Consider the following 72,089-nt stretch of genomic DNA (forward strand, 5'->3'; position numbering starts at 1 on the left):
TTCTCGATGTATTGACTATTGCCAAATTCATCCTCTTTGAAAAATCAACCACCATTTGCCCTTCCACATTTGTCTCTCTTACACCATATCTGCCCATCATGTCCTCATCTCCTTTGTTTCCCTCACCAACATGTCCATTGAAATCTGCTCCTATCAGCACATGCTCCTCCCTGGGTATACTTTCTACCACTTCATCCATCTTTTCCCAGAAAGACTTTTTCTCTTCATTCTCACATCCAATCCATGGACTTTTTCTCCTTCTCCATTTTGGCGCAACAGTAGTGCACTTTCCACTTGCACCCTGTTGACCAGCAGTACTGGAAGCGGTCGTTTTAACCCGGGCCCCGACCAATCCGGTATCGTATTTCTCTTTTCATTCCGCATGCTAGATTTGGCACAGTTTTACACCAGATGCCCTTCCTGATGCAACCCTCTCCAATTTATCTGGGCTTGGGACTGGCACCAAGAGTACGCTTATGCACCCCCAGTGGCTGGACTAATATATATATATATGGCGGCATGGTGGTGTAGTGGTTAGCGCTGTCGCCTCACAGCAAGAAGGTCCGGGTTCGAGCCCCGTGGCTGGCGAGGGCCTTTCTGTGCGGAGTTTGCATGTTCTCCCCGTGTCCGCGTGGGTTTCCTCCGGGTGCTCCGGTTTCCCCCACAGTCCAAAGACATGCAGGTTAGGTTAACTGGTGACTCTAAATTGAGCGTAGGTGTGAATGTGAGTGTGAATGGTCGTCTGTGTCTATGTGTCAGCCCTGTGATGACCTGGCGACTTGTCCAGGGTGTACCCCGCCTTTCACCCGTAGTCAGCTGGGATAGGCTCCAGCTTGCCTGCGACCCTGTAGAACAGGATAAAGCGGCTAGAGATAATGAGATGAGATGATATATACCATATATAAACAGCAGACTACTTGCACATGACTCCTACAACAGATCTGGACTCATAAATTGTGTTCATGGCTAAGAGAAAATTCAAAATATGAGAAAACTGGTGAATGTGCAAAGTTCTCTTAGATTACTCATACAAGCTACTTAAGAATGAATCTGTTCATACGAGTGGTTCTTGTATGAGGCCCACTGTTCCAATTTGTGATTGATAAGCATGGGTCCAGAGCCTTTCTCTGACTTGCTATTGCATCATCATGCAGCTTTTCTCTAGACTCTGATGTAAGAGCTTAATTTCTAATCCTCTTTAATATGTTCCCAGTTCTCATTAAAAACATTGTGCTTGTGTAAACTTAGTGCTGAGTGCTTAGTGCTGAATCACATTCCTTCTCCTGATAAATAACATTTCTCTGCCTTTTCCAGTGGTGTATTTGAAATGGAGGACGTAATAGGCAGTCTCACAAAGAAGGTACTTTGATTTATCATTAGTACAGTTTTAATTTTTCATTACAATAGATCCTTAAGTGAGAAAAGCTACATTTGAATTTACATTCTTTTTGAATATTATGTTTCCATCCTGAAACATAATGCATACAAATGTTTCTTATTTGTTGTCCTCTTTGTAATACAATGTCAACAAGTTGTGTCTTTGTTTTGGAGAGTTGGCACCCGTAGTCAGGCTGAAGAATGCTTTAATTGGATTCTCAGAGTTAAAGCAACATTATGCATTCAGTTACACATTAGGCATCCATTCTGTTCTGTGCAAACGTGGAAGAATTAGAAATGCAAGGTTCACGGATTAGTGTAAAAACTCTCAAAGTTTGCTTGACTTGTATTACATTGTAGTAGGAAGAAAACGTGTACATTACAAATTTACAAATGCATGATGGGATAAATTTATATGTGGCAAACAATTGAATTGGTGTTACTCAACTGGAAGTTTTATTTTTATTTTCAGTGGAACGTACTTAAAGGGATCCTCCAGTGGATTTACTGTCAAACTTATTTTAAGTAAAAGTCACAGATTTCAAAAATCAAACTTTCATTTTCGGAGGCCAAATAGTGTTAAGGAAAAAGGATTTTTTTTCTTGAACACTATTTGGCCTCCAAGACACACACTACACACACTACGCACACTTCGCCACACATACTTTCTGTAGACCATGTAAAAAATATCTTGCAATGTGAAGTCTCATGTCTGATCCAGTGTTTGTCCATGACCCTCTGCTATAGCTGAGCAAGCACACTTTGCATTTTCTCTGTGGAAATGCAGTCTATTTCCAGCTTGTGCTTTCTGTTTAGCGTCATTGTGGCATTTATATGCTACACAATAAGATATACTTAAATTGTAACTTAATGTTATAAAAATTAGAGCTGCATTAGCAATAATTTATCCCACTTGATTTTGAGGTATTACGATGGGTCATTACAGTAGGGTGGTGTGCTAGTGCTCCCTGGTTTGAGTCCTTCTGCTGGTAGTTAGTTACACTCAAGCTATGTGTAGTTAGAATGTAGTATGTTGCCTATCCCACTGTGACAGTTTGGATTTAGCCCATTAGGTGTGAGATAGATTGGTGACCTTCCCAGAGTGTACCCTGCCTTTTGCCCGAAGTTATTTGAGATTGGCTTCAGCTTCACCCATGACCCTAATGGAAGGTGGTATAGATAATGGATGGATGGATGAATAAATAAGTCATAAAAATAAACTTTTATGGTAGAGTGCAGAGGATGGTTGCTTGTTTAATCTGTGACCATATAGACAAATAAAACTTTCTGGTAAAGTGACAAAATGTGTTTTGTTCCATGTTATTTGTTGGTAGCCTAACATTATTTTGGCTAGGTTATGCTAGTCAGTCATAGATATTGCAAACTTGCATACTTGGGAGAGAAAATTACCATTCTGTTGCAGACTGAGAGAGGAATGAGGTTGATTCTCAAGTATGTCAGGGTTCTCTGGCTCAGATTCTGGCTCTGGTGGCTCAAACATGTATGGCTGTACAACTCCAATAAAGCTGCTGACATTCATTTTTCAAGTCACGGTGGTATTTGAGAGCTGAGAGAGGCTGCACCTTTCCCATGACTGGGCTTGGTTTTAGTGCATTCAGTGGAAACATCCCCAGCATCTCAAAGCAGAGAGTACTGCTTTTTTTTTCTCCACAATTTTTAAACCTAATTTTATATACTTAATGATATTTTTGAAAAACCATTCAAATTTAGCTGGGTTGTTAATGACACATTTTTCTATGGTGTGGCAAACTCAAAACACATGTACGGTACTATTACTGTTTTACATAGACTTTAAAATATAGTTTTCCTTCTTAGCATGTGTCTTGCCCAAGCGATTAATGTGAGTGAAGTTTGTTTTTAAACTCCAACCCATTGTTTTTGTTATCAATACCTAAAAAACAATACCTGTAATCAATACCTATCCAATACCTAAAAACATGTTTTAACAAATTGTGCATTATGCTATGTACCATATCAGTTTGCTGCACTACTGCTTTGCATTATGCATTTTAAAAAATGAAAAAAAAAGCCTTATTTGACAAAAGTATTCAAATTCAAGTATTTGAATACGAATTTCATATATTTGAATTTGGGCGGGACGGCACGGTGGTGTAGTGGTTAGCACTATCGCCTCATAGCAAGAAGGTCCTGGGTTCGAGCCCAGTGGCTGGCAAGGACCTTTCTCTGTGGAGTTTGCATGTTTTCCCCATGTCTGCATGGGTTTCCTCCAGGTGCTCTGGTTTCCCCCACAGTCCAAAGACATGCAGGTTAGGTTACTTGGTGGCTCTAAATTGACCGTAGGTGTGAATGTGAGAATGAATGGTTGTTTGTCTCTGTGTCAGCCCTGTGATAACCTGGCAACTTATCCAGGGTGTACCCCACCTCTTGGCCATAGTCAGCTGGGATAGGATCCAGCTTGCCTGTGACCCTGTAGAACAGGGTAAGCGACTACAGACAATGGATGGATGGATGGATGGATGGATGAATTTGGGCGTTCTCACACCAGGAAAAATTGCCTTGTACTGCTCCTGAAAATGATTGCCCTTCCCACTCCCCCACTAACCTGCACTCACACTGCACTTCACGTTCAGGTCCTGAGTGTGCTTACATTATCACGATGCAGCTTTACTTGCCAAATACAATTACTACAACAGTCAACATTCCAAAACCATGGGCAGTAACATGGAGTTGGTCCCCACCCTTTTCTGGTATAACTCTTCTGGGAAAGCTTTAAATTATATTTAAAGTAGCCTGGGTCATTCAAGTTCTCTCACATCAACCTTGGCAAATTTTATGAACCTTGCTTTGTGCACAGGGGCATTGTGTCAGTAAACCCGCTGAACTGGTCCAAACTACAAACATGGACACCATGGACTACACTTCCCACAACTCACAGTGCCCTCTGCCTCCTGACTATTGAGATCAGCTGTCACTCATTATTCCAATTAGTCCCCCTGCCTATATAAACCTCTCATTCACTCCACTTCAGTGCGAAGTATTGTTCTGCCTTCTACAGTTCATAACAAGCCTTGTTATTTTCTGACTGACTCTTGTTCTTCTGACTCTTGATTCCCTGTTTTCCATTTTCGCTCTTTGTCTATTCCCTTTAATGCTGTTTGCCAATTGCCCAACCCTCGCTAGTTCAACGACTCTGCTTCTTGTCTCACATTTTGGCTCTGACACTGTCTACTCCTTGTCACTCTTCTGCGATTACATCTGTAGGTGCCTGCACTGTGACACATTGCCATAATGAAACAGGCTTGGGCCCTTTAGTTCCAGAGAAGGGAAAACTTAATGATATTGCATACGAAGACCTTCTAGACAATTGTGTGCTTCCAACTTTGGACAACAACAATTATGATGTAGGAAATTGGGAGCTACTTGCAATTAAGCTGGCCCTTGAAGAAAGGTGCCAGTTACCCATTCATAATCGTAACAGACCATAAGAACTTAGAATATCTCCAGAAGGCTGAGTGGTTAAACCCCTGTCAAGCCAGATGGGCCCTCTTCTTCACTAGATTCAATTTCACCATCTCTTTCCACCCTGGCTCCAAGAATACTAAGGCTGATGCTCTCTCATGAATCTTTGCTCCCCCTCATCAGGACTCCACTGCCTATTCCATTCTCCCTTCTCAATGCTTCCTCCAGTCCATCACTTGGGACTTAGACAGAGAAATCAGAGACTCTCTACCTCAACAACTCCCTGATAATCTTCCACCTGGTCTACTATATATATCCAAGCTACTCAGAAACAGACTCATCATGTGGGCTCACACATCACCCACCACCGGACACCTGGGCAGCCATCGCCCCCATCAGATGCTTCGAAACAAATATTGGTCGAAAACATGCTCACTGAGCTCAACCAGTTCATCACATCATGTTTGAGCTGCACACAAGCCAAAGTACCCAGAACTCCACCCACCGGTAAGCTCTGTCCCCTCCCGGTGCCTCAAAGACCATGGTCCCACATAGCCATAGACTTCATCAAGGACCTTCCTCCCTCACAAAATCACACAACAATTATGGTAACCATTGATTGCTTCTCCAAAGCCCTCAAGCTGATACCCTTACCTGGCATTCCCACCACAGTCCAAACAGCAGAACTATTATTTCAACACATCTTTTGATACTATGGTCTCCCTGAAGACACTGTAAGTGACAGAGGCTCTCAGTTCATCTCACGCTTCTGGAGGGCCTTCATGGAAAAACTAGGGGTGTCTGTCAGTCTCACTTCCGGTTACCACCCTCAGTCTAACGGACAAGTTGAGAGAGCCAACCAAGAAATCGGCTGCTTCTTGAGAATCTTTTGCATGTGTAACCAGGGGGATTGGGCACGCTTTCTACCATGGGCCGAGTATGTACAAAACTCCCTCAAGCACTCTGCAACTCAACTAACACCATTCCAGTGCATACTCGGCTACCAGCCACCTTTATTCCCCTGGGATGACACACCCAGCCAGGTTCCAGCCGTCTAAGAGTGGTTCACTCGTAGCCAGGCCATATGGGAGGAGGTCCACCAATAGATCAAGACTATCAATGCCAAGTAAAAGAAGTATGTAGATATGCATCATGCAGAAACCCCAACATACAGGTGACAGAGTGTGGATAGCAACCAGAAATCTCAGGGAACCCAAGTCTTCCAGAAAGCTCCAGCCACGTTATATCAGGCCTTTTAAGGTACTGGACCACATCAACAAAGTCTCGTACAGGCTAGAACTTCCTCCTCACAGTAGACTGTCACCAACATTTCATGTATCATACCTCAAATCTGCTATCCCAGGGCCCCTCTCCGAGAACTCACCTAACCAAGAACACCCAGCTGTCATCATGGAAGGTGAATCCATCTACCAGGTAAACAAGATCCTCAAGTCTAGACGTAGAAGAGGGCAGATTGAATACCTGGTAGACTGGGTGGGTTACAGGCCTGAAGAACAGAGCTGGGTTCCAGCCAAAGACATCCTAGATCCACTCCTCAAGCAAGAATTCCACGCACTACACCCAGACAAACCTGCACCCAGAGGTAGGGGGTGTCCTAGAAAGACTATAGCTTCTAGTCGGAGATCCTGGGGGGGCTCTGTCAGTAAACCCACTGAACCGGTCCAAACTACAAAAATAGACACCATGGACTACACTTCCCACAACTCACAGTGCCCTCTGTCATTATTCCAATAAGTCCCCCTGCCTATATAAACCTCTCACTCACTCCACTTCAATGTGAAGTATCATTCTGCTTTCTACAGTTCATAACAAGCCTTGTTATTTTCTGACTGACTCTTGTTCTTCTGACTCTTGATTCCCTGTTTTCCATTTTCACGCTTTGTCTAGTCCCTTTAATGCTGTTTGCCGATCGCCTGACCCTCGCTAGTTCTACGACTTTGCTTCTTGTCTCACATTTTGACTCTGACACTGTCTACTCCTTGTCACTCTTCTGCAATTATATCCATAAGTGCCTGCACTGTGACACATTGCCATAATGAAACAGACTTGGGCCCTTTAGTTCCAGTGAAGGGAAAACTTAATGATATTGCATATGAAGACCTTCTAGACAATTGTGTGCTTCCAACTTTGGGCAACAGTTTGGGGAAGAATAACATATGAGTGTGATGGTCAGGTGTCCACAAATTTTGGTAATATAGTATACTTGAGTCCTTTTCCAGGCAGATTCAGTGCACTTCCAGTTGTTTTAAGCTTCTGGGAATGACTCTACCATCAAATTTTATTCAATTGTTGTACTCTGCCATATACAATTTGGAAACATGCACAAATTGAACAATGTACATCAGAACTCTAATAGTATGTTTTGGAATTTGGGAACACACGCAACACTTAAACGTTTGTCAGATTTCAGTGTCTCAGATTAATAATTACACTATATGGCCACAGGGTTGTGGACACCTAATCATCACACCCATATATGCCTGTTGAACATCTTATTCCAGATTTATTTGCCTTTGCTGTAATAATTAGCTCCACTCTTCTGGGAAGGCTTTCCACTAGATTTTGGGGCATGGCTGTGGGGATTTATCTTCATTCAGCCACAAGAACATTAGTGAGGTCGGGCACTGATGTTGGGATGTTGAGGAAGCTCCAGTTCCAGTTCATCCCAAAGGTGTTCAGTGGGGTTGAGTTCAGTCAGGGCTCTGTGCAGGACACGAGTTCTTCACTCCAACCTTAACACACCATGGAGCTCGCTTTGCGCACAGGGACATCATGCTGGAACAGGTTTGAGCCTCCTCATTCCACTGAAGGAAAATTGTAATGCTACAGTACACAAAGACATTCTATACAATTGTACACTTCCAACTTTGTGACAACAGTTTGTAGAAGGACCATATATGGATGTGATGGTCAGGTGTCCACAATCTTTTGGCCATATAGTGTACTGGGGTAGCATTATTGGCAAAACTACTATTCAAGTGTTTAAAGACATTTTTATCAATAATATTCAGATATTATGTTGTGTTTTGAAATATCTGGTTTATCAAAGTTTCCATTGTATTTCATTTTCATTCATTTGGCAATAGCCATACAGGATGATGACTTCTTTTTTGTTATATCAAATTTTCAAATTCAGTCTGTAAACAACTACACTGCCCTCTTGTGAATTACAGATTTTTTACACATTTTTATGCTAATTTGATTTCTGCTAAATACTCAGTGTGTAATTTGCTCTTTGACCTAAGGTAATGAGGTGATTGAATATTTGGAAAAACAAACTCCTCCATAGCAGCTAATTTCTTTGAAACACACATGTCTCATGATTATGTTTCTTTTGTAAATGTGTTACAGGAATTTGTAAGAGCATGGGTACAGGATCCCCAGCTTCACAAAGAGGATTTCTGGCACACACACATTGACTATGAGATCTGTCTTCATGTAAGGCCAAACACCATCCATTTGCAATAACTCTGCTCCATATTTCTTGTGATTAAGTTCAGTCTAAATAAGCCACCACATTTATTGTAAGGATTCAGATTATCCTTGTCTATGTATTTGAAAATGTGTATCTTTTTTGCTTTTTATCAATAATAATAATAATAATAATAATAATAAATGAAGAAAAAATAATAATAAAGGGCAGCACGGTGCTGCGGTGACTAGCATTGTCTCCTTATAGCAAGCACTTTCTTGGTTCAAACCTGTTGACTGGGGACCTTTCTGTATGGAGTTTGCATGTACTCCCACATTTGCGTGCCTGCATGGGTTTCCTCTGTTTTCTCCAGTTTCCTCCCATAGTCCAAAGACAAATTGCCCATAGGTGTGAATGTGAGTGTGCATGATTGTCTGTCTTAGGGTGACCAGACGTCCTGATTTGGGGTTGTGTGTCCCGAGTCCCGACAAAAGTCTGTCGGGACACGGATATGTCCCGGTTTTCGCCACTTGCGACGTTTGCGACTGAGCAGCGTGGGAATCATTAGCGGAGAAATGTCTGCATTTACTATTTTGATGAATTGACAGGAATCGCAAACTTTCCTGGTTACTGCCCCCTGGCCCTGTGGCATGGGTGTTTATTTAGCCACATTATTCCAGACAACAGAACGTGTTGCCATGCAACAATAAAATAAACATTAACTGGCGCGAATGTTCTTTGTCTAGCAGTTAGCAGCAGTAATGCCGCAGCAATTATGCTGAAAAGAAAATGTACCTTTTCCAAAGATTTACAGGGCACCTACCCCTTCCTCCGAGAGGTGCAGAACAATGCGCACGAAGCCTACTGCACACACTGTAAGTGCTTTGTTCTTGTACTGAGTTAGGTAGCCTATGTTGCAAATGCTGTGCGCTCCTGTGGGGGCTTTCCTCGGGCTGTCGCCCCTCTCCTCCTTTATTGCTGTTTTGTTTGAGTGTATATTTACGGAAGCTGAGAGAGGCCCTTCATAATCTTTTTTTATTCACCTTGTTATCCCAAGATAACGACATAATTAATTCAGGATCTCAAGAAAACAACACAACTAATTCGAGATCTCGAGAAAACAAAACAATTATTTCATGATCTCAGCTGGATCACTGTATCTCCGTCGGTAGAGACGAAGCCAGGCCAGTCTTCTGCGGAGGTGCCGCGGACTAATTTTGAAATGATCCCTTATTAAAAGACTTAATGCAATCTCTCCCTGTGTCAACCCCTGATCAAAATATTGCCTTATTAGGTGATCGATTATTCCAGACATTCTATTGACCGGGGGCGGCACGGTGGTGTAGTGGTTAGCGCTGTCACCTCACAGCAAGAAGGTCCTGGGTTCAAGCCCCGGGGCCGGCGAGGGCCTTTCTGTGCGGAGTTTGCATGTTGTCCGCGTGGGTTTCCTCCGGGTGTTCCGGTTTCCCCCACAGTCCAAAGACATGCAGGTTAGGTTAACTGGTGACTCTAAATTGACCGTAGGTGTGAATGTGAGTGTGAATGGTTGTCTGTGTCTATGTGTCAGCCCTGTGATGACCTGGTGACTTGTCCAGGGTGTACCCCGCCTTTCGCCCGTAGTCAGCTGGGATAGGCTCCAGCTTGCCTGCGACCCTGTAGAAGGATAAAGCGGCTAGAGATAATGAGATGAGATTCTATTGACCGTCAGCATATCACAAGTCTCTTGGCGCACCTGAATGAACCATTTCTCAGCTGTTTACTCGAGATCATGAAATAATTGTTTTGTTTTCTCGAGATCTCGGAATAACGGTTTTGTTTTCTCGAGATCTCGAATTAGTTGTGTTGTTTTCTCGAGATCCTGAATTAATTATGCATGGATTAAAGCAAAAAAAAAAATTATTTGACTGAAAATTTATGGGGGGGGGGTGTTATGGGTGGATTTCAATGAAATTCTGAGAATGGTTAACTTAGAACTGATAACTTTATTATCAATTAATTAATGGATTAATATATTCAATTTATTGCACTTTCTTTCCATTGCTTCCGTATATTATTTTTTTGTGGCAAACCACACAAATGCAAGCACCTGGAATGTTTAGTTTTTTGCACCATAAACTAAATGGCTTTCCGTTTTCACCTATTTCGTACAGCCAAGCCCACCTCCACTTGTTTTTTTTTTTACACCTTTATCGATGGCAGACACATCAGTGCCTTCTTTCATGTAAAGCGCATCCATGCTGCCGAAACCGAAAGCAGAATGACATGCTCCTCTATGCTCGACGTCAATATAGAAAAAAGTTTGGATCTTCGCTTAAATTAAAATTGGGGTTTGACCTTACTTTGTGTTGAATACGACTTCAAAAACAATTCAAGATTTTATTAAGAGAAATATTGTGGCCAACACGAGTGTTAAGTTACCTAAAAGATCGCGTGAAGTTGGCTGCTATCTACTTTGCGTTCGTTCTCATTTTCCTCCATCATTTCATAGGCCAGAAACAGATGTTTTGACGTAATTTAACTTAGTAGGCTATGATTATTATTTAACTGTAGTCTTCTAGACATTTTGACTGTTTGGGGCATTGAACGCTGGTGTATGATTTTCAGGGAATAAAGTTTAGCGCATGTCGGAACATCATTGCGCTCGCAGCCTCCAACTCCTCAAACGTCCTTTAAATTGTGATATAACATAGGCTATAGAGTGCTTCGAGGTGAGCGCGAACCCAGCAGCGGCCATATTGGAAGTCAAAGGTCGCTGTGTCAGTGCATTGTTGTTCAGCGAAGCAAAAAGGGGTGACAATGCCAAATACATGTGTCATTGTTGGCTGTAGTAGCCGGGGGGGAAAAGGGTGGCAAAAGCTTCCACAGACTCCCTAAAGTCGTGACTAACCAGGGAATTGCAGCACAGGAGAAAAGCAAGCAGAGGAGACGACAGTGGCTGGCTGCCATTAACCGATCAAATTTAGGACAACTTGACTGTATCCGGATTTGTTCTGATCACTTTGTGACAGGTAGGTTAAATTGTCTTGAATTTCATAGTTACTAAAATAAATGTGATACAAACTATTATCTTTTCTATGTACTTTCAGCAATGATTAATGGATATATTTGTCACATTAGGTAGCTTATGTCTACTGCAGTGCATTGTTGCATCAAATGGCATTTAAGATCTAGGCCTAGTAATGTTTATGTACACGTGCTTTAGTTCACAAAATGGACTTGGGTGAAACACTAGATAGTTCACAAGATCGATGTATGTCACATGCGGCAACAAGCTGGGGTCAGCTTTCCATTCCTTCTCACTAACAGTGTATGGATCTACATTCCCAATGAAACATACCTTCTCAGCATAACGCTCCCGTGCCTGCTTATCCAAACTTTCACAGTAGTGCTCCATCACTTCAGATGTCTAAATTCTTTAAAAATCCAAGCTTCTAAGCCCTCTAACGCGGAAACGAATCGGTGAATGTGTACTCTATGATGTGTACTCTATGAGCGCTCTGGAGCGAGTGACTTCCAAGATGGCCGCGCAGACCGCAGTGTTACTATTTTTAGCATCATCTTGGAGCACTCTATAAGGCACGGTTCTAACATACCTTACACATTGGCCTAACGAAAATAATAATTGTTGGGGCGTCTGCTGATTTGTTAGCTATAAATTTAGGTCTAATTACTTCTGACAGTCTGCAAGCATTGCACCATCGGGTCTTCAAGTCTGGCTGAAGCAGAGGAGCGGGCTTTCCGGGGTTTATTTTTTCGTTTTTTTTAACATGCTCTATTTCTATATGTCCAAGTTTGAACTAAGTCATTTTGGCAAGATTTAATTTAATACATAACAGAAATGGTCAGACACAAGCACGCCAAGCACATGGGAATGTATTTTGCCAATTTTGACAGCGCATGTTTTTTTAATGCCGCACCGTAGACAGCAAACGTTTAAACATGATCAAACATAGGAAATGAACGACACAAAGCATGGCTCAAAAACAAAAAAGTTAAATAAACCCTGCTGATAGTTGATGGTGTTGCAACACATCAGTGTTATAACCCAATCTCTACCCAACCACCCGTCATTTTAATTCTCCTCGGATCAGCACCGACCTCACATTTGGCCTTGGGAGAGTTCAGTTGACGGAAATCCGTCACATGACGGAAAACTTTAATCCATGATTATGTCGTTTTCTCGGGATAACAAGGTGAATTAAAAAAGGATTATATGAAGGGCCTCTCTCGGCTTCCGTAGTATATATTCTCAAATCACTTGTCTCTTTTTTGTTTCTGTTTAACATACCATTCTGACAGTTTGGCCATATTGCTGTGTTGAACAGCTTGTTGCACCTTCCATTAAAAAGTGTTCACTTTTGTACACATCTTCTTGCTTTATTCATTCAGTTGTGGGGAATGGTTAGTAAGGTTGATTCTGACCTAGGCTATGTTGAGGTCACATATCTACTTTTTAAGTTCATGCTATAGTGCATGCAATTTTAGAGATATAGCCTACATGTGCATATGCATTCTTCTTGGTGTTCTCACAAACAGGTGAAATAAATCAGTTTAAATTTGGCCTATGGACATAGCCTGGCCTATTCTCAGCCATTACAAAATCTGTTGTCTGACCATAATTTAACTGATCTGTATACCACTATGCTACTAGATAACAAAATGCCTGTTTGTTTTATTTCATGTAAGATGTTGATAAATGTGAGCTTCAACAAAATGATAAGAGCACCTCTCTGAGTGTCGTTTACGTAAAAAAAAAGGTGTGCGTGCATGAGCACGGTCGCGCGCAAAAGTGTGCCGGTTTCAGACTAGGGAAATCTGGTCACCCTAGTCTGTCTCTCTGTGTTAGCTCCATGATATGCTGGCAGGGTGTCCTGGGTGTTGCCCGCCTCTCACCAAAAGTCAGCTGGTATTGGGTCCAGCTTCCTCGCAATCCCCAATGGAATGAATGAATAATAATAATTTTTTAAAATCTGTTTTATAAAAAGGTTCATTGCTCAAGGCTTTTCAATGCAATGCACACTAGTGTCATGCGGTTGTCAAAAGTAGTAATCTATTGTGTTATAATGGGCATCATCAACTGTAAAAACTTGGACAGCATAACGTATCTAAAAAGTGAAGCCACCAAAGGTCCTTGCAGGCCAGCAGCAGTGCAATTTTTAGCACCCGCCCATTCCCTTGCATTTCAGTGACAAAATAATACATTTTCCATGCCACTTTTCTCATTTAAACTGTCTTTCCATCTACAGTGTTTAATTAGAACAGTTGATATATGCACAATATTTAAAAATTTCCCCCCGTAAATTAGTTTTTAAAATGTTATTCTACTATATTGTTAAACAGCATGGCTACACTTGGGAATTAAGTGATTGACAGCCTTGGCCTCTTCATTGAGACCAGACTAAAAGCTATAGCTGTTTGTAGTTGAGTTTGTCTGGCAACCTACCTAGTCTAACTAGTCTAAAACATTGCTTTATAATTTCTTATAACTGTTAAATTTAAATGTTTTGACAGTCATGTCCTGTTGTGCTGTTGGTTGTACTAAAACACACTCTGTACAAAATTCTTTGTGTTTTTTTTGTGGCAAGTCTACGTGGATGCATAATTGAAGATTCACTATGTAGGTTTTAGCAGGATCCTTTAGCAGAAATGGAATGCAGTATTCATAAGTATGTTTTCATTCATGTATAATTACCTGTAACTATGAGTTGTTCAGTTGAGTGCATTTGTCATTGGCCACTGGAGCTATGGATTACTTCTAGAGCAGGCTAAGTTTTCTGTGTTTTGCCACTTGTTTTCTTAATTGGAATACTGCGCTTTTCTGTTGCTTGTATCCATTGAATACTCTGTTTATCTGTTGCTTGTTAGGCGCGTGCTACTCTATTACCTTGTGTTTACATCTGCTTAGCTACTAGATGGGATTCACTCTATCGGCTTCAATTGCTAATTAGCAGGGCTTTTAGTGTGGTTTTGAGTGATGCTCCTTCCTAAAATCTCTCCTCCTCTTCTAACCTGTTCATTATGTGTCTCTACATCATTCATGTTTGTGGTCTTACCCACAAAAGGTGCTTCCATTGCCATGACCCTCCATGAGGACAATGCCTCTCCAACCTCATTTACCCTTTAGCTACCTCCACTGACACCTTCGGGATCACTGCTGGATTATGGAACTGCCAGTCTGCCACATGGAAAGTTGACTTCATCTCTGCCCACACCTCCCTCCTGTCCCTCCACATCCTTGCACTGACAGAGACCTGGATTTCACCTGACAACACAACACCTGCAATCCTCTGCACCTCCTTCTCCTTCTCTCACACCCCTCACCCATCTGGTCATGGTGGTGGTGCCACTGGTTTGTTGATCTCTCAGTTGTGGAAGTTCTCACCTCTTTCAATCTCCCACCTCTCCATCTCCTCCTTTGAATTTCACTCAGTTTCAGTCTCTTCTTCTGTTATCCTTTTTGTTATTGTTGTTTATCGCCCTCCTGGCCCTGGGGGAGGTTTCTTTTTGATGAACTGCACATCCAACTCAGTTCCTTCCCTTCCACCCCACTGATGCTCCTAGGAGATTTCAACCTGCACCTAAAAGCCTCCCACTCTGCTGCCTTCCTTCCACTACTTCACTCCTTTGATCTCTCCCTGCTGCACTCACCTCCAACCCATAAAGCTGGCAACCTTCTAGACCTGGTCTTCCTCAGAAACTGCTCTGCCTCAGATCCCACAGTTCCCCCTCTCCATCTGTCTGGCCACCACTTTATTTCATTCTCCCTCCTTCTTCCTCTCCACCCATCATCCCCCCTCCTACCCCCACTGTCACAGTCCATCTTAACCTCTGCTCCCTCTCTCCCTCCTCTCTTGCCTCCTCTGTCACTGCTTCCCTCCCCCCTTGAATCTTTCTCCAATCTCCCCTCTAAATCTGCTGCATCTTCTTTGCTCTCCTCTCTCTCCTCATCACTTGAAATATTATCTCCTCTTGTCTCTAGGCAAGAACTGCAAGAATTGTAGGATTAGTCCAGGGATGTATTCTCTGCAGAGCCTGGGCAGACCTACCTCCTACAGAACAAAATTAAGACACCCATGGGAGTAGTCATCCTGTGGTGGCCCTACTGAGTCCCAGAGGTCTACTATCAAGCTATAGAGGCAGAAGTAGCCCAGATGCTACATGAGGTCATCATTGAGGAATGCACCAGCCCCAGGTCTAGCCCCATCGTCATCATACCCAAACCTGACAAAAGCCTCTGGCTCTGCAATGACTTCTAGAGGCTGAAGGACATATCAGACTTTGAGGGGAGGAGCAGCCAAATGCAGGACTGATGGCAAACCCAAAGAAATGCCATCTGTGGCTGATCAAGGCACAGTACTATGGGTACTGCATAAGCCAGGTTCTCCTGAAAACCTAAGAGAGGAAAACTGAAGCTGTCTGCAATTACCTCTGGCCTACCACCAAGAAACAGGTACATGCCTTTGTGGGGCTGGTGGGCTACTACCAGCACTTTGTGCCTAACTTTGCCTCCATAGCTTCTCTGTTTCAGATCTCACCAGGAAGGGAGAGCCCAATAAGGTCCACTGGAACCCTTGCTGAGGAAGCATTCCAGGCTTTCAAAACTGCTCTTATAAGCTCACCAGTCCTGAGGAATCCTGACTTCCAGCACTCCTTCCTGGTACACACAGATGCATTAGAGACTGGTTTAGGAGCTGTGCTGTTGCAAGACTTCAAGGGAGAAGAGCACCCCATAGTCTACATTAGCTGGAATCTGACACCTACAGCAGTAGAGTGAAAAGCCCTCACCATCAAATTGGCTGTAGAGAAGCTCCAGTACTACTTAACAGGCAGACACTTCACCCTCATCACTGACCATGCCCTACTTCAAAGGATGGCCAAAGGGGAAAAAATTAAACCACAGAATAACACATTATCTCTCTTCAGGGCTTCTTATTCCAGGTACAACACTGGACAGGAGCCTGCAATGGCAATGCAGACATTCTGTCCTGATGGCATGTGCTCTGGGCACAGTCTTCTCTGATGGTCAGCTCGGAGCTGTGTGTGTGTGTGGGGGGGCAGGCAGTGTAATGACAGCAGACTGGCAGCTGTCTTCTCCCTCTCTGCAGGTGCTCCTTGCTGCAGCACCACTGTGGTGCTGGACAGCACCCCACTCTCCACACCGAAACTCAACAGTGGCAGTTCAACACCACCAGCAGGAAACAGAGCCTAACACACACACACACACACACACACACACACACACACACACACACACACACACACACACACACACACACACAAGGAGGGGAGCAGCCAAATGCAACATAATGGTAATAGATAATTCATTGTAGTTTTAAGCTGAAGTCTACTTTGTTGAACTTATCAACTATTTACTGATACAGACTTGAGTAAAGTGGAAAGTTATTATGGCAATTGTAAGCTGAAGCCATTGTCGTAAAACTGTTTGTATCAATTACAGTCCAAGGCCATATTCAGTTTCTAAGTGCATCTTTAGGTTGTCAATGTGGGGCCATCCTCAGCAAGAGCGAAATGATGAATAATACATAATACATTTTATTTATAAGCGCCTTTCATGACACTCAAGGACACTTTACAAGAATAAAACAGATAAAATAAACAACAGAAAAACTACACAATATAAAAAAGAAAGAAGACAATCCAAATAAGAACATGTATATGGAAAAAAGTGCAGGTTTCTAGATTGAACAATGTGGAAACCAGAAGTGACAAAAGTGGTTGAAGAAAAGTGGTTGCCTATGTTGCCACTGTTCACAAAAAAAAAAAAACGACTAAGTGTGAGCTAAGAAATTAACCAATTGAGGACAATGCCAACACAACTCTCCAGGTGTTCCATTAGTAGAGTCTGGTCCACAGTGTCAGAAGCTGCAGTTAAATTAAGTAAAACCATAATTGAAACACCAGATTCAGCAGCAAATAACAAATCATTGGTTACTTTTAAGAGATCAAATTCCCTACTGTGAAATGGCATTATGGGAAACAAGCTGGCAACAGGAACAGGTTGAGGGCTCATGCGCACCATGCTCTCCTGTCAAGCATCCTGCTAGTCAACATTCAATCGCCGAAGAACAAGCTTGATGACTTAGGACCAAGGTTAAGTTCCAAAGGAAAATTTGGGACTGCAACATCCTCTTCTTCACTGAGACATGGATGAACCCAGTGGTACCAGAGTTCTTCTTAGTTTACTGCATGAAGAGGAGAATGGAGTCAGGAAAGAGAAGGGAAGGTGGATGATGGTAAACAGCAGCTGGTGCAACAAATTGCGAATTGTTCCTCTTACATGCTCCTGCACAGCCAACCTGGAACTCCTGACTATCAAATGTTGGCTTTTCCACCTTTTACCTTTACCTCAGTCATAGTCAGTGCCATTTATATTGCACCTCAAGCAAATAGCTTATATGAAGTACATGAGGCTCTCAATCAACACCAGCATCATCGCCAGGTCACTGCACTTATGGTGGCAGGGGTCTTTAACAGTGTCAAATTCAAATGTGCTGTGCCAATCTTCCACCAACACATCATCTGCCTCACCAGGGGTGAAAGAATCCTCAACCATTACTACACTCCATTCAAAGATGGTTGCAAGGCACAGTCTCATCCACCATCTTCCTCATGCCTAGATACAAACAAAAGCTGAAATAGGAAGCTCAGGTTCATAGGAAGATTGTGTAGCTCTGATTACATTACTGTGTTTAGGTAAGTGATCATGGGATTTATCAGAGAGCTAGCAGATGATATAGTCCACAAAACCATCATTAGAACATTTCGAAACCAGAAACCATGGGTAGATCAAACCATCCCCGATGCTCTGAGATCTGGCACTGTAGCTTAGGGATAAATGCATTTATTAGGGATAAAATTAGTTTAAAGTCTAGTTTAAAATATGTTTAAAGTGTTTATTTTTCTGTAAAGTTTCTTTGTGACAGTGTCTGTTTTTAAAAGCGCTACACAAATAAACTGACTTGACTTATAATGTGGGGCTCATGACCAGGAACATACACAAGTACAAGGCTGCATCCTATGACTTGCAAAGAGTAGTGAAGGAGGTGAAACAGCATTATGTGAGGAAACTAGAGTCACAGTTCCAACAGAGTGGCTCTAGGAGTCTGTGGCAGGGACTGAGAATGATAATGTCATCCTCCAGAATAGTGATGGGCCTCTGGTAGATGAGATGAACACTTTTTATAATTATGTCGAGGCTGCAGCTAACAGCACTAACAATGCTCGCAGTGCTCACAGTGCTACAATGCTAATGGGAACATGCATGCCAAATGTGTCAGAGCACAGCTTGGAGCACAATGTGAGGAAGGCTTTCAGGAGAGTGAACTGAAAGCCAGCAGTTAACAATGAAGGTAGAGTTAGAAGTGACCACATGGTCATAAGTATATAATGAGTTCAGCAGGGGGCTCAGGACACAACCCTGGGATGCTCCAGTGCTGAGGGTGAAGGAGAGTGAGACATGTCTGTCCACTCATAAAGGAAGGCAGCAGGACAAGATGGTATCTCAGGTCAGGTCCTTAGAGCCTGCATTGACGAGCTAGCACTGGTGTTCTTAGAGATATTCAAGCTCTCCCTGGCACAGTTGGGATTTCCTACATGCTTTAAACAATCCATTATGAATCCTGTCCCAAAAATACTCCAGCCTGTCTGCGTAAATGATTATTGCCCAGTAGGCCTGACCTAGTTGTGATGAAGTGCTTTGAAAGGCTGGTTAGAGATTTCATCATCTTTTCATTACTTGACACCCTGGATCCATTTCAGTTCACATACTATCTCAATCGCTCCACCAATGATGCCATCCAATACCTCCTACACAACCCTGAGCCATCTGGAGACCAGGAACGAAAATTATGTAAAAATGTTGTTCATTGACCATCTCAGTGTTTAACACCATAATTCTATCCAAACTCACCACCAAGTTGGAGGACCTGGGACTTAGCCTGTCCCTGTGTAAGTTGATCTCCAACTTCCTGAAAGGCAGACCACAAGCAGTACGAGTGGACAGACATGTCTCACTCTCCTTCACCCTCAGCACTGGAGCATCCCAGGGTTGTGTCCTGAGCCCCCTGCTGAACTCATTATATACTTATGACCATGTGGTCACTTCTAACTCTACCACCATTGTTAAGTTTGATGATGATATTGTTGTAGTGGGCCTGATCTTTGATAAGGATGAGAATGCCTACATGGAGGGGATTAAAAGCCTGAAGAACTGGACAACCTTCTCTGGAATGTCAGCAGGACAATGGAGTTGACAGTGCAGCTAGCATTGCAGGGAAGTGAGGGTGAAACAACTTTTGCCCTATGGCATATAAGTTGCATAAATCAGCAACAGATGAACATACGGTATGCTGAGGAACATGTAGCCATCATAAATCTGTATCATTGATATTATTGAGACATGCAGAACAGACAAATGTCTACAAATCATGTACAATTTTTTTTCTATACAGTATGTGTGGCATGAGATCTAATCAAAATTGCAACCTCCACCTCGAACACTGTCAGAGGTCCACCACCTGCCAAATCCCAATTCAGCTCCTGTATATCAGATCAAAATCCTCGAAGAACACAGATGAGTCAATAAAAACACAAACACCAGAAGTGACATACCTACTTAGATCAAAAGGTGCAGGCTATCTGTTGGTACCTCACATAGTGAAGGCTACATCAGGGGCAGAGTCTTTTCTTAGAAAGCCCCACAGTTTTGGAACAGTCTTCCAAGAAATGTTCAGGACTCGGACACAATCTCAGTGTTTAAGTCTAGGCTGGAAATATTTGTTTAGTCAAGCCTTTTGTTAATAGCTTTTTATTAGGTAAAGGAGTATATCTGGAGGGTCTTCAGGCATAGGTTGTTTTGGTAAACTGGGATGTATGGATGCTGTCAACCCCCTACTCTTACATGTTCACTCAGGTTTGTTGACAGTGGAGTGACTGGCTGCTTTATGTACCAGGGCTCCCCCATGTCTGTGTTACCTTCTGGCTCTCCCTTTTACTTATACTGTCATAGTTAATCTTGCCGGAGTCCCTGCTTGCACTCAGCACATAAGGTATACTGTTCTTAACCATTAGGTGGCAACAGGCATACCTAACAACCTGTGTTCTCTCTCCCTCTCTCTGTCTCTGTCTCTCCCTCTGTCTGTCTCTCTCTGTCGAGTTACACGTCAAACTTGAGATACCAGTGATGCTGGCTTCTCCTGCTCTTTGGACCTGCCTGATCCATCCTGATGCCCGACATCTGGCTGGCGTCACATCACTCCTGTGGAAGCTGGCCCCATATGGACAATTGAAAAATACATTTAGGATATGGCTCTGGACACTTACAGTTTTACTACGATGGTTTATCTTAACTTAACTTGACTTATCAGCAACAAGTCCAAAAAGCCAGGGTCTGTCATGGCATGGGGTTGTGTCAGTGCTCTTGGCAAAAGTAACTTACACTTCTGTGACATTAATGCAGAAAAGTACATTGAGATTTTGAAGCAACATATGGTGCCTTCAATGACAACTTTTCCAGGGATATTTCAACAAAACAATGCAAAACCACATTCTACACACATTACAAAGGAATGTCTTTGGAAGGAGAGGGTGTCGTCCACTCTGTTCCCAATAGAGAATGCGTGGAGAATTTTGAAATGAAAAATGTCAATGATGACCCTGTACTGTTACACACCTTAAGACCTGTTTACAGGAAGAATGGGACAAAATAACATCACTTGGTGTCTTCAGTCCCTAAACATATTTTAAGTGTTGTGAGAAGGAATGGCAACATTATAAAATGCTTTACTGTCCAAAATTTTGAATAGGTTGCAATAACCAAAATTGAAATAAATGTTTATTTTGAAAAAGAAAAAAATCCTGAGGTAAAACATCAAATAATACGCTGTTGTACTGTTTCATGTGGAGTCATAGGAGGGCCATGAAAAATAAGTCAATAAATCTGCAAAAGTATAAGAAATGTTGAAAAAAAAATGAAACCAAATAGAAATAAAATAATGGGAAAATAAATGCAGAAATAAAAATTAAAATATAATAAGAAGAAAATGGGCAGCACTGTGGTGTAGTGGTTAGCACTGTTGCCTCACAGCAAAAAGGTTTTGGGTTTGAGCCCAGTGGTCGATGGGGGCCTTTCTGTATGGAGTTTGCATGTTCTCCCTGTGTCTGCATGGGTTTTCTCTGGATGCTCTGGTTTCCCCCACAGTCCAGAAATCTGCAGGTTAGGTTAGTTGGTAGCTCTAAATTGATCATAGGTGTGAATGGTTGTTTGTCTGTGTGTGAGCCCTGTGATGACCTGGCAACTTGTCCAGAGTGCACCCCAGCTCTCGACCATAGTCAGCTGGAGTAGGCTCCAGCTTGCCCACAACTCTGCACAGGATAAGCGGCTACAGATAATGGATGGAATAAGAAAATGAAAAGAGAATAAGAAAATAAATGCAGAAGTGAAAATAAATGATTTTTTATTGCTTTTGCTCTTCCATATTGTCTTCCCCTAATTTATTTCTTTTCCCCTATTGCTTTTTCATTTGCTTATATGGCCAAGCTGTCAATCAATTAGCTTTGGGCAGGCCTTCCAATTGCGCACATGATTCAGGATGCTTGCTTGGAACCACAATGTCATCACTACAACCAGAAATTCTGAAATTACCATTATGAAATTACACTTAAAAAAAATAATTTACCTGATTTAAATGTGTACATTGGTTGTATATGAATAAACTGAGTTGCATTTACAGTTTGTTTTCATACAGCTAGCATGATTTGATAGATTTCCGGAATAAAAGCATCTCAAATTTTTCTGATTTAGAGTTGTGTGTGTGTACATCCCATTTTATCCACTATTTGGTCTTGCCAGTTCCTAGTCCCTCCCTTTGGGATGCAGTCTGAAGTCTTGAAAAGTCCATGAACATCTACTGCCTTGCTAACCACAGACATAAGTTTAAAGCAAATCTAATGTCTGAAAACATGTTCAGATATTTATTGATTCTTTACTATTATCTGTCTAATGTGTGTGTTTTTATGTTCTGTTTCTTGTGTGCAGACCAATAGCATGTGCTTCCGGAAAAAGACCTCTTCTGTGAGAAGGCGGTACAGTGAATTTGTGTGGCTACGTCAGAGATTACAGGACAATGCTCTTCTCGTGTGAGTAAACTCCAGGGTAATTCTTTGCTCTAAAACTTAAAAAGACCATGTATCTTGTTTACATTTATCAATATACTATTTGACTGTAATAAGAGAAAAAGGACAGAAACATGACAAAACCTTTACTATAATGAATAATTCTATGAATATGCATTTTGGGTTGCCACAACCCTATATGGTTTGCCCATAATTAGAAATACCTGAAGACAAGAAAACAATATTTTGCAGTGACAATAGGCAATAGTGAGATGCAGCTAAGCATTTTTGAGCTTCAGGTGAATGGTCAATGAGGAGATAAATGGGCTGACAGAAATATAAGTTTAGTTATTGACATACATTTTAAATATATAATTTGTTATTTCCAAGATCAGTTGTTCAGTTACTAGTCAGCATCTACCTGGCTAAATACTCATTAGCTTTATCATGTTTTGAGATAAATGGGGAAATACATTATGTGGGCTAAAATAGTCGAATTTTAGATTTTGGCATAATCTCAGAGTATAATATCTAGATTTACTCAAATCCTGTTAGAAATTCATTAAAAAAGAATGAAAAATGCCCTTCAGACTTTGTACTGGTGATCATGTATTTATAAGGAAAACCCTTCATGTTTGGTATCAAAATACAGATTTCTCACTCAGTAGATTCAGAATTCATTTTGGCATAATTAAATTAGTAGTCAATGAAATGGTATAAAACAAACTTGTCTTTGTACTAACAGAATTTGTCTTATGGGATACTAATCCCTTGTCAAGTCAAGTTTATTTGTACAGCAAATTTAACAACAGACATTGTTGCAAAGCAGCTTTACAGAAAAAAGCTGTTGCTATGCATGATCTGTAGAAGGCTTCTGATTGGCTGTATTGCAAACTGTGCATGTGAAGAAGCACTGCAGGCAATAAGTGTTCTTATAGATCATGCATAGCATAGTTCCTATATGAACCATAGCAGAGGAAATCACTCTTAAATTTAAAGCTCTTAAACATAAAGCAGATACGCAGAACCTTTATTTTTAAATACATTTCTGAGTGGATAGTATCTCCATCCTTGACTCTTGTATGCTGCATAAATGGGAATTAAAAAATATATATATATTTTTGAGAGTTAAAATCAACTGCAAAGTTGGCATTTGAGCTGCCCCGCTGAGCCAGCCATCCCTGAGTGCGTGACGTCCAGTGATGGGAATAACGGCGTTAGAATAAACGGCGTTACTAACGGCGTTACTTTTTTTAGTAACGAGTAATCTAACTAATTACTTTTTACATCGTTATAACGCCGTTCCCGTTACTTACAATAAAATACTATGCGTTACTTTATTAAAGCTGTTTTCATCTGGCACGCTGCTCGTTCAGCCTTTCTTTACTCTGCTTTAGTGTGGGGCGGGGAGACACGAGACAACGGCACAGTAAGCCAATCAGAGTAGATTTGGACAACATATGTAGGTAGGCCACGCCTACTGCACTACTGCGCACGCTTTCAATCGGAAGAGCCAGCGATGGCGAGCGGTCAGCCCAGCACTGCGCTTTCACACTGGAAATACAGCCAGCACTTTTCACTACTTGAAATAAAAGGCAAGAGTGTTTACGTGCAATGCACATTATGTCGAGGAACAAAGCGTTTGTCCTCGTCAGTGGCCAGTAATTAGTAACATAATTTTAATAACTGCAAAAATATATTATATTTGATAGATGTCTTATCTCACATTGTCCCACAAAAATATTAATATAGTGTAGATAATGTTACTAACTGGTTCTGTTAAGTGTCCATTTCAGTCATTAAACACATTTAACATTCACTTTTATTATGATTACACTAATTGAATTTGATTTTTTTTTTTTTTTTTTTTGGGGGGGGGAACAAAATGTAACGGAATAATTACTTTCCCTGGTAATTAGTTACTTTTATGACAAAGTAACTCCGTTACTAACTCAGTTACTTTTTGGGAAAAGTAACTAGTAACTATAACTAATTACTTTTTGAAAGTAACGTGCCCAACACTGGTGACGTCACAGCGGTAACCGGTTTTAAGGCCGAGGCCTTTGACAGCTAGAGACCAAAGTCATATAAATAAAAATTTATGGTGAAAGTAAGAAATACCGTTACCGACTTGCTCAACTAAGACTGATTTGACTTCACTGATTGTGGGTTGACTCTCATTAAAACAGGATAGGTGTTATAACTTATGCAACATACATGTACATGCATGCATTTTCACTGATAAAACGGAAAAGGCTAATTAAATAATCAGATGAACTGAGAATCACATTCTGAAGCAAATTAAATAATCTTATACCGGTAATTTAAACACACAATACAAGTTACATGTATTAATCTAAATGCAGGTAAACAACGTGGTGTTTTTGTTGTTTTTTTATCCAAATGAGAGTCGGAGCTTACCCATCTGTGTTCTCACTTCTTGAAGGCCGATCTTGTGGCCGATTGTTTTGAAACAATCTGACTTTCAGTTGTTCGTTCAGTTCTCCGTTCATTCACTTCTTCCACATAAGGGCGAGATGGCAGCAACATCCAGTGGAGAAATCAGAAGGCTGCTCCACTCATTCGCCATACTGACTACTCCACCATTACTGCTCGGCTCAGGCAATTACTAAAACCCGTGACGGAACGGGATGTCACCGGTTTTAGCAACAACCACAGGGAGGTCACTGCCTGAGCGATATGTCCCGTCCTGGGTTTTACCAACAACCCTCGGCTCATGCTCTGGGAGGACTGGTGCAACTAAACTCACTTTCCTTTTAAAAAATAAATAAATAAAATAAATAAATACTTTCCTTTTCTTGTAATTTTATTTATTTGTTGGTACTGCACCCTCTTTCAATACGGGCTTATAGCCAACGCTCCTCAACTAGGGTGACCACCTGCTCATAAGCCCAAGGGGGGGACAAGGGGTATGTTTTTGAGGGACAATGTGGGACGCCGCCCCCACTGCGAGTGACAAGTCTCCATTTAGTTTTCAGTGGACTAACAGGAATTGTAGTGGCTCAGCACCACAGAAACAGTAGAAAAAGTCTCTTAACTCACAACCGCAGTCACTTTGTCAGCTAGAGAGTCGTTTTTAGGTCGGAGGAAAGCATCCATAGATTTAGACGTTTCTTTCTGTTGCACACGTTTCTTGTGAGTCTCCGCGAGCCTGTGTCGTTTCACATCGTATTCCCCGCCATGGAACTAAGATCCATGCATGCATGTCCGATTGAGAAAGATGTTTTGCAAAGGTCACAAAAAGCCCTCTCGGTATCCCCCTCAACCCCTTTCAGCCACAAATACTCATTTTCCCACTCTTTCCTGTACATACACCTTCTCTTTTTAACTGGAGGTGGCGGTGCCTCACCTGCCATCTCCCCGGTACCTTTCTCCATTTTTTAATATGAAAGCAATGCATGCGTTGCACCTGCGTCCCTCGTCACTGTCTGTGCACGTGAGTGCGGTGTCATGGCAACAACAAAAAGTTGACAACAACCAGTCAGTTGTGAGGGGTGTGTGTGTGGTTTTGTTCTACAGTCTATAGTGGCGACGGTGGTGTGCTGAAATGTCAAGTAATATTCGTTTGGCTGCCTGGGTGGCCCGGGGAGAGCGACATCCCCCTCAGCAAGCATCAATTATGCGGGACACGTTCTGAATTTGCGGGACGCATAAATTCGGCTTCAAATGCTGTACGCGCACGCGCTATGCGGGACAGGTGGTCACCCTATCCTCAACAGATCAGAGGTCTCATACGAGTCTTCAGTAAAATGTGCAGAGCAGAGGAGAGACCACTTCATAGGCGCCCAATGTGCCCGTGAACTTCTCGCAAAACGCGTCCAAATCTTTGCAGTTTGAACATTCTTGGTCCATGAATGCAATGTAAATCCACCTTCTGTCATGTTGCTGCACCGGCCAGCAACACATCTACGTGGCATGGCGATAAATTAGCTCAAAATAGAGGATCTGAGTTGCAGTCAGCTCTGTGTTTTAGTATAGTGGAAATGACGATGAAACCAATAGACTTCCTGCTGTGATCTTACGGACGTCAAGGTCATTCACTCAGACCGCTACCTGTATGAATCACTTTAATTGTAAAAATTACTATATTAGATTTATTGTTAATGCTTAAAAATATTCCTATGCCATTCTTGAGGTCTCAAGGCATTTATAAACGAAAGTGAGGCCATGGTTCTGCGTATATGCTTTAAATCGCAACGGATTTCTTTTCACAACCCTGGGAAGAGGATATTATAACTGAAACCACTAACAATGAAAATGAATTTGAGGATGACTTTGACCCAAAAAAGAATGATTTCATCTTCGTCGTGGAAAGTGCTGCTTATAGTGGATATGCCACTGATGCCAGTAGGAGAAACCTTTAAAATGTAGGTGAGTCACATTTTCTATATCTTGTGGGCTGTTGCTATGATTTTTCTGGAGTGTACTGTGGAAGTTGTTATTGCAAGGGGCATCATAAGCACAGTGGGAATCACCATAAATTTAATAAGTATGAGTTTACATTTTGAAGTCTTCCAGAAGCCTAATATTACATCATTGCGTTTATATGCACTGTGTGGGCAATGTGTAGCAATGAAGGCTCATGAAAAAGTAAGCAACCTTAAACCTTGATGAGAAGTTTCAATCACATTCAATTCCAAGACTTTGATAAAAAAAACTGATATGTAATTCATGTGTACACACACAGATGGGCCTTTCTTTTTCATGTCCTTATATTTTTTAATTGACAAGAATGGATTATTATGCTGAGTGCCTTCAGTGGCTGCACATGACAGACTAGATTAAATTTAATTAAATTGGCCTCATATCTTTTGTTAGGCTGGTTTCCAACAGCTCAATGAACTCTTCTTTTTTCCAGCTGCACATGCTGTACATGGCTTATAGCCAACTCAGCACTATGTGTCTCGTCGATTTCATAGAATAACTAATATATATATATATATATATATATATATATATATATATATATATATATATATAGGTGCTTGAAAGTTTGTGAGCCCTTTAGAATTTTCTACATTTCTGCATAAATATGACCTAAAACATAATCAGATTTTCACACAAGTCCTAAAAGTAGATAAAGAGAACCCAATTAAACAAACAAGACAAAAATATTATACTTGGTCATTTATTTATTGAGGAAAATGATCCAGTATTACATATCAGTGAGTGGCAAAAGTACGTGAACCTCTAGGATTAGCAGTTCATTTGAAGGTGAAATTAGAGTCAGGTGTTTTCAATCAGTGGGATGACAATCAGGTGTGAGTGGGCACCCTGTTCTACAACCCTGATTCCAAAAAAGTTGGGACAAAGTACAAATTGTAAATAAAAATGGAATGCAATGATGTGGAAGTTTCAAAATTCCATATTTTATTCAGAATAGAACATAGATGACATATCAAATGTTTAAACTGAGAAAATCTGTCATTTAAAGAGAAAAATTAGGTGATTTTAAATTTCATGACAACAACACATCTCAAAAAAGTTGGGACAAGGCCATGTTTACCATTGTGAGACATCCCCTTTTCTCTTTACAACAGTCTGTAAACGTCTGGGGACTGAGGAGACAAGTTGCTCAAGTTTAGGGATAGGAATGTTAACCCATTCTTGTCTAATGTAGGATTCTAGTTGCTCAACTGTCTTAGGTCTTTTTTGTCGTATCTTCCGTTTTATGATGTGCCAAATGTTTTCTATGGGTGAAAGATCTGGACTGCAGGCTGGCCAGTTCAGTACCCGGACCCTTCTTCTACGCAGCCATGATGCTGTAATTGATGCAATATGTGGCTTGGCATTGTCATGTTGGAAAATGCAAGGTCTTCCCTGAAAGAGACGTCGTCTGGATGGGAGCATATGTTGCTCTAGAACCTGGATATACCTTTCAGTATTTATGGTGTCTTTCCAGATGTGTAAGCTGCCCATGCCACACGCACTAATGCAACCCCATACCATCAGAGATGTAGGCTTCTGAACTGAGCGCTGATAACAACTTGGGTCGTCCTTCTCCTCTTTAGTCCGAATGACACGGCGTCCCTGATTTCCATAAAGAACTTCAAATTTTGAATCGTCTGACCACAGAACATTTTTCCACTTTGCCACAGTCCATTTTAAATGAGCCTTGGCTCAGAGAAGACGTCTGCGCTTCTGGATCGTGTTTAGATACGGCTTCTTCTTTGAACTATAGAGTTTTAGCTGGCAACGGCGGATGGCACGGTGGATTGTGTTCACAGATAATGTTCTCTGGAAATATTCCTGAGCCTGTTTTGTGATTTCCAATACAGAAGCATGCCTGTATGTGATGCAGTGCCGTCTAAGGGCCCGAAGATCACGGGCACCCAGTATGGTTTTCCGGCCTTGACCCTTACGCACAGAGATTCTTCCAGATTCTCTGAATCTTTTGATGATGATATGCACTGTAGATGATGATATGTTCAAACTCTTTGCAATTTTACACTGTCAAACTCCTTTCTGATATTGCTCCACTATTTGTCGGCACAGAATTAGGGGGATTGGTGATCCTCTTCCCATCTTTACTTCTGAGAGCTGCTGCCACTCCAAGATGCTCTTTTTATACCCAGTCATGTTAATGACCTATTGCCAATTGACCTAATGAGTTGCAATTTGGTCCTCCAGCTATTCCTTTTTTGTACCTTTAACTTTTCCAGACAGGGCGGCATGGTGGTGTAGTGGTTAGCACTGTCGCCTCACAGCAAGAAGGTCCTGGGTTTGAGCCCCGTTGCCGGCGAGGGCCTTTCTGTGTGGAGTTTGCATGTTCTCCCCGTGTCCATGTGGGTTTCCTCCGGGTGCTCCGGTTTCCCCCACAGTCCAAAGACATGCAGGTTAGGTTAACTGGTGACTCTAAATTGACCGTAGGTGTGAATGTGAGTGTGAATGGTTGTCTGTGTCTATGTGTCAGCCCTGTGATGACCTGGCGACTTGTCCAGGGTGTACCCCGCCTTTCGCCCATAGTCAGCTGGGATAGGCTCCAGCTTGCCTGTGACCCTGTAGAACAGGACAAAGCAGCTAGAGATAATGAGATGAGATGAGAACTTTTCCAGCCTCTTATTGCCCCTGTCCCAACTTTGAGATGTGTTGCTGTCATGAAATCTCAAATGAGCCAATATTTGGCATGAAATTTCAAAATGTCTCACTTTCGACATTTGATATGTTGTCTATGTTCTATTGTGAATACAATATCAGTTTTTGAGATTTGTAAATTATTGCATTCTGTTTTTATTTACAATTTGTAGTTTGTCCCAGCTTTTTTGGAATTGGGGTTGTATTAAAAGAACAGGGATCTATCAAAGTCTAATCTTCACAACATATGCTTGTGGAAGTGTATCATGGTATGAACAAAGGAGATTTCTGAGGACCTCAGAAAAAGCATTGTTGATGCTCATCAGGCTGGAAAAGGTTAGAAAACCATCTCTAAGAGTTTGGACTCCACCGATCCACAGTCAGACAGATTGTGTACAAATGGAGGAAATTCAAGACCATTGTTACCCTCTCCAGGAGTGGTCGACCAACAAAGATCACTCCAAGAGCAAGGCGTGTAATAGTCGGCGAGGTCACAAAGGACCCCAGGGTAACTTCTAAGCAACTGAAGGCCTCTCTCACATTCACTAATGTTAATGTTCATGAGTCCACCATCAGGAGAACACTGAACAACAATGGTGTGCATGGCAGGGTTGCAAGGAGAAAGCCACTGCTCTCCAAAAAGAACATTGCTGCTCGTCTGCAGTTTGCTAAAGATTACGTGGACAAACCAGATGGCCATTGGAAAAATGTTTTGTGGACGGATGAGACCAAAATAGAACTTTTTGGTTTAAATGAGAAGCGTTATGTTTGGAGAAAGGAAAACACTGCATTCCAGCATAAGAACCTTATCCCATCTGTGAAACATGTTGGTGGTAGTATCATGGTTTGGGCCTGTTTTGCTGCATCTGGGCCAGGATGGTTTGCCATCATTAATGGAACAATTAATTCTGAATTATACCAGTGAATTCTAAAGGAAAATGTCAGGACATCTGTCCATGAACTGAATCTCAAGAGAAGGTGGGTCATGCAGCAAGACAGTGACCCTCAGCACACAAGTCGTTCTAAGAATGGTTAAAGAAGAATAAAGTTAATGTTTTGGAATGGCTAAGTCAAAGTCCTGACCTTAATCCAATTGAAATGTTGTAGAAGGACCTGAAGCGAGCAGTTAATATGAGGAAACCCACCAACATCTCAGAGTTGAAGCTGTTCTGTATGGAGGAATGGACTAAAATTCCTCCAAGCCGGTGTGCAGGACTGATCAACAGTTACTGGAAACGTTTAGCTGCAGTTATTGCTGCACAAGGGGATCACACCAGATACACAAGGGGGTCACACAAGGTTCACATACTTTTGCCATTCACAGATATGTAATATTGGATCATTTTCCTCAATAAATACATGAGCAATTCTAATATTTTTGTGCCATTTGTTTAACTTGGTTCTCTTTATCTACTTTTAGGACTTGTATGAAAATCTGATGATGTTTTAGGTCATATTTATGCAGAAATATACAACGTAGAAAATTCTACAGGGTTCACAAACTTTCAAGCACCACTGTGTGTGTGTGTGTGTGTGTGTGTGTGTGTGTGTGTTTCCACTGCATTTGAAATATGGACATAAAATCTGTTAAAAATATTTAACTTTATTCACTTTTTTTAACACACTGCTATTTATTTGAACACACACACACACACACACACACACACACACACACACAATGGTGAGAAAAATCACCCTGCGAGTGAAGGGTCTGCAGGCTGAAACAGCTTGATGAAAGAGATCAGAAGAGAATGACTAGACTGTTCTGAGCTGCCAGGAAAATATCATCTATTTTACCACTCTTTTCAACCCTGGTGAGCAGAAAAGCATCTTAGTATGCACATCAAACCTTGTGATGGATGGGCTAAAACTGCAGAACACAAGATCAGTTTCTACTCCTCTCATCCACGAACAAGAATCTGCCCAGTTTGGGTGAACTTATGCCCATGATAGCCTCAGTTCTCTGTTCTTCCCTGAGAGGAGTGGAACTCAATGTAGTCTTCCACTATTGTAGGCCATTTACCTCAAGGTTCAATCTTTTGTGCATGCTGAGATGCTTTTTTGCTTACCACAGTTGTAAAGAGTGATTATTTGAGTTACTGTATTCTTCCTGGCAGCTTAAACCAATCTTGCCATTTTCCTCTGACCTCTATTAACAACAAGGCATTTCCACCCACAGAACTGTCACTCACTCGGTGGGTTATTTTTGTATGTTTGTTTTTTGCACCATTCTGTGTAAACTATAGAGACTGTTGTGTGTGAAAATCCCAGGGGATCAGCAGTCTCTGAAATTCTGAAACCAGCCTGTCTGATAGAAACAACCATGCCACAGTTATAGTACATTTTCGCCCATTCTAATGTTTGATTTGAACATTAACTAAAGCTCTTGACCTGTAGCTGCATGATTTTATGCATTGTGCTGCTGCCATATGTTTGGCTGATGAGATAACTGCATGAACGTACAGGTGTTCCTAATAAAGTGGAGGGCGAGTGTATATATCAGGGTTAATATGATGAAAACTATGACTAAAACTAAAATAACCAGTGGAAAAAATAATTTTAACTGAAATAAAATGACAGTTAAAAAATGAAAACTAAATAAAAAATTCAATGAGCAACACAGATGAAATAGAATTGCAAGTAAAACCAGCTTTGTTTTAATTTTCGTTTTGTTTTCCCCCTTGAGACAGTAACAGACAAGTTCCAGAAGGGGTCAGTAAAGCCTGCTGCCTTAAAACTCCAAAAAAGAGGAAAAAAATGTTAGTTGTGTAATACCTGAAAAACTAACACTAAAAATAGATAGATAGCAGGGGCGCAGATAGGATTTTTGAACTGGGGGGGACTGAGCTGTCAGCAAATGATTCCATTTTTTTTGTGTATATATATATATATATATATATATATATATATATATATATACACACACACACACTACCGTTCAAAAGTTTGGCGTCACTTTGAAATGTCCTTATTTTTGAAAGAAAAGCACTGTTCTTTTCAATGAAGATCACTTTAAACTAATCAGAAATCCACTCTATACATTGCTAATGTGGTAAATGACTATTCTAGCTGCAAATGTCTGGTTTTTGGTGCAATATCTCCATAGGTGTATAGAGGCCCATTTCCAGCAACTCTCACTCCAGTGTTCTAATGGTACAATGTGTTTGCTCATTGCCTCAGAAGGCTAATGGATGATTAGAAAACCCTTGTACAATCATGTTAGCACAGCTGAAAACAGTTGAGCTCTTTAGAGAAGCTATAAAACTGACCTTCCTTTGAGCAGATTGAGTTTCTGGAGCATCACATTTGTGGGGTCGATTAAATGCTCAAAATGGCCAGAAAAATGTCTTGACTATATTTTCTATTCATTTTACAACTTATGGTGGGAAATAAAAGTGTGACTTTTCATGGAAAACACAAAATTGTCTGGGTGACCCCAAACTTTTGAACGGTAGTGTGTATACATGTTATTTCACCTCCCTCACTGCCATCACCAGGAACTACCTGCAGGCCAGGACAATGATAACATTTTAACATAGCCTATGGAAATCCAAAGTTTACACATTATCATCACGCACAGAAATTGCAAAACTGCAAAACTAGTTTTAAAACCGCTAAGTTCCAACTGTTAAACATAGCGAGAGGCTGGGCTACGTGTGTGTGTGTAAAGTGTAAACCAGTGCATCCTGACTTTCTAACTATGCCTGTGTGTTGCGTGCGCGGCAGTCAGTCAACAACTCTTCGCAAAGTTTCCTTATGAAACAATATGTTCGCTGAAATTATGGCAGGGAACGCCAGATTAAACATTAAAACTGCCTTCTGAGCACTGTATCTACAGGCTACCACCAAAAGAAGGAGGCTACCAGAAAGGCATCTCTACTCCATATGATTTTACTTTCACTACGACATTACTTTGAACAGACTATCAAAAAATTGCAAGGTGATATGATAAAGTAAGGCACAGTTTACTTACAGTCATTTAAAAAACAACAACAACAACAATAACAACAACAACAACGATGCAATCGTTTTCTGCCTTTTGGCACCCTTCATCATGCTGTGTTGGGGTCCTGAACTAGGAGGAGCTGTCCCCGATATGCCTGTCAAACTTGTGGGTAATCATAGCAACCAAGCTCGAGCTCGCAACCTGTGCAGTCTGCGCAGTTGCAACTATGTATGTACTGCTGTGCACCTCAATAAACCGAATGGTAATTAGTGTTTTGATTTTTCCGTGAGGTTTGCCTTATGCAAAGAAAGACAGCATAGACGTTTTTTCCTCCCTATAAGTGGGGGGGGGGGGGGACCGAACGAGGTGAATTTAAATCTGGGTGGGACGAATCCCCCCCGTCCCCCCCTCTATCTGCGCCCATGATAGATAGATAGATAGATAGATAGATAGATAGATAGATAGATAGATAGATAGATAGATAGATAGAAACTTAACTAAATAAAAACTAAATGGAAACTACTTGTGCACATATAAAACTAACTAAAAGTAAAAAACAAATTGAAATACTAAATAAAAATAAAATATGAAAATTTCATAACTCTCATGACTCTGGTGAATATATACACCAATCAGCCATAACATTAAACCCACCTGCCTATTGTATAGGTCCCCCTTGTGCCACCAAAACAGCTCTGACCCATCAAGGCATGGACTCCACATGACCTCTGAAGGTGCGCTGTGGTATCTGGCACCAAGATGTTAAGTGTTAACATGTAAGGTGCGAGGTGCGGCCTCCATGGATCTGAATTGTTTGTCCAGCCCATCCCAAAGATATTTGCTCAGATTGAAATCTTGAGAATTTGGAGGCTAAGTCAACACCTTGAACTCTTTGTCATGTTCTGCAAACTATTCCTGAATAATTTTTGCACTATAGTAGGGCACATTATCCTGCTGAAAAAGGCCACTACCATTAGGGAATACCATTGCCATGAAGGGGTGTACTGGTAACAATGTTTAGGTAGGTGGTATGTGTCAAAGTAACATCCACATGAATGCTGGGACACAAAGTTTCCCAGCAGAACATTGTCCAGAGCATCACACTGCCTCCCCAGTTTTGCTGTCTTCCCACAGAGCATACTGGTGCCATCTCTTTCCCAGGTAAATGATGTTCATGCATGCAGCCATCTACATGATTTACAAGCCCCATTTCCAGAAAACTTGGGATATTTTCCAAAATGCAAGAAAAACAAAAATCTGTGATTTGTTCAGTCACGTGAACCTTTATTTAACTGACAAAAGTACAAAGAAAAGATTTTCAATCGTTTTACTGACCAACTTAATTGTATTTTGTAAATATGAATGAAGTTAGAATTTGATGCCTACAACACACTCAAAGTTGGGACAGAGGCAAAATGAGGCTGAAAAGTTTATAGGGTATTCAAATAACTCCATTTTAGAAGATTTCACAATCAGCAGGTTAATTGGTATCATGATTGGGTGTAAAAGGCACATGCACCAAAGGCTCAGTCCTTGCAATCAAGGATAGGTCTTGGCTCACCCCTTTGTGCCAAAATTCATGAGATAATTGTTAGTCAATTCAAAAAGAACATTTCTCAATACAAGATTGCAGAGAATTTAGGTCTTTCAAAATCTGCAGTGCATAACATTGTGAAAAGATTCAGGGAATTCAGAAACATCTCAGTGTGTAAAGGGCAAAGTCAGAAACCACTACTGAATGTGCATGACCTTCAAGCCCTCAGGCGGCACTGCCTGAGAAACCGTCATGCTAATGTGACAAATACAGCCGCATGGGCTTTGGAGTACTTCGGAAAACTGTTGTCACTTAACACAGTCTGCCACTGCATCCAGAAATGCAATTTGAAACTGTATTATGCAAAGAGGAGGCCATTCATCAATTCTATGCAAAAAGGGTACTGATTTTTCTGGGCCTAAACTCATCTCAGACAGACTGAAAGACAGTGGAAACATGTACCGTTGTCAGATGAATGCACATTTCAGCTTGTGCCAAATGTGAACACAACCATCTAGTTTGTTATCAGAGAAAGGTCAAAAGCCAGCATCTGTGATGGTATGGGGTGCATCAGTGCCAACTACATAGGTGAGCTGCATGCATGTGAAGGTACCATTGACACGGAGGCATATATTGGGATTTTAGAGAGACATATGTTGCCATCATGGTGACATCTCTTCCCAGGATGTCCATGTTTGTTTCAGCAGGACAATGCCAGGTCTCATTCTGCATGGGCTACAACAATGTGGCTTCATAGACACAGAGTGCGTGTGCTTGACTGGCCTGCTGCCATTCCAGATCTGTCTCCTATTGAGAATGTATGGCACATCATGAAGAAGAGAATTAGACAACAGCAACCATGGACTGTTCAGCAGGTGAAGTTGTGTATCAAGCAAGAATGGACAAAAATTCCAATTGCAAAACTGCAACAATTAGTATGCTCAGTTCCCATATGATTAAAAACTGTTATGAAAAGGAAAGGTGATATACCACATTGGTAATAATGCCTCTGTCCCAACTTTTTTGAGTGTGTTGCAGGCATCAAATTCTAACTGTTTATATTTACAAAATACAGTTAAGTTGGTCAGTAAAACTATTGAAAATCTTTCCTATGTACTTTTGTCAGTTCAACAAAGGTTTACATGAATTAACAAATCACAGATTTTTGTTTTTATTGCATTTTGGAAAATATCCCAAGTTTTCTGGAAATGGGGGTTGTAAAAGAAATCGTGATCTTTCACACCAGGCTATCTTCTGAAAACAGGGAAAAGCAATCAGAGGCAGTGTATAATCATTGGGCATAGCCAATACAACAATTTGGAATGTCCTGAAAAATAAAGAAGCCACTGGTGTACTAACAACCAGACATTGAACAGGGCAGCCAAGGAAAACAACAGCACTTGATAACAAAAACATAGTGAATGCTGTGAAGAAAAACCCAAAACAACAGTCAGTGACATCAGTAACAACCTCTACAGGGCAGGGATGAAGATATCACAAACCTATTCATTGAATAGGAGAAATATAGAGGCCATTCCACTCATCAGTATTAAGAATCAGAAGGCCAGAGTGGAATTCATAAAAAAATACAGAGATAAGCCATAGAAGTTAAAGAAACAAGATTAACCTATACCAAAGTGATGGAAAGGCCAAAGTGTAGCAAAAGACAGGATCTACTCATGATCCAAAATGGATCAAAGGACACATCCTTGACACTGAGAAACAAAGATTCCGTCTACCAATTTACGGAGAAATGCATCCAATTTAATTGGGAGGAAATTTATAGTTCTCTACATTATATGGCTTATATAACTAATATGGCTCTCCACTTTATATGGCTCTATGCCACTAGTTTATGCACACCACTAGTGGATATAGTGCCACTAACAATTCTTGTTGTTTGTTGCTGCCTTTGTGAGCAACTGTCCTTATTTAATTGACCCTTCGAGAAGCCCAGGCCTAAATTATTACTTCTACAAACGACTACTACTACTACTAATAATAATAATAATAACAACAACAACAACAGCGGCAACAACACCATCTGCACAGAAATAAACTTTTGCTGGCGCAATGGGAAAAAAATCCCAGAAGTTTTGGCCCTTGGCTTGGTGGCTTGGCACATTTCATATACTTTGGCCCTTGGGGAAAATTAATTGGGGAAAACTAATTGGCCCTGGCCTACAGTATAAAGCTAGAATCAACATACATGTGTTTTGTAGCCTCTGAGCAGGTAATCGATACAGTCCATGCAAGCCCATGGCCCTGAACTTGACCTAAGTTCACAGCTGATGTCAGAGAAGGGTATTCCATGCTGATTGGCTGAGTGTGTGCAGTATCCCGCATTGATTGGATGAGCAATGCGCAACTAATATTCATAGATAATTTATGCAAAATGGTGGAGCCTTCAAGCCAGCTACAAGTGAGCAAAACACAGATGGGTTGTGGCTTAATTATGGAGTTTTTCACAAAGCAAACTGCGGAAAACAACTCAGCAACAGTGGCAGATCATAGTTGTGAGACCATGATGGCCAGTTCGCTGCATGTTGCTGACCAGCTCGAGTTTGACAGTGAGAGTAATTAGTCATCCGCACTATTGCCAAAATTTAATGATCAGTATTTTAAACAACTCATACCATGTTGCATCACCATTCCCTTTGTTTGATGTGAAATAAACTGCAGTCTCCTTTGGAACATTACACTGCTTCTAAGATGAAAGTGGGTATTGTATTGACTTTTTTTCTGTTTTTAGGGTGGGAATTGAGTAAAATTATAAATAAAATATAACCTTTTCCCCAGCATGTTGAACTAGTAAAAATCAGCTCTAGATGTCAATTTAGTCTACATTAATCTATACTTTACTCTGTACTTGAGCTGCTGCAAGACCTGCATTTCCCCTCATGGGGATCAATAAAGGAATATGTTCTTGCTGCTGCATTTTGAATTAATTGGAGCTTGTTTATGCATTAATTGGAACATCCAGAAAGTAAGGCATTACAATAATCGAACCTAGAGGTAACAAAAGCATGAACTAGTTTTTCTGTATCATGTAGTGACAATTATATTTCTTATCTTAGCAATATTTCTGAGATGAAAGAAAACTATACACATAATGTTATGGATATGAGTTACAAACAAAAAAACTGGAGTCAGTGATCACCCCGAGGCCTTTACTGCTGCACATGAAGAAAGGCCATCCAGAGTTACTATGTAATCAGAAAACCTTCTAGCCGCATGTGATCGTAGTAAGCTGGTGTCTCTCATCTGGCTTTGCAGAAAAATACAACTATGTGTCATCAGCATAACAGTGTAAGCTAATACCATGCTTCCAAATGATATTACCAAGTGGTAACATATATAAAGAAAAAAGCACTGGGCCTAAGACAGAATCTTTTGGAACACCAAACTTTACCTCAGTTTGCATAGAAAAATCACCATTTACATGAACAAACTGATTGTGATCAGCTAAATAAGACCTGAGCCAGGAGAGCAACATTCCCATAACTCCCACAACATTTTCTAGTCTATTCAGGAGAATGGAATGATCAGTGATGTCAAAGACTGCACTAAGGTCAAGCAATACAAGCAGGGAGACACAGCCCTGATGAGCTGCCAACAGTAGGCCATTTGCTACTTTAACCAGTGCTGTCCCTGTGCTATGATGAAGTCTAAATCCGGACTGAAACATTTCATGGATGTTATTCCTATGCAGATATGAGCATAACTGCTGTGCCACAGGTTTTTCTAGTATCTTGGAGATAAAGGGGAGGTTTGATATTGGCCTATAATTGGACAGCTGTCAGGGGTTGAGGTCAGGTTTTTTAATCACCGGTTTGAAAACTGCTCGTTTAAAGGATGTAGGTACATAGGCAATTTTAATGGAAGAATTTATTATTTTTAGAAGAGGTTCAATTGCTTCTGGTATTATCTGTTTGAAGAGTCATGTAGGTAAGGGATCAAGTACACAAATTGAAGATTTTGATGTGGAAATTATTGAAGTTAGTTTAAGTTCTCTCAGGGGAGTAAAACATTCTAATTGCTGATCTGATGCAGTTATATTGTTAACTACAGGGTTACTTAAATTGTCTGGCCTTAAATTCGTAGTTTGAATTTTTGTCAGATATTTTCAGTTTTTTCATTGAAAAAAAATTAATGAAGTTGTTGCTACTACATCTTGCAGGTGTGCATGTGTCTGTGGTAGTCTTTTTCCTAGTTAATTTTTCAACAGTATTAAATAAGAACCTAGGATTATTTTTTGTTATCCTCTATTAGGATGGAGAGATACATTAATCTAGCAGCATTAAGAGTTTTTCTATACTTCAGGAGGCTCTCCTTCCATGCTAATTGGAATAATATTAATTTTGTTTGACAGCATTTACATTCTAATTTTCGAGTGGTCTGTTTTAAGGTGTGAGTGTAATCATTATACCAGGGTGCTATTTTTTTCTGTCCAATCATTTTTCTTTTAAGTGGAGCTCCATGATCTAAAGTATAGTGGAATGTTGACTCTAAGCATTTAGTCACCTGATCAAGTTCTGTGGGGTCTGATGATGATCCAATCAAAGCTGATAACTCTGGGAGACTATTTATAAAACTTTGTTAAGTAGTTGACATGAATGTACATTTGATACAATTGCATGACGTGGTGCATATATTATTGCTCAAACATATTTTGAATAAGATAAGATAATGATCTGAGGTAACTTCAGACTGTGGAAGTATGATTATATTTTCTATATTTAACCCGAATGTTAGTTTTAGATCAAGAGTGTGACCACCACTATGGGTAGGTCCTATGACATTTTTATTAACCTCTACTGAATCAAGAATAGACACGAACACTGTTTTCAGAGGGCCTTCAGGGTTATCAAAGTGAATATTCAAGTCTCCAACAACTAAAGCTTTGTCTATGGAAATAACCAGGTCTGAGATGAAATCTGCAAATTCAGAAAGAAACTCAGAATTTGGCCCCAGGGGCCTGTAAATAATAAGTAATGGAACTGACTGGGTAGACTGTTTTTGTTTTTTTGTTTTTTTTGGTGGTGACAAATGTTATGTTTATACAAAGAACTTCAAACTTGGTCATTTATTTATTGAGGAAAATGATCCAATATTACATATCTGTGAGTGGCAAAAGTATGTGAACCTCTAGGATTAGAAATTAATTTGAAGATGAAATTAGTGTCAGGTGTTTTCAATCAATGGCATGACAATCAGGTGTGAGTGGGCATCCTGTTTTATTTAAAGAACAGGTATCTATCAAAGTCTGATCTTCACAACACATGTTTGTGGAAGTGTATCATGGCACGAACAAAGGAGATTTCTGAGGACCTCAGAAAAAGCATTGTTGATGCTTACCAAGCTGGAAAAGGTTACAAAACCATCTCTAAAGAGTTTGGACTTCACCAATCCACAGTCAGACAGATTGTGTACAAATGGAGGAAATTCCAGACCATTGTTACTCTCCCCAGGAGTGGTCGACCAACAAAGATCACTCCAAGAGCAAGGCATGTAATAGTCGGTGAGGTCACAAAAGACCCCAGGGTAACTTCTAAGCAACTGAAGGCCTCTCTCACATAGGCTAATGTTAATGTTCATGTTCATGAGTCCACCATCAGGAGAACACTGAACAACAATAGTGTGCATGGCAGGGTTGCAAGGAGAAAGCCACTGCTCTCCAAAAAGAACATTGCTGCTAGTCTGCAGTTTGCTAAAGATCATGTGGACAAGCCAGAAGGCTATTGGAAAAATGTTTTGTGGATGGATGAGACCAAAATAAAACTTTTTGGTTAGCATTATGTTTGGAGAACGGAAAACACTGCATTCCAGCATAAGAACCTTATCCCATCTGTGAAACGTGGTGGTAGTATCATGGTTTGGGCCTGTTGTGCTACATCTGGGTCAGGACAACTTGCCATCATTGATGGAACAATGAATCCTGAATTATACCAGTGAATTCTAAAGGAAAATGTCAAGACATCTGTCCATGAATTGAATCTCAAGAAAAGGTGGGCCATGCAGCAAGACAACAACCCCAAGCACACAAGTTGTTCTACCAAAGAATGGTTAAAAAAGAATAAAGTTAATGTTTTGGAATGGCCAAGTCAATGTCCTGACCTTAATCCAATGGAAATGTTGTGGAAGGATCTGAAGTGAGCAGTTCATGTGAGGAAACCCACCAATATCCCAGAGTTGACGGTGTTCTGTATGGAGGAATGGGCTAAAATTCCTCCAAGCCGGTGTGCAGGACTGATCAACAGTTACCAAAAATGTTTAGTTGCAGTTATTGCTGCACAAGGGGGTCACACTAGCCTGGCTAAGGCGACTTCAAAGCTCTCCGAGCTATTGGTCTGGCCAAGCTATTAAGCCAAACCGTTTCCCAGAGCCCGTGGTTGACCCACCTCCCTGAAATGCCTCAGTTTGCTACTGGTTGAAGCCAGAAAAGGCTGTGACGAAGCTTAAACCAATCACATCACTCTTTCCTCTGACGTATGCGACGCGACGGGGCTAACTGGTAGATTAAACTCTTACCGAAGCCGGTCGGGAGCAAGGCGAAAACGTCCTTCCTTTCAATAAATACCTCCAGGGCTGCTCTTTGCTCCGTTTTCAATAAGAACTTCCCGTTGAATGCTTTCAATACAGCATCTATGCGTAATAGATGCGGAAGCGTGAATGAAACGCTTCCGGCATAGATTCTGTAAACAATCTATGGCTTCCAGTCGCAGTTCTACTACGTCACTGCCTTGAACACGCCTCTACCCAGGGCTGTTGGAGATGCTCAAAGTTGATTGGTTCCCGATTTTTTGGGAGCTTGGAAATGCTGTAGATAGCCTGCCTGGCCAGACTAATGGCCCTTTTCCACTACCCTTTTTCAGCTCACTTCAGCTCGCTTCAGCTCACTTCAGCCCGACATGGCTCGCATTTCGACTATCTAAGAACAGCACGACTCAGCTCGCTTCAGCCCTGCTCAGCCCCCAAAACTCGCACGGTTTATAGGGCTGAAGCGAGCCAAACCGAGCTGAGTGGGGCTAGGGGCGTGAGGAGACACTCCCCTGTGCACTGATTGGTGAGGAGGCGTGTCCTCACACGCCCACACACGCCCCGCGAGCACGCTGGGATCTGTAAACACCGTAAACCTGGAAGAAGGAGAATTACGAGAATTATGAAGCCTTATGCGCCTCGCCTCATTTACGCTCTTGCCAGTGTCTGTTGGCGTTGTCGGTGACAACAAGCCACAGCACCAAGACCAGCAACACTAACGACTCCATGTCCTCCATGTTTATTGTTTACTCTCCGGGTCGTGAGATTACCGCTTAAAAGATCACTGATGTCACTGTTTGCGGCGCCTAACGACATCACCTGACGTCCACCCACTTTCGCTAACTCCACCCAATGTGTCCACCCACTTCCAGCCAGCATGGTTCAGCGCGGTTGTAGTCGAAATGCAACTCCAACAGCCCCACTCAGCCCAACTCAGCACGGCACGGCTCAGCCCAACTCAGCCGCGTTGGTAGTGGAAAAGTGGCATAAGCTCGGAACAGGCCCTCGTGTTGCGTCACGCTTAGGATGGGCGGGCCCAGGCTAGGGTCACACCAGATACTGAAAGCAAAGGTTCACATACTTTTGCCACTCACAGATATGTAATATTGCATCATTTTCCTCAACACTGAAAACCCGGATAAGTTGACTTTACTTAAAATATTTGCGTCAAGTGATTGCCTCAAATGGTTTGAGTTATTGATTGATAGAAAAATTATTTTTTTTAAGTAGAGTCTAATTAAATGTACAACAAGCAGAATGTGGCATTTATAGTCATGTATACTTAATTTGTTTAAGTAATCAACAATAGAAAAACACTGTGGAGTCTACTCAAAAGTACAATAGTCAGAACTCAGTAATGTGAGTGCAATGAACTTGAATTAGTTAATTAGGAAAATTTGAATGCATTAAAATTAAAATATTTGGAAAATTCCAATGACCACACAGTGCAATACTTTCCATTCACTTTATTTAAAAACAATATATTTTACTATCCAGGAAATAACATGAACATTTCTTTGCAAATTTGCAGTTTTTTTCATTCAAAAAAAAAAAAGAAAAGTTTTCAAGTTTAGGACAAACAGCAGCATCCAGTAAGAACCATAGTGTGCAATAAAAACTGCAACTTTCTAATAACTGGCAATAAAAACTGCAACATTCTAAATTGTGTCCATCTATATGTCAAGTCATGTTCAAGAATATTTGCAGAGTGCAATGTAATAAAGAACTGTGCCATACATTTGTCTTCAGCTACAAATACAAGGATAAAGATGCACGCACGCACACACACACACACACACACACACACACACACACACATACACACTATATGGCAACATGTTCAGTAAGTGCAAATAGAAAAACTGTTCTTTGTGAGCCACCAAACGAAGTAGGCATTAACAACCATCTTGTGAGGACCAGACATTGTGGAGAAAGAAAAAAATCCAGAAGCATTCTCAAATGTGCCCTCTTTGGAAAAATGTCAAGAAAGTATAGACACATCTCGTACAATAACAATGATCAACAAAATGACAACAATCCCGACATGGACTTAAAGGAATTGTCGCATCAGCACAAATGTTTCTCACACAGCAAGGTCATTTTTCAGCTTTTGGAGCTTTGGAGGTAGGGCGCCTTGACCCAGGTTCAGCATCACCTGTTGTATGAAGGTGAAAGTGTTCTTCAGGCACTTTGGGTACTGCAGATGGAGCACGTAGGTGAAGCCAAACATGAGACACAATGCTTGAGGTAAGTTGGTGAGTGTTTCCATGACAAGGCTGCCTTCTATCATGATGCCCAGTCTTGATGGGTTCAGCTGAGCTGATGCTGGGCTTGAAGCTGTGTTGTCCTCAAAGCAGATGATTCCCATTGGTATGTCAACAGACTCAAGATCCTACAGTGTGAGGAACAAGACAAAAAGAAAATATTGAGGTTAGCAGCAAATTATTGCATTTAATCAGCTGTATGGCCTCTTTAATAGCCCACATAATAAAGCTTGTATGGACAGAAGCCACAGTGTAAACCTTATTAATATGTGCTGTGATTCTGTCTTCATGTGTGTTTCTTCTTTTTTTTGTCTTTCACTGTCAGTTCACTGTAATATGGTAAATCACATCCCATATTTTATTAATAGCTTTTTTAGTTATACAGCATGTACAGCAGTGAGAACAAATTTCCCACATTTTTTTTTTAAACTGAGCACTATGCAATTAGTTTGGCATCATTTTCAGAATAAAATTTAATAATTGGATTTATTTACCCTAATAAAATACAACTAATTTGTTCTGGCTAACATTGAAAATACATTTTAAAGTTAAATCTTGAACTGAGGTACAATGAAACATCTATATGAAGAGAACACAGAATGACAAAACTGATTCAAACACTGATAATACAGCGTTACTCACCAAACTGCTCTTAAAGAACAAAGACGCATCATCCCCAAGAATGATTGGCAGTCCCCTCAGGACAAGGCATCGAACAGTTGTTGGCTCAGTGCTCTGCAAAGAGATATCACACATTTAAATGTAGAAAAAAATCATATTCTGTAATATGAATGAACTAACCATTCATATAATTTCAAGAAAAAATAACTATCATCTCACCGTTGTCTGCTGTAGCAGGTCAGCTAACTGCTTGCCAATCCGACCTGTCTTTCTCTTGAAGAGATCCATCAGGCTTGGACACAGACCATCAAGGACACGGAAGAATTCTTCTTTAAGATTTCTTCCAACAATCCGGTTAAACTCCAAGTAAACCTGAAAAATATGAATTCAATTTGATGTTCAGCCATAATAAACACCAATGACCATGATGTCCAATGAGATAGACAACACAGATAGAAATAGAATTAACAGATACTATGACAAACCTGGCTTTCAGTAAAAAGCGCTGGCCATCGCTGGACCATCTGGCTAATGTCAGGTTCATCCCTCACCACCTCCATTCTTCTAAGGGCAAATGTGATGTCCATATTCTTTCTAATGAGAGAATCATTTTGATTTCTCTTCTGCATTTCTTTGGCAATGGCCTCTCGAACAGCTTCAAGGCCAGCAACATCCAGTCCCTCTGGAAATTCTGGAAGGTAATTGACCTCCCCCTTTCTTGCCTTCTTTATGTTTTTGTGTGAAGGCTCCCCTTCAGCATTGTTTTTGCCAAGTTTACCACCATTAATTGTTACATCAGGACGTCCCAGCTGCCGCATTTTTGTTCTGTAGTTCCCCATTTTGAATTTTAGACTGTTTATCCATCCCTGACAGCCAGATGATGAGCCTTGTTCTTTAAGGCAGGGGTGTTCCCCTATCAAGGCTTTTGCAACAACTTCAAATTCCTCTTTGGTTGGGTAGGCTTTGTAGCCATAGATCTCCTCTGCCAGTCTTTCAAGAATGACATGTTTTATATCCTTGGATGCTTTCAGGTAAGTGCCATCACGGAGATAGATCAGGTTTCCTTGGCGTAACCTGTATTCTACATCTACAGAAAACTTTGGAATGTAAAATACATCAGGCCACTCTTTGCGACTTTCCAGAGATGAGGTAGACAAGATCTCTGTGTCAGGCTGGCTGCTCATGTCACTGCCTATTTCACTTTGTGGCACTGGGACAAAGTCAAGGACAGGTACAATTTGGATTGTAGGTTTGTCAGGGAGGTCTGAAATATCTGTTAGGTTACAAAGTGCACTGTTGAATTCAGGATCCTCATACTGTAAACTGAAGTTGTAATTGAGGTCAACTGAACTCTTGAGCCAGTTGATTAAATCATCAACTGTATTTGGTCTAGGACTCATTGTCATTTTTCTTATGTCCCCCTCACAAATAATAACTCTCATGGTCAGTTTATGTTGTGCAGCCATCTGAGGAGAGGGAAAGAGACAACAGTTTTAGCAAATAACAAATCGCTTGAGAGTTACCATAAACTTCCCTTGCACATTGTATGCTGACAGGGGAAAGACATCATATAAATCAGAGAGCTTAACCACACACATACAAGGGCCATCAGTGTAGAGTAACTGGTAGGACCGAAAGTGCTCATGGTACCACACTGTCATTCTTTTGCAGACAAACAAAATGTCTGGGTTAGCTGCAATAATCTGTGTAATCTGACCAAATTCAGGGAGACCTGAACAGGAACCGATACAGAGCATCATATCTATGTTGTACTTGATTCCATCAATGCAGACAGATGATGCAACAAGCACTGTTCCAGGAGCAGTTATGTTTTGAGGGAGTACCATCTGGACATCACTTGGAAAAGATGTGAGTGAGACCATTGCAACCTTTGTCATATCAACTGCTGGCCTGAAAAATGAGCTGCAGTCCAGATAGTAACTGAGTGCTTTTTGATGTTTGGTAGCAAGTGTCAAGGCCACATTCTTAAAATTCTGCGACTCTCTGACTACTTTCTTGAAGAATTTATGCTTACCCTCAAAACGCATAGTCCAAACATCAGTCAAAGGACCAAATTTCTTTATCAAGTGAGGATAATGCTCCACATAGTGATGTTTTGGTCGCAATCTGAAATTTGGAAAGGTTGACTGCAGCAACTCTCTGTGCTCTGCCAACTTGCATTCCAAAAAATGCAGAGTTTCATCAGTATGTTTAGGTGCCACAACAAGCTCCACAATATCTTTGAGGAGCATGAGTATCTCCCAAGTGTCATCTCCCTCAGGTACACAGTGACCAATATAAAGTGGAAGAAGCCTGATGACAGACCAGTTCTCATGACCATTTCCACCAATGGTCCCTTTGGATGAAAATCCTTTGCTAATTGTTTGAGGCTGATCAGTCTTGTCAGTGAAGGTGTAATTGAATGATCTAATGGCATAGTTTAGCATATCTAAAGTAAAATACTTCTTGGAAATCAGGTCTGTCAGACACAGAGACAGCTCAACTGGGACAATGCCTTCCAAGACATCATGCAAAATGTCAGGAGGATAACCCTTGACCACATGGAAGTGTTTCAGACTTTTAGTGAGAGGACATGGTCCTTTCACCCCAGAGGTTTGACTTGAGCTTGAGTCTTTCATCACCTCTTGCACATGCATGTCATGACCATTTTTTTCACGAAGAGGAAAGAAACCAGAACTTACCTCTTGCTGCTGAATGTCACTTCTAGATGCCATGCAGACTCTGCAAAATTTGCTTACTGTGAAGCTTTCATAGAGACCTGCAAGTGAATGGGCAGCAAGGTTATCAGCTGCTACACACAAGACTGTTCCCTTCACACTGGCACCCAGCTGTTCTACATAAACACCATGCTCTTCTAATGAGACAAGATCATGGATGAGAGGTTGGAGAACTCTCTCATAACCACACTGTTTGATTGTAGAGGTGTTGCAAAGTAGCGCAAGCTGAATAGAGTTCAACGTTGATCTGTATTTGGCAGGAAGATTAGCAATAACCCAATACACCGCACACATTTTGTGTTTCAGTTTTGATGTTCCTAGAGGATTGGCAATTTCAAAGTCATCAAGATAAAGTATCAGTGCAAGTGTAAACTCATCATTTGAAAGAAGAGAATTTTCTTTAAAGTGTTCTCCATCAGTGTATGAACCATATTCATGTGGAACGTGGACCTTTTCTGACATTGCTTTTTCTAAAATGTCAGTTTTGTTCAGCAGTCTCTGTAGCATGTGTTGTATGGGGACATATACAGCTGTTTTTGTGTCTTTTTCAACAACATATTCTATAGGCATGACCAGAGGGAAATTATTCCTCACATAAGCTGCCCTCCTTTTTACAGTTCCTAAAGATCCATGTTTGCCACATAATGATGTCAGCACATTGCTTTCTGAAACGGCAGATACAACGTCTTTTACAACCAATTCATCCACGTTTGGATAATATTTATTTAGCACCTCCTTGACTTTACTATACAACAATGGATGTGAGAGCTCAAATATTTGGCGAATATGTTGTATCACCTCTTGTACAGCACTCTCTGGGATATGCAAAATGGTTTGCATTTTCAATAACAGAGATGCTAGATTATGTTCAAGCTGCTTTCCTAAACCACAAGGATCCTCACATGCTTCTTCCATGACCTCTAGGTCCTCTGTTTCAGAAGTTGCCAGTTTTTCATCCTGACTTTCATTGGCTGCATCTTCACAAGCATTATTGGTCATAGCACTGCCAATTATTTCAGGCTTGAAATTTTTCCAAGTATGCTCTCTATGTGTTTTACTTTTGTGTGCATTAAAAGTTGAGTAAACACTGCTCTGGAATTTACAGTGTTTATAAGGACAATCAACTTTGTGATTTACTTTTAAGTGGGTGCTCCGCAGATGAGCAAAGTATTCTGTTTCAGTGCATGGTTCAAGAAATTCACATGACAAACAACGGAACTTGATTTGGGAGTCGACAGTTTGTGGCTGGTTCACACTTCTGGTGTGAAACCGGGATAAATGGCTATGAAGTGCATTGAGAGACTTGAAAGTACACATGCATTCCTGATGCAAGCAAGGAAAAGGCTCTGTTCTGGCATAAGTCCCATGTTTTAGACGATAGTGTTTAAAAAGTTGTGCTCTCTTCTCAAAGATAGCTGCACAGAACTTGCATTTCCATTGCATTTTAATGTGGCTATCAACAAAAATGCTACAACTGAATTGCAATAGTTCTAATTCTACATTTAATATACAAATCTATATTGGAAACACATGTAGAGAACTACTCAAACACCACTGGATTCATCAAATAAGTCAAGCTCAAATGTATGCACACTCAAATGTACATGTTTCAAACAAGAGAAGTTTGGCCATTTCTAATGATAGTTAAAGAAAAAATAGCTTACCTCATTCTCACAGGAAATGGCATCCTTCTTACTGGAACATAAATTTGTAAAAAGCAGAAAAATGCAGGCCAAAAATGTGTCAAGTAAGCAAATTTCTCTTCTCCGTGAGAAAGAAAATGGCGCAAGTTGTCAGTGGCCTCCAACGGTCAAACCCAGACTTGTCTTGAATCATCAGCCAATCACAGCAGGCCATCAGGTGGCCTGATGTTAAAACTTAATTGTTTTAAGTTTTTTGAACTTAAAAAAACGAGTACACTCATTAAATGTCTCATATCCTACTTTTACACTCATATTATTTAAGTAATGCACCAAAATTTATCAAAACTAATTTATTAAAGTGGTATGGACTCAAATAATTTGCTTGGAATGGACTTTCGGGTTTACAGTGAATAAATAAATGACCAAGTATAATATTTTTGTCTCGTTTGTTTAACTTGGTTCTCTTTATTTACTTTTAGGACTTGTGTGAAAATCTGATGATGTTTTAGGTCATATTTATGCAGAAATATAGATAATTCTAAAGGGTTCACAAACTTTCAAGCACCATTGTATGTACACTCAAGCACAGCAAAATTCCTCCTCTGCATTTAACCCATCTGAAGCAGTGAACACATGCATGCACACACAAGTGAGCAATGAGCACACACACATACCCAGAGCAGTGGGCAGTTATGCTACTCTGCCCGGGGAGCAGTTCAGGTTTAGGTGCCTTGCTCAAGAGCACTTCAGCCATGATACAGAGGAATGGGAAAGTGGCTAGATAATCATTATAAATACCACTCAAAACTACTCCAATTATCTCTAAAGCTCACTTTCATTTACTTTGTCTTTCTGTTTCGATATTTTTGCTTATCTACAAATTTGGTGGTCTGCCACAAAAAGCACCATGTTTTAAGTATTTAACACATCTACATGTAAACATTAGGAAATGAAAGCTGGAATTCTGATCTATCTTCTCTGTGATGTGTGATAATGCATGATGATCTTTATCTGTGTCTTACTGCCAGTCTAATTATTTTTGTCTGTTTGTGCTTATTTTTCTAACTTTGTGCAAATCTGTTCCACTCATTTATGCTGTTTCTTTGTATCCTCAGCCAGTTGCCAAAACTTCCTCCTGCTAACCCTTTCTTCAGCTTCAACAACACAATGCAGGTGACCCAGCGTATGGAGGGACTGCAGAAGTTTCTGGAAGGGTATGTGAGTTAGCAACGATTTACCTCTTATTTTCCATTTCTTTTTATGTACCTTGTAATCTGTACCTCATTTTATTAACCTGCTTTACAGCCAAATTTCCTTCTCTCTTCAGCAGCTTCTTTTCTTACTCCATTCTCATTCCCTCAACTTTGGCCCCAGAGTGTGAATATTCTGTCGCAGATTGAAAAATAATCCCAATGGTGAAAAATTGTTGATGACAATACACAAATTTCACTACTTTTCATGAGCGACCTGTGGACAACTGACTTTCACTGCTTTTCTTTTGCCTCAGCTCATCGGGGAAAACAAAACAACAACAACAACAACAGCAGCAACAACAACAACAAAAACCCTATCATCATAATACTGCTTTTTAAAAGATTAAACATTGAATACATATCAGAAGTGAATAAAATACATGCCACTCCATTCCATTCACTATATGATTCCATGATAAATTAAAAACCAGTGGAAAAAATGTGAAATGTGATACACAGATAACATAGCTTTTCATTATAGCCAAGCAAAAGAACAAAACAAAACAAAAGAACAACAAAAAGGGAGCTCTGAAAAACAACACTGTCATTGCATTGCTGTTCTCTTCAGTGCAAAACAGTCAGCAGGGGATTGCTTTGTAAGAATTAAACATTGATGTTTTATCAGCAGTCAATGTGAATTTTCCTCCACCTCACTGTATTTCAGACACATGGAACATCAGGTTTTATTTATTTATTTAACCTTTGTGGATGCTTTTCAATCTGGCACAGAATCTTCTCAATATTAGAGGATTGATCACATTATTAGCCAGAGAAAATGTAGTGTTTGTGGTCATCTGCTATTGAGAAACACTAAGATCTTTTTATTCTGATCATGTTCGAATTTTATTTCCAGAGGTTTCTTTTTTTTTGGTTGTTTGATTGTTTTTACAGTTAAGTCATAATTTCTAAATTACTCACTACCAAATAGTCAGTGGCTGAGTTTGATTTCAAGGAATTGTCCACTCATGGAGACTGTTGATTGCTATTACAGTAATGGCCTTTGTATTATTAATACATTTAGGAAAATAATGCAGGGAATGTTTTTTCACCCATGATGCATCATGTTATCCAGTTTTAATATGTTGCAAGACACCACGTCACAATTGCAATGTGCAGTAGAATAATTGAAATATGCTATTTTTGTTATACAGTACTATTTTGTGCAGTCTTAGTGGAGATACTTGAGGTTTGCCATCAATATTTTTTTTCCTTTGTAATTGTTTTTTGTAGAGTCCTGAAGATGCCTCTTCTGTTGTCAGACTGTCATCTGCATCTGTTCCTGCAGTCCCAACTGAGTATTGCCAAAATGGAGGCATGTGTACAGGGCCAGACTAGTTACACAGTAGCTGAAGCTATCCAACACTATGTATATGACACACACTTCCCTTTGGAGGATGAGAGCAAAAGCCTCTGTGACTATGATTGTGAAAGGTGTGCATGTGTGTTTTTGTGTGTTTGATTAACAAATCATAATGAGTTCAAAATGACTGTGAATACTCTTGTAATTTGGATAGATGAATGAATGAATGAATGAATGAATATATGTTCAGTCTCATTAGGAATAGATGACTGTTAAAAATGGTGGTTTACATTTTTGCCTTAATACATATTTGTGACTGTATACCTCTATAAATCTTTGTGTCTCCACAGTACCACCTCTTCATGCCTGGGCATTAGTGCTGGCCCAGCTGCTCCCATTGAAATGTCCTCCCAAAATGGGAGTCCTCGCCACCAATTCCTGGCCATGGCACTAGACCCTGAGCCCTTCAGATGTTTGTCTTCATTTCCTGAGAGTCAGCAAGACACACATGCATAACATGCACAGGGTTATGTAACCTGTTTTCATGTCTTTCATGTCTATGCATAAAATCACCTTGCTTGTTGCTCACATCAGCTTTGGGTGGATTATGTGGAAGAGATTCCTTTGTTTATGTGGTCTATCTTTTTGCCTTTGCATGTTATTTGTTTGTCAAAGAGAATGTTCTTTTTTCTGAAAGCTGTGTCTACTTCTTGAAGTCTTATGCTTGGTTATAGCTTGGTTATAGAGTGCAATATGAACAACATTTAAGCTTAAGTATCTGAGCCTATAAATCAGTACTTTGGTCAGATAGAATAAAAAAATAACAACATGTCAATCAAAAAAAAGAATAAGCTGGATCTAGGAATGATTCTTAGTACCATTTTACTTTTGCTGGTCAAGGACTTATGTAGACGGTTACCAGATAATTTTTTTTATTTAAATTTTAAAAGAATTTAAGCTTTTGAAAAAATACTTTTATTGTGATATAGAAGTTAAACTTACAGTGGTGCTTGAAAGTTTGTGAACCCTTTAGAATTTTCTATATTTCTGCATAAATATGACCTAAAACATCATCAGATTTTCACACAAGTCCTAAAAGTAGATAAAGAGAACCCAGTTAAACAAATGAGACAAAAATATTATACTTGGTCATTTATTTATTGAGGAAAATGATCCAATATTACATATCTGTGAGTGGCAAAAGTATGTGAACCTTTGCTTTCAGTATCTGGTGTGACCCCCCCCCCCCCCCTTGTGCAGCAATAACTGCAACTAAACGTTTCCGGTAACTGTTGATCAGTCCTGCACACCGGCTTGGAGGAATTTTAGCCCATTCCTCTGTGCAGAACAGCTTCAACTCTGAGATGTTGGTGGGTTTCCTCATATTAACTGCTCGCTTCAGGTCCTTCTACAACATTTCAATTGGATTAAGGTCAGGACTTTGACTTAGCCATTCCAAAACATTAACTTTATTCTTCTTTAACCATTCTTTGGTAGAACAAATTGTGTGCTTAGGGTCGTTGTCTTGCTGCATGACCCACCTTCTCTTGAGATTCAGTTAATGGACAAATGTCCTGACATTTTCCTTTAGAATTCGCTGGTATAATTCAGAATTCATTGTTCTATCAATGCTGGCAAGCTGTCCTGACCCAGATGCAGCAAAACAGGCCCAAACCGTGATACTACCACCACCATGTTTCACAGATGGGATAAGGTTCTTATGCTGGAATGCAGTGTTTTCCTTTCTCCAAACATAACACTTCTCATTTAAACCAAAAAGTTCTATTTTGGTCTCATCCATCCACAAAACATTTTCCCAATAGCCTTCTGGCTTGTCCACATGACCTTTAGCAAACTGCAGACGAGCAGCAATGTTCTTTTTGGAGAGCAGTGGCTTTCTCCTTGCAACCCTGCCATGCACACCATTGTTGTTCAGTGTTCTCCTGATGGTGGACTCATGAACATGAACATTAACATTAGCCTATGTGAGAGAGGCCTTCAGTTGCTTAGAAGTTACCCTGGGGTCCTTTGTGACCTCGCTGACTATTACACGCCTTGCTCTTGGAGTGATCTTTGTTGGTCGACCACTCCCAGGGAGGGTAAAAATGGTCTTGAATTTCCTCCATTTGTACAGTCTGTCTGACTGTAGATTGGTGGGGTCCAAACTCTTTAGAGATGGTTTTATAACCTTTTCCAGCCCGATGAGCATCAACACCACTTTTTCTGAGGTCCTCAGAAATCTCCTTTGTTCCTGCCATGATACACTTCCATAAGCATGTGCTGTGAAGATCAGACTTTGATAGATCCCTGTTCTTTAAATAAAACAGGGTGCCCACTCTCACCTGATTGTCATGCCATTGATTGAAAACACCTGACTCTAATTTCACCTTCAAATTAACTGCTAATCCTAGAGATTCACGTACTTTTGCCACTCACAGATATGTAATATTGGATCATTTTCCTCAATAAATAAATGACCAAGTATAATATTTTTGTCTCATTTGTTTAACTGGGTTCTCTTTATCTACTTTTAGGACTTGTGTGAAAATCTGATGATGTTTTAGGTCATATTTATGCAGAAATATAGAAAATTCTAAAAGGTTCACAAACTTTCAAGCACCACTGTATGAATTAATAAATATTCATTTTTGGACAATTTTTGTTCTGTAAGACATTGTTTAGGACATCAAAACTGCAGACATGTATGAATTACATTTCATCCACAATATCACCAACCACTTTATTAGAGACAACTGCTCATTCATGTCATTATTACGACCCCAATTCCAAAAAAGTTGGGACGCTGTATAAACTGCAAATAAAAACAGAATGTTATAATTTGCAAATCATGGAAACCCTATATTTCATTGAAAATAGTGCAAAGACAACATATCAAATGTTGAAACAGAAATTTTATTGGTTTTTGAAAAATATATGCTCATTTTGAATTTGATGTCAGCAAGACCTTTCAAAAAAGTTGGGAGGACGTATGTTTACCGCAGTGTTGCATCACCTCTACTTTTAACAACACTGTAAATGTTTGAGAACTGACGAGACCAATTGCTGTACTTTTGAAAAAGAAATGTTGTCCCATTCTTGCCTGATATACAATTTTAGATGCTCAACAGTTCGGGGTCTACTTTGTTGTATTTTGTGCTTTATAATGTGCCAAATGTTTAAATGGGAGACAGGTCTGGTCTACAGGCAGGCCATTTTAGCACCCACACTCTTTTACTACAGAGCCATGCAGTTTTAATATGTGCAGAAAGCAGTTTGGCATTGTCTTGCTGAAAGAAGGAAGGCCTTCCCTGAAAACGCTTTTGTCTGGATGGCAGCATATTGCTCTGAAACGGGTATATATCATTCAGCATTAATGATGCCTTCTCAGATGTACAAGCTACCCATGTCATGTGCACTAATGCACCCTCATACCATTGCAGATGCTGGCTTTTGAACTGTGCACTGATAACAAGCCAGTGGATGCAGTAATTAACTGTTTTCACACACAATGTTTTTTTTTTTAAGTTTTCCTGAGCCCATACAATGATTTCGACTACAGACACATGGCTGCTTTTCATGCAGTGTTGCCTGAGGGCCTGAAGATCGCAGGCATCCAGTGTCAGTTTTCAGCCTTGTCTCTTGCATACAGAGATGTCTCTAGATTCTCTGAATCTTTTAATGATATTATGTACCATCGATGATGTGATCCCCAAATTCTTTTCAATTTTACACTGAGGAACATTATTCTTAAATTGCTGCACTGTTTGCCCATGTAGTCTTTCATAGAATGGTGAACCCCTCCCCAACTTTATTTCTGAGATACTCCGCCTCTCTGGGATGCTCTTTTTATACCCAATCATATTACTTACCTGTTGCCAATTAACCAAATTAGTTTCTTTAGCATTGCACAACTTTTTCAGTCTTTTTGTTGCCCGTCCCAACTTTTTAGAAATATGTTGCTGACAGGGCGGCACAGTGGTGTAGTGGTTAGTGCTTCACAGCAAGAAGGTCTGGGTTCGAGCCCCGTGGCCGACGAGGGCCTTTCTGTGCGGAGTTTGCATGTTCTCCCCATGTCCGTGTGGGTTTCCTCCGGGTGCTCCGGTTTCCCCCACAGTCCAAAGACATGCAGGTTAGGTTAACTGGTGACTCTAAATTTACCGTAGGTGTGAGTGTCTATGTGTCAGCCCTGTGATGACCTGGCGACTTGTCCAGGGTGTACCCCGCCTCTCGCCCGTAGTCAGCTGGGATAGGCTCCAGCTTGCCTGTGACCCTGTAGAACAGGATAAAGCAGCTACAGATAATGAGATGAGATGAGATGTTGCTGACATCAAATTCAAAATGAGCATATATTTTTAAAAAAAGAATAAACTTTCTCAGTTTCAACAATTTCTATGATGCCTTTGTCCTATTTTCAATTAAATATAGGGTTTCCATTATTTGCAGATTATCATATTATGTTTTTATTGACAGTTTACACAGCATCCCAAGTTTTTTGGAATTGGGGTTATAATAAAGCTTATCTGCGATTGCACCCACCTCCCTTTTTTTGTTACAATATTACTGTAATTTGTAAAGACACATGTAATGAGGCAAGCAGCATGTGTAATGTGCTCCACCAATTTCCCTGAAATGCCTTTTATTCTAAGGAAATTGATACAACACACCACAACATGCTTCCCAGTCCAACTATCTGATAATAAAATTAATTCCCAAATATATTAATGATCAATTTTTATTAACATTGTTGATTAGTTGTTGCAGTCATACATATGAGTTTTCCAAAAGGCATGTGGGAGCAAATGTGGAAAAGCTTCTCTGGCCTGATGAGGCCACTTTTTGGTCTTGGTAAAAGTGATAAGTTTGGTGGAAAACCCTGGTCATCACCCTGAGTGCACCATTTTCACAGTAAGCCAGGGTAGTGTTAGCATCATCTTGTAGGGCTTGTTTATAAGCAGGCACTGGTAATTCTGGCCAGGGTTGAGGATGAAGTTGGATGAAACCAAATACAGGGTAATCATATATAAAAATTTATTCCAATCTGTGAAAGACAAGGGTGGAATTTTACCTTCCAGCAGGACAACAACACGAAGCATACTGCCAAAAGTACCCTGGAGTCATTCAAAAGCAAGAACCTGAATGAGCTAGAACACTCCAGTCAAAGCCAAGACCTCAGTTGGACTGAGAATCTGTGGCAAAACATGGAAATTGCTATTCACCAATGGTTTTCATCTTATATGACAGATCTTGATCAATTTTGCAAGGAAAAGTGGGCAAAAATGTCAGAATCCAGATGTGCAAAGCTGATAGAGAAATACAATGTCTTGGAAAAGTATTCATCCCCTTGGTGTTTGTCATGTTTTGTCACATTACAAGCTGGAATTAAAATGGATTTTGGGGGGTTAGCACCATTTGATTTACACAACATGCCTACCACTTTAAAGATGCAGATTGTTTTGTATTGTGACACAAACAATCATTAAGATGAAAAAACAGAAATCTGGAGTTTGCATAGATATTCACCCCCAAAGTCAATACCACCTTTTGCTGCAATTACACCTGCAAGTCTCTTGGGATATGTCTCTATTAGCTTAGCACATCTAGCTACTGGGATTTTTGCCCAGTCTTCAAGGCAAAACTGCTCCAACTTCTTCAGGTTAGATGGGCTGCATTGGTGTACACCAATCTTCAGGTTCTGCCACAGATTTTCAATTGGATTGAGGTCTGGGCTTTGACCAGACCATTCCAAGACATTTAAATGTTTCCCTTTAAACCACTCCAGTGTAGCTTTAGCAGTATGTTTAGGGTCATTGTCCTACTGGAATGTGAACCTTCGTTCCAGCCTCAAACGTCTGGCCGACTCAAACAGGTTTTCCTCCAGAATTGCCCTAATTTAGTGCCATCCATTTTCCTTCAATCCTGGCCAGCTTTCCTGTCCCTGTAGTTGAAAAACATCCCCACAATATGATGCTGCCACCACTATGCCTCACTGTAGGAATGGTGTTATCAGGGTGATGGGAAGTGTTGGGTTTGCTCCAGAAATGGCATTTCTCATGATGGCCAAAAAATTCAATTTTAGTCTCATCTGACCAGAGAATCTTCTTCCATGTGTTTGGGGAGTCTGCCACATGCTGTTGGGCAAACTCCAAATGTGTTTTCTTAAGCAATGTCTTTTTTTCTGGCCACTCTTCCATAAAGCCCTGCTCTGTGGAATGTATGGCTTAAAGTGGTCCTATGGACAGATATTTCCATTTCCGCTGTGGAGCTTTGCAGCTCATTTAGTGTTATCTTTGGTGTCTTTGTTGCATCTCTGATTAATGCCTTCCTTGCCCGCTATATGAGTTTTGGTGGGTAGCCTTCTGTTGTCAGGTTTGTAGTGGTGCCATATTCTTTCCATTTTGCTATAATGGATTTAATAGTGCTCCATGGGATATTCAAAGTTTGGGATTTTTAAAACAACCCAACCCTGATCTACGCATACTTCTCCACAACTTTATGTTGGACCTGTTTCGAATGCTCCTTGGTTTTCATGTTGTTTGCTTAGTAGTGTTGCAGAGTCAGGGTCCTTCCAGAACAGGTTGATTTATACAGGCATCATGTGACAGATCATGTGACACTTTGATCGCACACAGGTGGATCTCAGTCAACTAATTATGTGACTTATGAAGTTAACTGTTTAGACCAGCTCTTATTTAGGGGTTGCATACGAAAGGGGGTGAATACCTATGCACACTCCAGATTTCTGGGTTTTTTTTTCATCTAAATTATTGTTTTTGTCAAAAAAAAAAACAATTTGCACCTTTAAAGTGGTAGGCATGTTGTGTAAATCAAATGGTGCTCACCCCTCAAAATTCTAATTTCCATTCTACAACCCCGATTCCAAAAAAGTTGGGACAAAGTACAAATTGTAAATAAAAACGGAATGCAATGATGTGAAAGTTTCAAAATTCCATATTTTATTCAGAATAGAACATAGATGACATATCAAATGTTTAAACTGAGAAAATGTATTATTTAAAGAGAAAAATTAGGTGATTTTAAATTTCATGACAACAACACATCTCAAAAAAGCTGGGACAAGGCCATTTTTACCACTGTGAGACATCTCCTTTTCTCTTTACAACAGTCTGTAAACGTCTGGGGACTGAGGAGACAAGTTGCTCAAGTTTAGGGATAGGAATGTTAACCCATTCTTGTCTAATGCAGGATTCTAGTTGCTCAACTGTCTTAGGTCTTTTTTGTCGTATCTTCCGTTTTATGATGCGCCAAATGTTTTCTATGGATGAAAGATCTGGACTGCAGGCTGGCCAGTTCAGTACCCGGACCCTTCTTCTACGCAGCCATGATGCTGTAATTGATGCAGTATGTGGTTTGGCATTGTCATGTTGGAAAATGCAAGGTCTTCCCTGAAAGAGACATCATCTGGATGGGAGCATATGTTGCTCTAGAACCTGGATATACCTTTCAGCATTGATGGTGTCTTTCCAGATGTGTAAGCTGCCCATGCCACATGCACTGATGCAACCCCATACCATCAGAGATGCAGGCTTCTGAACTGAGCACTGATAACAACTTGGGTTGTCCTTCTTCCCTTTAGTCCAAATGACATGGCATCCCTGAATTCCATAAAGAACTTCAAATTTTGATTCGTCTGACCACAGAACAGTTTTCCACTTTGCCACAGTCCATTTTAAATGAGCCTTGGCCCAGAGAAGACGTCTGCGCTTCTGGATCATGTTTAGATACAGCTTCTTCTTTGAACTATAGAGTTTTAGCTGGCAACGGCGGATGGCACGGTGAATTGTGTTCACAGATAATGTTTGCTGGAAATATTCCTGAGCCCATTTTGTGATTTCCAATACAGAAGCATGCCTGTATGTGATGCAGTGCCATCTCAGGGCCCGAAGATCACGGGCACCCAGTATGGTTTTCCGGCCTTAACCCTTACGCACAGAGATTCTTCCAGATTCTCTGAATCTTTTGATGATATTATGCACTGTAGATGATGATATGTTCAAACTCTTTGCAATTTTACACTGTCGAACTCCTTTCTGATATCGCTCCACTATTTGTCGGTGCAGAATTAGGGGGATTGGTGATCCTCTTCCCATCTTTACTTCTGAGAGCCGCTGCCACTCCAAGATGCTCTTTTTATACCCAGTCATGTTAATGACCTATTGCCAATTAACCTAATGAGTTGCAATTTGGTCCTCCAGCTGTTCCTTTTTTGTACCTTTAACTTTTCCAGCCTCTTATTACCCCGTCCCAACTTTTTTGAGATGTGTTGCTGTCATGAAATTTCAAATGAGCCAATATTTGGCATGAAATTTCAAAATGTCTCACTTTCGACATTTGATATGTTGTCCATGTTCTATTGTGAATACAATATCAGTTTTTGAGATTTGTAAATTATTGCATTCCATTTTTATTTACAATTTGTACTTTGTCCCAACTTTTTTGGAATCGGGGTTGTAATTTCAGCTTGTAATGCAACAAAATATGACAAACACCATGGGGGATGAATACTTTTGCAAGACACACACACACACACACACATCTCATCATCTCTAGCCGCTTTATCCTGTTCTACAGGGTCGCAGGCAAGCTGGAGCCTATCCCAGCTGACTATGGGCGAAAGGCGGGGTACACCCTGGACAAGTCGCCAGGTCATCACAGGGCTGACACAGACACAGACAACCATTCACACTCACATTCACACCTACGTTCAATTTAGAGTCACCAGTTAACCTAACCTGCATGTCTTTGGGGGAAACCGGAGCACCTGGAGGAAACCCACGCGGACACGGGGAGAACATGCAAACTCCACACAGAAAGGCCCTCATCGGCCACGGGGCTCGAGACAGGGCTAACCACTACACCACCATGCCGCCACACATATATAACAACTCTTTTTATTGGGGTTTTCAGAACCTATATACAAAGACAAACATGTAAACATTCAAAAAAGGACAAATAGGATGTCAAAAAAAAACTGGTTTCAGTGGCTCCTAATTAGACAAGGCTAGCTTGTAAGTGTTATTGAAATGATCTATAAAGGGTTGCCAGATCTTGTAGAATTTATACTCACACTCTCAGTGAGAATTTAATGTTTTCTAAATGCAAATGCTGCCTAACATCTTTCATAAGAGCAGAGTAAGTTGGGGCCTGCACCCACTTCCAGTTTAATAATATCAGTCTGCATGCGAGTAGGGTTATCAATAATATCATGCTATTTTGAGAGCTGGATAGCACAAAATCTGAACTCTTGGCTCCAAAAAGTGCCATCAATGGATTAGGATCAACAGGACCCATGATGTCTGAAACTGATTGAAAAGCAAACTATATATTTTTAAACCAGTCAGTCAAGGTTTACATGAGTTAATCTTCTTATGCATAAATTTACACAAACTCAGAAGCTCTTGTAGGATGCAAATATCTTTCTGAAATTATAGGATTTTCATGAATCCCAAATTTCATATGTAATGGCTCCTACTAACAATTTATTAAAATATCTCGCTTGTTAAATGAGGCCTTTGTTTTTAAAGGATAAATATATAACAAACAAGTATAAATTGACAAACAAACACAAAAACATTCAAACTAGGTACCACACTAAAATTCATTAGATCAAGTTCATTTTGCTAGTTTACAGTTGCAAAGTTTAGAGCATGGACAGAGTGAAGAGGGTGAATATGGCACTACAAAGCAGGTTTAAGCTAATAGATATAAACTACCATGGCCTGAATTAGTGGGTAATGACTCAATTAACTTTTGTTTTTGCACAGAGGAGATTTGGCTGCATAAATTAGCAGCTGCTCATTGGCGAAGTGTCATGGCCTAAGGACAGCTTACAAATACTGTGTCCAGTCTCTGTCAGTAGGCGACAGTGCAATATAGACGTCCAGCCAGACTTTGTGTTTGTGCAGAACAGACCGGTGTCGCTCATACAGTGACAGTGGAGAGGCAGGGAGCCCAGGGGACAGCAGGCTGACGATGCCCTGAAAAGGTCAACTTGACACGGGCAAGCATCCCATCGACCTAGCCTCCGTCGGGCCATCGAAAAATCAGATAAAACTTAAGGCCACTCATCGATCCTCAGACATGCTCAAATCAGGAGAGAGAGAGAGAGAGGAGAGATGAAGAGAAACTTTGTAAGAGATTAACATAATACTTCAAGCAATGAATAAATCAAGCTATGAAAAAAATTGCCATTTAATTTTGCCTTTCTTTGTCCTCTCAAGCAAAGTATTTGTATTTTCTTGCTCAAGACAACAATAAAAACAATTACAATAACAAATTCTTCCTTAACAGAAAAAGAACGATATTATGATATATGGTGTGTAGGCCAGCAAAAGAAATTAACTGTGTGGGTGTATCGTAAATGGTTTGTTGGGGCATTATCAGCAGTCACAATATATGTGTGTGTGCGTGTGTGTGTGTGTGTGTGTGTGTGTGTGTGTGTGTGTGTGTGTGTGAGAGAGAGAGAGCGGGAGAGAGAGAGAAACTCCCAGACCCCCCACTCACAAGCCTCTTCAGTCTTAAACCAAAACTGTTGCATGACTGCATGAATAGTCAAGTTTTTTGTACAGTGCTTTTAACATTTTATAGACATGGTCACAAAGCAGTTTTACAGAAAATTAAATATTTTAAACATGAGCTAATTTGATCCCTAATACATTCATTTATCCCTGATGAACAAGCCTGTAGTGATGGTGGCAAGGAAAAACTCCCTTAGACAACACAAGAAAGAAACCTTGAGAGGAACCAGACTCAAAAGGGAACCCATCCTCATTTGGGTAATAGCCAGACATAGAGCATCAGGATGGATCAGGCAAGTCTGAAGAGCAGAAGAGGTCAGCATCACTGGTGTCTCAGGATCAACATGCGACATGTAACTTGACACAGATAGAGAGAGAGAGACAGACAGACAGACAAAGGAAGAGACAGAGAAGGGGGCAAGAGAGAGAGAGAGAGAGAGAAAAAACACAGGTTGTTAAATTCCCTGAGATGACACGAGGAAGAAATCTTGAGAAGAACCAAACTCAAAAGGGAACACATCCTTATTTGGGTGATAACAGATAGCATAATTATGAATAACTTGCTTCTATAACTGCTTCCTATATGGTCAAAAAATGCAATCGTGTAACCAGGAAATTTAGTATAGTTTTTAGATGAAGTCTATTTTTGTTGAAGTTATCAACTGTTTACTGATGTAAACTTGAGTGCAAAACTGTTCATGGCAACTGCAGTCCTAAAGTTATCATGGAAATTGTAGTCCTTAGCCATTGTAGCAAAACTATTAATTGTCCAAAGGCATCTTCTAAATGTATCTTTAAGCTGCCCACATGCAGCCATCCTCCACAAGACTGAAGTGACGAGAAGTCCAGCCATAAGTAGGCCATCAGGATCAACCAGGGGCTATTGAGGTATTTCACCCATGTGACCAAGTCATGTGATGCTGCCATTTTGGACGGCACGGCTCAAATCAGTTTGAATGCGAGGAAGGCGACAAACGAAAAACATAAAAGAAAAAGGAGCGAGATGCAGAAAACACCTTCACTATCCAGCGACGTAGGGCATTTACAGGGCGAGCAGAGGGAGAGGTATTTGCAAAAATTGAGGTTAGCAGGCTTAGAGAATGATGTTTACCTGCTTCCACCAGGATTGTTCACTGACATACGGAAGTACACGAAGCCCTCGTCTTTACCTGACTTCGGCCCACATGATCTGTATACCTATGTCGTTAAAAACCCATCGCCATACACAGGTATTGATCTGAAAGCGTATAAGAGTTTGGATACCTACAAATATTTTGTCAGGCTGGGTAACATGCCTACATCAGTGGGTCGTCCCTGGAGCCAGTGGTCGCCATCTTATTACAGCTAAGGTTTGTTCACATTTTCATTTACTTTCGGTCCTCAGGATAAACAAAATGTTATTAAATGTCATTGAAATAACTTCTTAGTCTATTGAGACATGGCCCGTTATAAATTTGCTGTTACCAGGCAATGACCAAGAACTGTATTATTAGGGTCGATGTAGTTGTAGCAGTGTATTAGCAACTAGCTGTTAGCACTAGCTAATGTCAACAACATCATAGCTGGTATGTTACTGTAGCAATGTTTACGTTCAGTCATTTGGATGACTGTTAAAACCTTTCAGTCTCAAGTTTTTCCTTTACTGGATTTATTAGTTTACTGAGCTAGCGCGCCGGCCGCCGGCAGGCTAGCGCGCTCAGGCAAGCTGGGAGCTAGCGCGCGCTAGCCTGCTGGTGGCCGGCGCGCTAGCTCAGTAAACTAGTAAATCCAGTAAAGGAAAAACTTGAGACTGAAAGGTTTTAACAGTCATCCAAATGACTGAACGTAAACATTGCTACAGTAACATACCAGCTACTGTTGTTGACATTAGCTAGCTTGACGTTCAAAATGGCGGACACCGGGGTGTCACGTGACCCTGTGACGTCAGGTGAAATACCTCAATACATATGGAACCATTCTTGCAGGAGTGAAGTGATGAGAACTCCAGCCAGAAGTAGGGCATCAGGAAGGATCAGGCAGGTCCAGAGAGCAGGAGAGGTCAGCATCACTGGTATCTCAGGAGTGGCACATGAAGCTCAACAGAGTTCATTTTCATGTAATGTTTAAGAACAGTCAACATTTTGCACTGAGTGCAAGCAGGGACTCTGCCAAGACTAACTATGACAGCATAACTAAAAGGGAGAGCCACACAGCAAAATCCCCAGTGTTGAATTAACACCCAGGGTGTTTATATAGGTCCAACTGGACACAAATTAACTCTGAAAGTGTTAATTCAACACTAAGGAATTTGCTGTGCAGAAGGTAACACAGACATGAGGGAGCCCTGGGACATAAAGCAGCAGCCACTACACCATCAACAAACCTGAGTGAACTTGTGAGAGTAGGGGGGCATCCAGCCATCCCAGTTTACCAAAAAACTCTATGCCTGAGGATCCTCCAGATCTACTCCTTGACCTAATAAAAAACTATTAGAAGAAACCATTATTTGTCACATGCACACTCAAGCACAGGGAAATTCATCCTCTGCATTTAATCCATCTGAAGCAGTGAACAAACATGCACACCCAGAGCAGTGGACAGCCATACTACAGTACCTGGGGAGCAGTTGGGGGTTAGGTGCCTTGCGCAAGGCAGACCCTCCAGGATTTCGCGATGTTGCGATTTGCAACTTCAATGCAAATTCAACCAATCCCCGCGAATTCAGGGCGATGTTGCAATTATATCCAATCACCGCAACTTTCCCACAAATTTGACCAATCGTTGGCGTCGTCTTGAGGTGACGTCGACAAACTACCTTCCGCCTTACTTCCCGTGTTGCCAGATTGGGCGGTTTCCCACCCAGTTGGATGGTTTCAAGTGCATTTTGGCGGGTTTTGAACATATTTTGAGCTGGAAAACGTCAGCAGTATCTGGCAACACTGCTTACTTCCGTGTATACGTTCAAGAGAAGCAGCGTGTCCGAGTCAGTGTTTATATAGGCTTAAATTCTGTTACTGAAAGTGTGTTATGTTTACAGTGAAGGACTGTGTGCACTTTATTTTTTTTACTTAATACAAGAAATTAATGTATGCCAACATTTTTGCCAAAATGGTATTTTATTTTCCATTGTTTAAGCAGCTTCAGCATCATACTGTGAGATTCTGTTCAAATTGTTTTTTTTCTTCTATGAAGCCTGAGCCATTTATTTTATTAGTTTATAATTATTGTTTAATTTAGTCTTCAGGAGAGACTGCCTGCAGACAGTACTAGTATTAATAGTTTTTTTTTTTCTTACATGAAAGCTGAGGCATTTATATTATATTTTAAGGTAACTTCATGTTGTGCTGTGAGGTTCTATGCACTTTAACTTTTGAACCAACAGGTGCATTTGGATAAGTAAAGCCTATTTTTCTGCATTTTTGTAGTCCTGGTAATCTTTTATATTCGTAAAGTTGTTTATAGGACCATTTCTCAGTGTCTTTGTTTTTTTAATCAATAGTTTTTCAGTAATAACTTATCACTCACTCAATTTTAATCACAAAAAGAGAAAATCGCAACAATTCCTCGCAACTTTCACTTCCTCCCGCAATGTAATCGCAACAAAAACCTAAAAAACACCGCAACTTTCATCACAATTTTTTGGAATCCCCCCCCCGCAACATCAGACATTTTAGCCCGCAACAATCACAAAAAAGGGGGGACTGTCAAGGGAACTTCAGCCCAAGACCACCCCATATTAACCTAACTGTATGTCTTTGAACTGTGGGGGAAACCAGAAGACCTGGAGGCAGTCCACGCAGACACAGGGAGAACATGCAAACTCCACACAGAAAGGCCCCCGTCGGCCACTGGGCTCAAACCAAGAACCTTCTTGCTGTGAGGCAACAGTGCTAACCACTATACCACCACAACACCCTTATTAACACAAGGCTTGACTAAAAAGTTATGTTTTCATCTCATCTCATTATCTCTAGCCGCTTTATCCTGTTCTACAGGGTCGCAGGCAAGCTGGAGCCTATCCCAGCTGACTACGGGCGAAAGGTGGGGTACACCCTGGACAAGTCGTCAGGTCATCACAGGGCTGACACATAGAGACAAACAACCATTCACACTCACATTCACACCTACGGTCAATTTAGAGTCACCAGTTAACCTAACCTGCATGTCTTTGGACTGTGGGGGAAACCGGAGCACCCGGAGAAAACCCACGCAGACACGGGGAGAACATGCAAACTCCACACAGAAAGGCCCTCGCCGGCCACGGGGCTCGAACCCAGACCTTCTTGCTGTGAGGCGACAGCGCTAACCACTACACCACCGTGCCGCCCTAGTTATGTTTTCAGCCTAGACTTAAACATTGAGACTGTGTCTGAGTCCTGAACACTAGTTGGAACTATGGGGCTTTGTAAGAAAAGGCTCTGCCCCCTGATGTAGCCTTCATTATATGAGGTACCAACAGATAGCCTGCACCTTTTGATCTAAGTAGGCATGGTGGGTCATAAAGGACCAGAAGTTCGCTCAGGTAAGACGTGGCGTAAAACAATTCAATGCTTCAAAGGCCAATAGTAGTATTTCATATTCAATACAAAATTTGATTGGGAGCCAATGCAATGTGGATAAGATAGCTGTGATGTGGTCATATCTTTTATGTCTAGTAAGGACTCTTGCTGCTGCATTTTGAACTAACTGGAGCTTGTTTATGCACTTATTGGAACATCCAGACAGTAAGGCATTACAATAATCCAACCTAGAGGTAACAAAAGCATAAACTAGTGTTTCTGTATCAGGTAGTGACTTTATATTTCTTATCTCAGCAATATTTCTGAGATGAAAGAAAGCTATCCTCGTAATGTTATTGATATGAGATTCAAATGAAATACTGGAGTCAATGATAACCCTGAGGTCTTTTACTGCTGCACGTTAAGAAGTAGTAGGCCATCCAGAGTTACTATGTAGTCAGAAAACCTACTTCTAGCTGCATGTAGTCTTAGTACAAGTACTATTGTCTTGTCAGAGTTAAGTAAGGCCAAAAAAAATTAATACTTTGTTTAGGGTTTCATGCTGTTTTGAGTTTGGCTCGGTAGGTAGGGATTTTTTTTTTATTTTTTGAGAGATGATAAAATAGGGTCGGGTTTTGGAAAAATTTTTTTACCCATCGATATTAAATTATTTCACTATCACAACACACATATTTGTAAATATTAGTAAAAATTGTTTTAAATACACAAACTTGTATTCCGTGACATTCTACTTTAATATCACAGGTACCAGTGCTAAAAACTTTTTTTTTAAGCCTTGGAGGTTCAGGATATCTAAACAAGCAATGAACCATGTCATGAAAAGATTTAACTGAGTTTTGATGCTGTCACAGTCCTGAATTAACTCTGATAAATTGCAGATTTTTTCTGTCCAAAAATAATGTATGTTGGCATCAATAGACCACCTTACCTGGCAACTTTTTTGCTGGGCAGAGAATAATTGGCACGATGGGATGTAGCTTTCATCATGATATCAAATGCATTGGTTCGTGCTATCTTGTTTGGGGGTTCAGCAGCTGCTTCAGAATCATTTTGTATACATTTCAACTTCAAAACTTTTAGATTCTTGAAAACACCGAACACATTTTTGAGTGGCTGTCTGTACATTTGGTCAGTGTTATCCAAAGTTGTCCATGGCCCTTTAGCTGATTCTGACATCGATATCTCCAGATTTGTTGTTGACAAACATGCAAAGTCAGATTCAATATCTTCAAATGTTTTACGGGTATCCAAAACATGAAATATGTTCAATCCTCCTCCGTGTTTGCAAGAATCTTGTAAAATATTGACAACAACATTCTCGGCGTCCATCTTCTTGCGCTAGCAACAGCAACTTCCCGTCCCGTATGTAACGTGGACGCTGATTGGTTGGTGCGCTGGAACAGCCTCAATATGGCGCCGGCAATATTCCAGTCTAACTTTGGTGAAATGTTAAGCATTTCATTTTTATTTGTCAATGTGTATATGTTTTAGAAAATCTGATAAAATAGTTAGGTTTGCCAGCTAATTTCAGGGTCGGTCGGGAAACCCGAAACAGAAATTTTTTTTTTTTCATATTTTGGCATTTAGACATGCACAGTCGGCTCCATTTCAATGGGTCAGTCAGGAAACCCGAAACAAAGGTAATATTTTTTTTGGCCTAAAAGAAAGTTAATGAGCATCCAGTGGCTAATGTCCTTTACACATTCCTCAGTTTTATTAAGCTGGTGTCTCCTATCCGGCTTTGCAGAAACATACAACTCTGTGTCATCAGCATAACAGTGGACACTAATACCATGCTTATGAATACTATTATCCACAGGTAATGTGCATAAAGAAAACAAGCAGTGGGCCTCAGACAGAGCCTTGTAGAACACCAAACTTTACTTCAGTATGCATAGAAAAATCACCATTTATATCAACAAACTAATAGCAATTAGTTAAATAAGATCTGAGCCAGGACAGGGCCATTCCTTTAATTCCCATAACATTTTCTAGTATATCCAGGTGAATGGAATGATCAATGGTGTCAAAGGCTGCACTAAGGTCAAACAATACAAGCAGGGAGACACAGTTCTGATCAGATGCCAATAGATCATTTACTACTTTAACCAGTGCTGTCCCTGTGCAATGATGAGGTCTAAATCCTGACTGATACATTTCATGGATGTTATTCCTATGCAGATATGAGCATAACTGCTGTGCCACAGGTTTTTCTAGTATCTTGGAGATAAAGGGGAGGTTTGATATTGGTCTATAATTGGACAGCTGACCGGGGTCAAGGTCAGGTTTTTTAAACATGAGTTTGAAAACTGCTAGTTTAAAGGATTTGAGTACATAGTCAATTCTAAGGGAAGAATTTATTATTTCTAGAAGAGATTAAATTGCAGCCCTGTGATGACCTGGTGACTTGTCCAGGGTGTACCCCGCCTTTCGCCCGTAGTCAGCTGGGATAGGCTCCAGCTTGCCTGCGACCCTGTAGAAGGATAAAGCGGCTAGAGATAATGAGATGAGATGAGATGAGATGAGATGAGATTAAATTGCGGTGGCACAGTGGTGTAGTAGTTAGCGCTGTTGCATCACAGCAAGAAGGTCCGGGTTCGAGCCCCGTGGCTGGCAAGGGCCTTTCTGTGTGGAGTTTGCATGTTCTCCCTGTATCCGCGTGGGTTTCCTCTGGGTGCTCCGGTTTCCCCCACAGTCCAAAGACATGCAGGTTAGGTTAACTGGTGACTCTAAAATTGACCGTAGGTGTGAATGTGAGTGTGAATGGTTGTCTGTGTCTATGTATCAGCCCTGTGATGACCTGGCGACTTGTCCAGGGTGTACCCCGCCTTTCACCCGTAGTCAGCTGGGATAGGCTCCAGCTTGCCTGGGACCCTGTAGAACAGGATAAAGCGGCTAGAGATAATGAGATGAGATGAGATTAAATTGCTTCCGGTATTATCTGTTTGAAGAGTCATGTAAGTAAGGGATCTAGTACATAAGTTGAAAATTTTGATGTGGAAATTAATGAAGTTTGTTCAGTTTCTCTAAGGGGGAGTAAAACATTCTAATTGCTGATCTGATACAGTTATATTGTTAACTACAGGGTGACTTAAATTGTCTGGCCTTAAATTCATAGTTTGAATTTTTCATGAAGTTGTTGCTACTACATATTGCAGGTGAGCATGTGTCTATGGTAGTCTTTTTCCTCATTAATTTTACTACAGTATTAAATAAGAACCTAGGATTATTTTTGCTATCCTCTATTTGGGTGGAAAGATACATTGATCTAGCAACACTAAGAGCTTTTCTATATTTCAGGAGGCTCTCCTTCTATGCTAATTGGAATACTACCAATTTTGTTTGATGCCATTTATGTTCTAATTTTCAAGTGGTCTGTTTTAAGGTGCGTGTGCAATCCTTATGGCAGGGTGGTATTTTTTTCTCTAATCATTTTTCTTTTAAGTGGAAAGGGAGGTGGAAAGAGGGAAAGACATCAGATCCTTGGAATTAGACAAAGACCAATTGTTGACTGACCTTTCATGGATGACACTTACAGGTTTGACACCATGGTCACTGAAAAGCTACATACACCAATAGAAATGATGCCAATAGCAAGCTCTGTGTATGATCCACTTGGCATTCTAGCTCTTACTCTCCCAGCCAAACAACTGTTACAAAAGCTCTGTAAGCAGGGTTATGGATGGGATGAGCCAATACCCAAAGTTCAGGCTAGGAGATTAATCGGATTCAAGATCTTCCCAATTGGACAGGTTTTAGTGTATTACTCTATCAAACCCAATGTTTTTGGAAAACCACAGTTGCACCATTTTGCTGATGCCAGCAAGATTGGTTATGGAGCCTTCGGATGACCAGTGACTTCAGTGAAATACATGTATTCAATTACCTTTAAAGAGGCTTCCCTGTTTGGACAAATAGTCTCATCTAATCTCATTATCTCTAGCCGCTTTATCCTTCTACAGGGTCGCAGGCAAGCTGGAGCCTATCCCAGCTGACTATGGGCGAAAGGCGGGGTACACCCTGGACAAGTCGCCAGGTCATCACAGGGCTGACACATAGACACAGACAACCATTCACACCTACGGTCAATTTAGAGTCACCAGTTAACCTAACCTGCATGTCTTTGGACTGTGGGGGAAACCGGAGCACCCGGAGGAAACCCACGCGAACACGGGGAGAACATGCAAACTCCACACAGAAAGGCCCTCGCCGGCCCCGGGGCTCGAACCCAGGACCTTCTTGCTGTGAGGCGACAGCGCTAACCACTACACCACCGTGCCGCCTGGACAAATAGTCAGGCATAAAATACATTGCCAATGATAGTGTAAGCTTTGCAAACTTTGTTGCAAACAGAATCCATCTCCTAAGAGAGAACACCAGTACCCAGCAGTGGAGATACAGTGATAGCAAGTACAGCCCAGCATACGACACCTCCAGGGGGCTGAGGGGGCTGACATTCCTTGAATAAGCAATGGATTTGTGGCCCAGAATTGCTTTGGGAGCCAAAGCACATCTGGCCAGCAGAAACCATCAATCCTGAGTCCCTATCATAAGATGACCCAAAGGTCAAAGGTTGCTCTCTGTGCAATATCATAATACAATTCTTCTTCTTCTTCTTCTTCTTCTTCTTCTTCTTCTTCTTCTTCTAATACAAAATGTTTCAAGTACAACTCAAAAGCTTCTCTCTTCTCAGACTGTACCAGGTTAGTGAAAGCTGTTGCTTGGTGTCAAAAGCTTGGAGATAGCCTTTTGGCTCTGGCTGCTAAAAGGAAACAGCTTGCCACCAAATTCAATACACGTCCTTGCCATCAGAAGCAAACTTCTCAGCTGTAAGCCTTCAGATCAAAACTCAGTGGTTAATGCTTTTTTTTCTGAAAGATCTTGGTGGGGGCGGCACGGTGGTGTAGTGGTTATCGCTGTCACCTCACAGAAAGAAGGTCCGGGTTTGAGCCCCGTGGCCGGCGAGGGCCTTTCTGTGCGGAGTTTGCATGTTCTCCCCGTGTCCGCATGGGTTTCCTCCGGGTGCTCCGGTTTCCCCCACAGTCCAAAGACATGCAGGTTAGGTTAACTGGTGACACTCAATTGACCATAGGTGTGAGTGTGAATGGTTGTCTGTGTCTATGTGTCAGCCCTGTGATGACCTGGCGACTTGTCCAGGGTGTACCCCGCCTTTCGCCCATAGTCAGCTGGGATAGGCTCCAGCTTGCCTGCGACCCTGTAGAAGGATAAAGCGGCTAGAAATAATGAGATGACATGAGATCTTGGTGGGGCAAAGAGGGCAGTTGTATTCTTTCCTCAGAAGCAGGTATTCCCAAGTGAGTCTGAAAAGCTATATATGACACCACCTTATGTTCACAAAAAGAGCACAGTTTACTGGCTCGATCCAGTATTGAAAGACAGGCAGCTAAGAGTAGAAGGAGTTGCTCAACAGCAGCCATGCCTGAAACCATGAATCCCATCATCCTTCCAATACAGTCTCACATCTCCAGTCTGTTATTTTGCCACATTCATGAAAGATTACATCATTGGCCTGTTGCCAAAGAAATATTGGATCCATAGTGGCAATAGTGCAGCAAGAAAGGTCATTTCAAAATGTGTGCTCTGCAAGCACTTAAAAGGCAGGACAATACATCCTGTAAAAGATGGCTGATTTTCCACAAGAAAGAGCACAACCAGATTTCCCACCATTCATCAGTGTTGGCATGGGATATTTTGAAACCAAAAGAAAAGGAAGTTT

The 72,089-nt window shown here is 40.9% G+C and overlaps 1 protein-coding gene across 1 annotated transcript; it reads left to right on the forward strand.

Annotated features, from left to right (window-relative positions):
- The first annotated feature begins 1,327 nt into the window (after positions 1 to 1,327).
- On the forward strand, positions 1,328 to 51,834 carry snx10a (sorting nexin 10a). Its single transcript, XM_060942263.1, has 6 exons — positions 1,328 to 1,360; positions 8,191 to 8,277; positions 22,308 to 22,408; positions 49,881 to 49,979; positions 51,249 to 51,449; positions 51,669 to 51,834. Exons 1-6 carry the CDS (start codon positions 1,328 to 1,330, stop codon positions 51,832 to 51,834), a joined length of 687 nt encoding a protein of 228 aa, XP_060798246.1.
- The last annotated feature ends 20,255 nt before the right edge of the window (positions 51,835 to 72,089 follow it).

This window comes from Neoarius graeffei, chromosome 16, assembly GCF_027579695.1.
Source record: "Neoarius graeffei isolate fNeoGra1 chromosome 16, fNeoGra1.pri, whole genome shotgun sequence".
In the NCBI taxonomy this organism is placed as follows: Eukaryota; Metazoa; Chordata; class Actinopteri; order Siluriformes; family Ariidae; genus Neoarius; species Neoarius graeffei.

Bases quoted from the DNA above. Each gene is read 5' to 3' on its own strand.
- snx10a (XM_060942263.1), top strand. From the start codon at position 1,328: ATGGAGGACGTAATAGGCAGTCTCACAAAGAAG. The intron at 1,361-8,190 runs GTACTTTGATTT...AATGTGTTACAG, and splicing joins TAGGCAGTCTCACAAAGAAG to GAATTTGTAAGAGCATGGGT. The intron at 22,409-49,880 runs GTGAGTAAACTC...TTGTATCCTCAG, and splicing joins CAGGACAATGCTCTTCTCGT to CCAGTTGCCAAAACTTCCTC.